Source organism: Bombyx mandarina, chromosome 18 (genome assembly GCF_030267445.1).
Source record: "Bombyx mandarina strain Sakado chromosome 18, ASM3026744v2".
NCBI lineage: Eukaryota > Metazoa > Arthropoda > Insecta > Lepidoptera > Bombycidae > Bombyx > Bombyx mandarina.
In genome coordinates this window covers 414520-486608 of record NC_143224.1, presented here as the reverse complement: position 1 = coordinate 486608, position 72089 = coordinate 414520, and the positions used below count along the sequence as shown (strand labels likewise).

At 40.5% G+C, this 72089-nt stretch overlaps 7 protein-coding genes across 8 annotated transcripts; 6 read left to right on the top strand and 1 right to left on the bottom strand.

Moving 5' to 3' along the window:
- The first annotated feature begins 13455 nt into the window (after positions 1–13455).
- Positions 13456–16426, top strand: LOC114250079 (uncharacterized). The gene has a single exon (XM_028183820.2). It carries the CDS (start codon positions 13668–13670, stop codon positions 15744–15746), a length of 2079 nt encoding a protein of 692 aa, XP_028039621.2. The 5' UTR covers positions 13456–13667; the 3' UTR covers positions 15747–16426.
- A 3788-nt stretch (positions 16427–20214) lies between these two features.
- LOC149500922 (uncharacterized) lies at positions 20215–25806 on the top strand. Its single transcript, XM_089734811.1, has one exon. It carries the CDS (start codon positions 21305–21307, stop codon positions 22436–22438), a length of 1134 nt encoding a protein of 377 aa, XP_089590937.1. The 5' UTR covers positions 20215–21304; the 3' UTR covers positions 22439–25806.
- Positions 25807–26271: 465 nt separating this feature from the next.
- On the bottom strand, positions 26272–34004 carry LOC114250091 (uncharacterized). Of its 2 annotated transcripts, none has more exons than XM_089734812.1 (5): positions 33345–34004; positions 32465–32643; positions 31694–31777; positions 30693–30898; positions 26272–27371 (listed from the first exon to the last, which is right to left on the bottom strand). In XM_089734812.1, exons 1-5 carry the CDS (start codon positions 33863–33865, stop codon positions 27231–27233), a joined length of 1131 nt encoding a protein of 376 aa, XP_089590938.1. In that variant the 5' UTR covers positions 33866–34004; the 3' UTR covers positions 26272–27230. The 2 variants fall into 2 exon arrangements, with proteins under 2 accessions (XP_089590938.1, XP_089590939.1); XM_089734813.1 differs by having other exon boundaries at positions 26272–27368.
- Positions 34005–37378: 3374 nt separating this feature from the next.
- LOC114250080 (uncharacterized) lies at positions 37379–40166 on the top strand. The gene is made up of 2 exons (XM_089734784.1): positions 37379–37794; positions 37865–40166. Exons 1-2 carry the CDS (start codon positions 37780–37782, stop codon positions 39929–39931), a joined length of 2082 nt encoding a protein of 693 aa, XP_089590910.1. The 5' UTR covers positions 37379–37779; the 3' UTR covers positions 39932–40166.
- Positions 40167–49067: 8901 nt separating this feature from the next.
- Positions 49068–51114, top strand: CPH32 (cuticular protein hypothetical 32). Its single transcript, XM_028183827.2, has 2 exons — positions 49068–49152; positions 50584–51114. The coding sequence occupies exons 1-2, from the start codon at positions 49141–49143 to the stop codon at positions 50926–50928; spliced, it is 357 nt and encodes a 118-aa protein (XP_028039628.2). The 5' UTR covers positions 49068–49140; the 3' UTR covers positions 50929–51114.
- A 4531-nt stretch (positions 51115–55645) lies between these two features.
- On the top strand, positions 55646–56614 carry LOC114250088 (uncharacterized). Its single transcript, XM_089734562.1, has 2 exons — positions 55646–55997; positions 56180–56614. Exons 1-2 carry the CDS (start codon positions 55986–55988, stop codon positions 56567–56569), a joined length of 402 nt encoding a protein of 133 aa, XP_089590688.1. The 5' UTR covers positions 55646–55985; the 3' UTR covers positions 56570–56614.
- Positions 56615–70150: 13536 nt separating this feature from the next.
- Positions 70151–71432, top strand: CPG5 (cuticular protein glycine-rich 5). The gene is made up of 2 exons (XM_028183829.2): positions 70151–70309; positions 70848–71432. The coding sequence occupies exons 1-2, from the start codon at positions 70298–70300 to the stop codon at positions 71154–71156; spliced, it is 321 nt and encodes a 106-aa protein (XP_028039630.2). The 5' UTR covers positions 70151–70297; the 3' UTR covers positions 71157–71432.
- The last annotated feature ends 657 nt before the right edge of the window (positions 71433–72089 follow it).

The following is a 72089-nucleotide window of genomic DNA, read 5'->3' as shown; positions in this document are numbered from 1 at the left end:
AGCAGCACTGAGAGTCATAAAATAAAACCGACACAGCTATGTAATGCAACTATTCTAATTAACAGATAAATACTCGTAATTTTATGATATTCATAAATATATCAACTGAAAAGTGTGAAACCATATGTGTTAACAAACCATGAGCGTTCTTGTGTGATCACTTTAAATCGTCGATGACTCACGGCAAACATAATAATGTACTTTGTAACGCAATGTTTTTGAAGATTATACTTCACATAAATATTAAATGATACTCCCAAACCGTTCTTAAAAGTAGACACTAGAGCTAGTGATTCAAAATGCAATAGAAAAAAAACATACTTTCGAAAAATAAACTCAATATTATCTCTTCAATTACATAATGTAACACGCCATACACACACACACACACACACTGGTGGTAGGACTATTTACTGATGGTAGGACCTCTTGTGAGTCCGCACGGTTAGGTACCACCATCCTGCCTATTTCAGCCGTGAAGCAGTAGTGTGATTCGGTTTGAAGGGTGGGGCATCCGTTGTAACTATACTGAGACCTTATATCAAAAGGTGGGTGGCGAATTTACGTTATAGTTGTCTATGGGCTCCAGTAACCACTTAACATCAGGTGGGCCGTGAGCTCCTCCAACCACCTAAGCAATAAAAATAAAAAACACACACCTAGCTTGGTGTTGAATTTTGAATCTAGGAAATATGTATGAGCATAGAAAAGCTACAAGCATATTATTAAATTCAAAGCACAGCCAAGCAAATGAATATTGCTTCCCGTTCTGAATGGTGCATATCTCAACACATCCGCGTTAATTTACTTTTAAATATAAATACCGTGAATCGTTGAGCTATAGCGAAAGTGAAAAAGGTCACTAACACATAAACCTAAATAATATTACGTACTAATTAGTTATCTAGATTCGTGTGCTCGTCCGGCACTATATTAACAGTCTTCTTTATTCATTTCGATGTAATTCATGCATTTAGTGACAGTCATAGCGAAGCGTGTCCGACTTTCACTAATAACATAAGTCAATAAACACCGAAGCACCGTGTATTTTTGTTTAGATTTTTTTTTTTTTTTTTTTATTGCTTAGATGAGTGGACGAGCTCACAGCCCACCTGGTGTTAAGTGGTTACTGGAGCCCATAGACATCTACAACGTAAATGCGCCACCCACCTTGAGATATAAGTTCTAAGGTCTCAATTATAGTTACAACGGCTGCCCCACCCTTCAAACCGAAACGCATTACTGCTTCACGGCAGAAATAGGCAGGGTGGTGGTACCTACCCGTGCGGACTCACAAGAGGTCCTACCACCAGTAATTACGCAAATTATAATTTTGCGGGTTTCATTTCTATTACACGATGTTATTCCTTCACCGTGGAAATCAATCGTGAACATTTGTTGAGTACGTATTTCATTACAAAAATTGGTACCCGCCAGCGGGATTCGAACACCGATGCATCGCTAAACACGAATGTACCGGACGTCTTATCCGTTAGGCCACGACGACTTAGATAATAGATCAATTCATATATGATAAATGGGATGATTGTACCGACAAGAAAACAATATTTATTATATCTACATGTGGGCAGGCAGCTTTTAAGCGACACCGCAGCTCGGATGAGGATGCCCATAAATAAAAGATTTATGTCTTAATTGGACTGGCAGAGAGGCTGTTTCTCCCGAGAAATTGAAACAGAAAATGACGATGGTACCTACCAAAACGCGTGGAATTTTGCGTAATGCTATTTATAAATTTCACGAATTGTATATTTTTTTCTTTTTTTTATTGCTTAGATGTGTGGACGAGCTCACAGCCCACCTGGTGTTAGGTGGTTACTAGAGTCCACAGACATTTACAACGTAAATGCGCCACCCACCTTGAGATATAAGTTCTAAGGTCTCAGAATAGTTACAACGGCTACCCCACCCTTCAAACCAAAACGCATTACTGTTTTACGGCAGAAATAGGCGGGGTGGTGGTACCTACCCGTGCGGACTCACAAGAGGTCCTACCACCAGTCATTACGCAAATTATAATTTTGCGGTTTGATTTTTACTAGACGATCCTTCACCGTGGAAGTAAATCGTGAACATTTGTTAAGTACGTATTTCATTAGAAAAATTGGTAGCCGCCTGCGGGATTCGAATACCGGTGCATCGCTAGATACGAATGCACCGGACGTCTTATTCTTTAGGCCACGACGACTATTTTTATTACATGGTTTTATTACTATTTATCGTGGAAGATGTTCGCAAAAACATTTCAAATACGTATTTCCTGAGGCTTTGTACAGCTGCCTGCGGGGTTTGAATGGCGCCTCGTAATGAGACCCCGAACGCTATGTGCCAACTCACGCTGCTTAACGACATTTTACCGGCGCTGATTTTTCATACTAAATACATTATTTACAATTATCTACATCTCATTACAGAGCATTGCAGTTAGAGAGTGTTTGATGCTACTGAAAAGGAATACAGAATACAGTTCTGGCGTTTCATGTTAATGACGGTCATAAAGGATGTAGATTTTTTTTTCCTACCTATGCTGATAGCCTTGAGAGGCTATTTCAGCTTCACTCTAACGTGTGTAGGTGAGCTCACGGGGCTCAAACCGGAGTGTTGCTAACACTGACCCTAGCAAGAGCAGTGCTTCGCAGAATCTGCCACCGGATCGGAAACGCGACTCACTGAAAAGATCCGGCGAGAAACTCAGTGGGCTGTGTCTATGGGTTAATTCGCTCGTCGAGCCCTTCGTCGCAAGCGACGGGTTCGACGAGGACGGTGACCGGTGCTTGTGGTGCCGGTGCCTACTCTAGTTACTGGATACAACTGCGTAAAATAAAAAAAAACGTTACATACGTTTTTTTCTCCCTACGTCGATAAAGAAGTTTCACTTCAAAAAAAACGTGTGGCACACGGGGACTGCCGCGGTAAAGCTATTGCATAGTATTTTTTATCAACTTATGTAATTATAATTAGACAATAATAATTTCATATTAAAACAATAATAAAATGAGACCACGCTATATTTATAAACATTAAAAAAAGCAAAATATTAACTGTCCCTTTTACACTCATAAGCTAGACCGCGCGAGAGAGAGATGGGCAGACTTTTCATGATGCGCATGCAGTGCGACGTCACTCCGCGCGCTTATTCACAAACACTACACAAGCGCAACGTGTGAATGTGTTGAACGCGAGCTACATGGTAGCCGGAGTGGGGGTGTTAGGTTTTATTTTCGTTACGGAATTTCTTGATTCGGTCGCCGCGCTCAAAACCCGCGACAAAAGCTATGCAATAGCTTAAAACTGATCTACATCTTACCCGACCCTGTAGACTGAATGGTAAACAGTCGACGTCGCCCAAAGCACCTCATTACGGATCCTCCCGATTCATTAACGGTGCTGTTAGGTACCTCAAGCACCGGTCACCGTCCTCGCCGAACCCATCGCTTGCGACGAAGGGCTCGACGAGTGAATTAACGCACAGACATAACCCACTGAGTTTCTCGCCGGATCTTCTCAGTGGGTCGCGTTTCCGATCCGGTGGTAGATTCTGCGAAGCACTGCTCTTGCTAGGGCTAGTGTTAGCATCACTCCGGTTTGAGCCCCGTGAGCTCACCTACTAGTTAAGGTTACGCTGAAATAGCCTCTCAAGGCTATCAGCTTAGGTAGGAAAAAAAAAGTTCACGTCAAAGCAGCTTTGAACGCTTCTGTCCGATGTATCGCAAAATATTAATCTCCGAAATTACTCAGACGAATTCGATAGTGGGTTTTCCTGGAATCGTATGATGGCTTCGTTCCGTCGACAAGTGAAAGCGTGCCGGTAGCCGTGCGTCACTGATCAGGTACCTTATGAACTCTTAATATCAACTTCCTTCACTATCTGTCCGTCCGCTGTGTGCTTAGTGCAAGTTTTCTAACGTAGTCGATAGCGTAAGAGTTAACTCAAATTTGTATGCAGTTGGAACAGCGCCCCTAGCGGGAAACGTACGCAAACGTTCCAACCGCATACAGATTTGAGTTAACTATTACGCTATCGAGAACGTCAAAAAACTCGTACTAAGCACATTGATGGTAACTGATGCCCTAATTGATGATAGTGAATGTTGCTGCTTAGCCATAACCCGTGAGTTTGGAATCTCAGTTGGATTGGTAATCTCGATTTTCCAACGAAACACAAGATTGTTTCGTGGCAAAAAAATAATATCGCTGATTGCATGTCGACCCCGCATTAGCACTGGGTTTAAATACGATCGAAAAGATTGAAAATTTAAAAAATACATCCATGAGAAAATAAGTGAAGAAACAACTTAGAGCATTCTACATCTGACTATAATAATTAAGAAAGAATTTCTAGTAATGTTCGTATAACACTCGATGAGAATATTATTTAATGTAATTTTCGCCCGTCGGTATTTGAGAAACATCTTTTGTATTGTTCACAGCCCGGTAACCGTGACTAGCCAATCTGAGTATTTGGTACTAGTTACACTAATTGATAGCACAAATTTCTAGGAAACGTATTGTGTGTGATATTTCAATCAGCTTACCGTATACTGTTGATAAAATTTAAAAGTTTAAATACTAAAGAATAAACGGAAAAGAAAAAGTCTTCCAGTTCTATTATTAAATTTGTCGGTTCGGTTTTCGCGATTCGTATTTTTGTGATTTAATGTTTTAATTTTATAGTTTTAGTTAAACAAAAAACATAGTAATACGATGTACAAAATTGAATTCCTGAAAATGGATATTCGAGTTGAAATTTTGTCTAGTTGTTGATTCTTCCTCTGAAGAATCAACAACTAGACAAAACTTCAACTCTCCTCTGAGAAGTTTTGCTCGAAAACGTGGTGTGGTTAGCTTGCCACAGTGTAGGCTGCAGACTTAGGGGAGATCGTAGGAAACCTAGGAGCCTGAACTCATTCAGTACCTACCGCAGCTCTTGAAGGAGTCCTAGGCGGAAGTCTTTCGGATGATGAGGATGGCAATGAAAATTAATTTTGGCGTATAAATTTGGTTGTTTAACGTATTCATACGTAGGTAAACAGCAGTTATGGAAAAGTATATTACTAAATGTGTTTTTGATTAAACGTCAAGTGAAAGTCGTATACAGTTAATGAGATCAATTTACCTTTCTGTCGAGAGTTTATCTTCCTCTTCCATCATATATCATTATTATGATTATAATATCATTATTTATCATTGACAAGCTACATGCTATTTCAATTCCGGTATACGTAACACAGATTAAGAGCGGATGTGTGATGTAAAACGCGTCTGAAGATCGCATCAGCCGGCCAGAGCACGAAGATTCACTTCTCTGTCCAATAAAGCATCTATTTAGGTACTCATACTATGCATTTTCTTAATTTTTTTATTGCATAGATCAGGAGGGGCCCATAGACATCTACAACGTAAATGCGCCACCCACCTTGAGATATGAGTTCTAAGGTCTCAGTATAATTACAACGGCTGCCCCACCCTTCAAACCGAAACGCATTACTGCTTCATGGCAGAAATAGGCGGGGTGGTGGTACCTACCCGAGCGGACTCACAAGAGGTCCTACCACCATTAATTACGCAAATTATAATATTTTGGGTTTCATTTTTATAACACGATATTATTCCTTCGCCGTGGAAGAAGTCGTACGTAAACATTTTAAGTACGTAATTCATTAGGAAAAATTGGTAACCGCCGCGGCGCCTGCGGGATTCGAACACCGTTGCATCGCTCAACACGAATGCACCGGACGCCTTATCCTTTAGGCCACGACGACTTCGACGTTGTTGGCTTATAATAGCACCACCACATCTCTGATTGTTATCGTAAAAGACAGCAGGACGCATTCAGCCCGCACGAACCACCTTCCACCATCCTACCTATGTCTGCCGCAGACTGTGCATTCTGATTTGCAGTGTACGATAGCCATTTTCCAATACGTTTTAGATTTCCATCTAAAGGTCTGCAGTGGCCTTCACTTGGTGATGTCTTCAAAAATCTACAATGGAATATACCGAAACCGTCATAAAGCTCCAATCCGAAGGTTCCTTATTCGTTGTAAAAAAAATCTAGATTCGACATTCTGGTTCTGGTGAGAAATGTTGTGTAACGGGTCAGTTTGCGTGCTAAGTCGCCACTGACCTCCAGATTGAGACAATTAAACCGTTTCAAACGGAACATATTCAGATCACACGCAACACGCTAAAACAGAGAAAACATAAAGTTTTATTGTTTCTTAAATGGTGTAGACGGGTTGAGAAGTTCACAAACTCTATTCTATTCTATCAGCCCATGGACGTCCACTGCTGGACATAGGCCTCCCCCAAGCCTCGCCACAAAGACCGGTCCTGCGCTGCTTGCATCCAGCGGATCCCCGCGAACCTCAATAGGTCTTCGTTCCACCTTGTGGGAGGCCTACCCACGCTACGTCTCCCAGTACGCGGTCACCACTCAAGAACCTTCTGGCCCCAACGGCCATCTGTTCACAAGCTCATCTGGTGTTAAATGGTTACCATTGACTGTAAATATCACAATCTGATTGTCGCTATTTGAGATGTGAAATCAAATTGAGTACTCCATTTATTTTTTATTTATTTTTAGTTGTACCAACATGGCACCAACAAAGTAGGTAGGTAACTATGGGTAATCGACAGTGCAATAGTTGACAATATCTTGTGATAGAAAAGTAAGATTAATTGACTAAAAATACAATGAATAATTTTAAAGAATATGAAATCGAGAACTTTTATAATATCTATTATCACTGTACTGGAACGTATTGTAAGCCTACCCAGGTAGGTACCACCATTTTGCCAGTTTCTGCTACGCTATCTTATTTGTGATCTATTTTATTTGTGATACCAATAAAATAGATGGCGTGGGCCATTTCAGTAAATACATGCGTTCCTTTCTTAACAATGAAATTATATCCATAAAATATATTAATCATCCACATAATATAATAGATATTATTAGAGATAAGATAATGCTTTTCGATTGGTTTGTGAATTTTCAAGCCGCAGCACTGAAGTCGAGTTCAAGTTCTAGTTAAGAGTTTGAGATTGAGTAATAAATTCTCAATCATGAGTTTAATGACATTCTAAAGTATCTAAAGTATTTGAGCGCCATCTAGTAGAAACGTAAAGTGGGTGCTAACTAACTCGTATAGCCGGCAGATGGCGCTATTTGCAGATTCACTGTTATTATTGTCCTAGGGTTGGGAGGGCTCAACTTGAATGGATGAATGGTAAATGGTAATAGATAGATGGTAAATATTTCGTGAGCAGATAAGAGGCTGTAGTCAACACACTTCATTTCTATATTCATAACAGTTATTGTAGATAACGTTCAAGCTAATTTAAAAAGAGATCGCGTAGGTATTTTTGGTGGTGATATCATGTTAGGGATCATCACCACCACCACCGGCTTCGTCTTCAGGAATGCTATGTACAGTCAACATCACAATTAATTGAGTCGGCAATCGGAATAGCCAGACGGAATACAGTTCAGGACCGTTTTACATAAATCAATAAATAAATAAAGAAAGACATAATGGACACAAGTATTCAGTGACGGTCATTTTTTTCAAAATTAAATTCTCCTGGAAATTCTTTGGTTTTATTTTTTTCTCGTGCTGGCTCACGGACTACCTGAGAGAATTTGCTAACACTGACCCTAGTAAGAGCATTGCTACGCAGAACTACCACCGGATCGAAATCGCGACCCACTGAGAAGATTTTACGAGAAACTCAGCGGGCTATGTCCATGAGCCAGGTTCGACGCTTGGAGTGCCGAAAAGCACCTAGACTGGATCCGGAGGATCCGACACGACATGTTTAGGGCGACAGTTTGCGTTCCGCCGACGCTTGGTTCAGGAATTCAGTTAGAAGCGCCACGATTAGAGGGCTACCAACGTAAAGTTCAGTGGCTACAGTCAGAGAACTTTACTGGAGGAATGTTGCCGCCGCAACATTGCCGCCCCCTGGTCGAACTAACGTTCATCGGTTGGGAACACTCGGTGCGTAGGGAACAATGGATCTAGTAATTATAAAATGAGAAATGACACCAAAAACCGACATCTTTTTGCAGTGATTTTTGCGGCACTTCCCGATCACCTACGAAACTTGTTACAGTCGCTTCAACTTGCCGTCAATTTAGTGAATACGAATTTCTGATTTTCTTAAAATAAAGCTGGGTTTTTTCACACTAACATTCCAAAAATGTATCTGCAATACCTACTATATTTTGTGTACCTATTCGAAACGCCTCCAGCGGTACGTTACCGCGCCGGTGAGTGCTGATCAGTCATAAAGTGATTACCAAAATAGTACTTAATCCACTTAAATATTTAGTAGTTCTTCGAGAGCTACACCACGGCCGACGACACACACCTAAATAAATTAGCTGAAGGCCGGTCAATTAAAATCCAATTACAAAGAAATTGCTAACTGGATTTGTAGAAATAGTCATGACTAATATTGTTCCACGAAGAGCCATGAAACGGGCTATGTTAGGCGTTTCTCTACGGGATAGAATGCGCAATACCGAAATCCGCAGAAGAACTGGTTTGACTGATATAGCCAAAGTGATTGCTTGAAAAAAGTGGAAGTGGGCGGGCCACATATACCGTCGCACTGACAATCGATGGGGCACAAAAGAGTGGAGACCTCGTACTGAACGTCGTAACGTGGACAGACAGCCAACTAGGTGGACCGATGACCTGGTAAAAGTGGTTGGTAGGGATTGTATGAGAAAGGCAAGAGACCGAAGAGAATGGCGTGCATTCAAAGATACCTACACACAGCATTGGGTGGACATGGGTTGAAGAAGAGATATTGTTCCAGGTCAGTTAATAATATTACAGAAGTTAGGACGTACTGTGAACGCGCGTGGGCAAGTGCTGCTATCCTGACCAAATCTACCACGAATTCCGTTGCCTTGTGTCTATGGGCTTCTGAAACCACTTATTACCAGGAGGACCGCCAACTCAAATCCCATATAGCAATACGTAAGGCAGTGTGAGTGATATTAAAAGCCTTTTGTATTTTTGTTGGGCGCTAGTGCTATTTAAATTTCACAGGGACTAGCTTTTGTAGGATTTAGGCTTTAGCTTTGTTACACCGCCGAGCTTATTCCCAATTTCTAATATATACATTCACCAAAGATAGCGATCATAAAACAATAGATTTTTTTAATATTACTTTCCTGGCATATAGTGCGTAGATCATTAATTGTGTTCTTTTTTTTTTTTTTTTTGCCTAGGTGTGTGGACGAGCTCACAGCCCACCTGGTGTTAAGTGGTTACTGGAGCCCATAGACATCTACAACGTAAATGCGCCACACACCTTGAGATATAGTTCTAAGGTCTCAGTATAGTCACAACGGCTGCCCCACCCTTCAAACCGAAACGCATTACTGCTTCACGGCAGAAAATAGGCGGGGCGGTGGTACCTACCCGTGCGGACTCACAAGAGGTCCTACCACCAGTAATTACGCAAATTATAATTTTGCGGGTTTCATTTTTATTACACGATGTTGTTCCTTCACCGTGGAAGTCAATCGTGAACATTCGTTGAGTACGTATTTCATTAGAAAAATTGGTACCCGCCTGCGGGATTCGAACACCGGTGCATCGCTTCAACACGAATGCACCGGACGTCTTATCCGTTAGGCCACGACGACTACAAAAAAACGCTTTAAAAAAGACGTGAAGTTTCTTTGCAACGTATTGAAATTTACAACCACAAGAGTATTGAGAATTGTTTCTGGAATTTCTTTTTCCAATATTGGCGAGGTAGCTTGCGTTATAATGGTTTGTTTGTAACTGAAACAGACGATAGGTGGGCTTAATTTTGATAAAACGCACTTACGTGGGTTGAGGACATGTGGGCAATTTTAGCTGGAGTCTACATTCTTTTATTTATTTATTTTTATTGCTTAGATGGGTGGACGAGCTCACAGCCCACCTGGTGTTAAGTGGTTACTGGAGCCCATAGACATCTACAACGTACACAAGAGGTCCTACCACCAGTAATTACCTACGCAAATTACAATTTTGCGGGTTTTATTTTTTACTACACGATGTTATTCCTTCACCGTGGAAGTCGTTGTTGAGTACGTATTTCATTAGAAAAATTGGTACCCGCCTGAGATTCGAACACCGGTGCATCGCTCAACACGAATGCACCGGACGTCTTATCCTTTAGGCTACGACGACTGTTTGATCAACCTTCAGGCGTTCTATGTGGAGTAAAAGCGTTAAATATATCCAAACATTGTTTTTTGCCGTCTTAACAATGAACTTACATATATATTAATACAGCATTACAGGGCTTATATGAGTTTTTATCCAGTTGAGCCAATTATGGTAACAAGATAAAAGTGGATTAACTTTTATAATGAGTCCACATCATTACACCACACGTGATTGTTTAAAATCAGCTTAACGCCTGAACGTAACATAATAGCAAAATCCTTTAAGTATAAATAATCTAATACTCAATACGGGCTAGTGTCGAGGATACAATTCTGTTTTTATTTAATGTTTTTTTTGTAAAAAATTTATTGTAAAAAAAGCGTGTGGTGCATGGTATCATGGTAGCTATGAATATTTTATGAATAGATATGAGTAGAAGGGTTATTTTGATAATATTCTGAAAAGCACCCGACGCTATTTTACAATAAAATCATTTTTTCTTACACTATTTTTAATTCAAATTTATTAAAATTTATTTTCTATTTTTTAGTTGGATTTTCTATAAAAACGTAATTTGTTAGTTTCTTTCAACTATTATTTATTTAATAAATCTTTTCCTCTTTGTCACTACAGAACTAGACAAGATGTTAGACGCAGTCATTCGCCTTATTAGAAGTAAGGAGCACCATCTCAGTGTATTCAACAGTGTGCGCTGTAAGGAAGCAACGCCACTTTGAGAAGGCGGCACGACATGAGAACCCTCTTGTCGTGGCCGCCGGAAACTACATACCCGATCCTGTAGACCGTTTGGTAAACCGTCGACGTCGCCCAAAGCACGTCATCACGGATCCTCCTGATCCATTAACGGTGCTTTTAGGCAATACAAGCACCGGTCACCGTCCTCGCCGAACCCGTCGCTTGCGACGAAGGGCTCGACGAGCGAATTAACCCACAGACACAGCCCACTGAGTTTCTCGCCGGATCTTCTCAGTGGGTCGCGCTTCCGATCCGGTGGTAGATTCTGCGAAGCGCTGCTCTTGCTAGGGCGGTGTTAGCAATTCTCCGGTTTGAGCCCCGCGAGCTCACCTACACAAGCTAGGGTACGCTGAAATAGCCTCTCAAGGCTATCAGCATAGGTAGGAAAAAAAAAAAAAAAAAAGGAAGCAAATTAAAGTGGCGCCATAGTAGCAAGTGGAATGATTTAAAAAACAGCGCCATAATTGCCATAAGCTACCACACTTCAGTTCCATCCAGCACCCTGTTTCAAACTGCTATATTCATATAATTCCCACTTCCTACACTAGCGCTATTTCGGTGGGTCTTAGAACAATAATTAGCTGTTTACAGGTGGACACTTTTTTAACTTGTCCCCTATACAAGATGGTGGCTCTTATCTTTACTCTCCATAATTCAACTGAAATCTAAATTCTAGACATTAAGCTTGCCAGTACACCGTGTTTCAATAATTTCAAGTGCACAGCCACTTGGCTCTCATATTTTAGCTGTGTCGAACGAAAGCAAATAATACAGATTACAAATAACTTCAATAAATTGTATTGTGGCAAGGTTGGGTCGTGTCCCTCGAGACCTTATTTAATCTGTAACACAAAGATCGGTGGAGTAATGTTGCACACTTTCAGCCGACACTGAGGAAACAGTTCCATTGCTGAGCATTTGGATATTTTTACTGCTGAAAATACGCAGACAAGCTCACAGCCCATCCGGTATTAAATGAGCACGAGCGCTTATCAATAACAGAACGAGAATTGATAAAGACTGCCTCGTTAGTTCCTTTTTATTTCTATGCGATGTCGCAAAAATCAAATTAGATACACGATGGTGAAAGGGTATATAGATTTGTATACGAAAATAATTAAGCAGGTATTCAATTAAAATTACATATTTGTCTATTTTTTTATTACTTTATTCTATTATGTTAATAATAAAATATATAAATAAATAAAATGAAATGGTCTGGACCTTTAAAAATCTATATATATCTATATAAATGAATTGCTGTTCGTTAGTCTCGCTAAAACTCGAGAACGGCTGGACCGATTTGTCTAATTTTGGTCTTGAATTATTTGTTGAAGTCCAGAGAAGGTTTAAAAGGTAGATAAATATGAAAATGCTCGGAATTAAATAAAAATAACAATTTTGTTTTTCCTTTGATGTGTTTGTGATTTTCATTTTGTTTGTTTTAAGTTTATTTTATACAAAAGTTTAGGTCTTTTATTTATCGATTGAGGCATTACGAAGTCTGCCGGGTCAGCTAGTAAAATATATAAATAATAAGAAAGCGGTCTGGAGCGACACTTCCCATCATCATGATGTAATCAAATGAGGTTATTATTAAGTCTCAATGTGCTTTGATTTTCGTATTAAAATTTTAAGATATGTTAATACTGGATCCGATAGTGGCTCAATCGGCTTTTTAACCAATTATTGTAGCATTCAAAGTTTCATTGCACACGACACGTGCAGTGCTACCCTGGTCTGATCACATGATTAATCTGTGTCCGTCTACACCAGCCTTTTCCAAAGTGGGCGATAACGCCCCCTTGTGGGCGCTCCAGGCCTAAAGAGGGGTGGTAAAAGACCCCAAAAAAAAAGACGTTGTATGGAGGCTTGGGAGGTGATTTGAAATTTCATCTAGGAGGTCTCTTATACACCGACTGAGCTCTCGCTATAGTGGCTTTTAAGTAGGTGAAAAAATTGAGGCGCTAAACAATAATATTGTTCTCACAGTGGGCAGGAGACAAAATAAGTTTGAGAGCCCCTGGTCTACACTGAAGGAAAACTGGGAATGTTAATTTCTTAGGTATTAATAGGTACACATGGCCGGCTTAGACCTCGAAGATCAAACGTGCTTATTTCATTAACAAACGTGTAGTGTGTTTAGATATCCGATAATGCAATATAGAAAAATAATTTCACCACTAGAATTAAATTGCAGTTTGCTTAATGCGAGAGCTTAATACTTGTTAGAACCAGTCGTGTCACGCCCAACTGTCCCAAGCTTAGATTTCCTAATACTGGGAATACGAGATAAGAATAAGTACATTGAGATTTTTCTTGTATATCGTCGATCACTGCTGAGGATCGCGACCACATGTGACGCTCCTCCGCAGAATTCGGTTATGGGTGGAATGGACCACATGGCTTAGACTACCACCAACTGCTTCCTTTACTAGATCTGAAAACTACATGAATAGATTACATCGACATTACTAATACCAAATTCATATATTGATTGTCCTATTTCTACTAGTACAGTAATTGGAACTAATGAAATAATAATAACATTTCCATTAATATGTGGTGTAAGATAATTAGATGGTTCCAGAGTTATAGGTTGTATTTATACAAAGAACTGTGACCAGTGAACCGTGACTCGACTTGAGCAACGACCAGCCGGACAAAACCGCGCGCTCCGCCCTCCCGCGCGACACTCGACAATGCGCCATGCGCCTCGCCGCGCCGCCGCTGCTGCTGCTGCTACTCCTCGCCGCGGCCCTCGCCGCCTTCGAAGCCGAAGACAACAGCGACCTCAATAACGACACACCCTCCGGCTCCAACGACACCCTATCCGACTTTAATGATGCCAGCAACGATACCTTACTTGAAACGGACGGCGACCACGACCCCGTGGTTCGTAAGAAGCGGACATTCGGCGACATAGTGTTCCGCGGGCTAGCTGACGTTTTGGGGTATAATGTACAGCGGAAACCACCGGCGGTTGCTTTTCCGCCCCCTTTGGCACCAGTGCCCGGGATAGACGCACCGGTGCAGGCCGCTGCCACAGCTGCTCCCGCCGTGGCGGCTCCGGCTCCTGCTGCTCCTCCTCCGTGTGGAGCTCCTCGGGCTGCAGGTCCACCGCCGTGCCGTGCGCAAAGACCTCCACCACCACCACCACCACCGCCGAAGCCTAGAACCGTCCCACCCTGTCCTAGGCCCAGAGCAGCTCCAAAGCCAAAACCACGTCCTCCTCCGCCACCACCGCCGCCGCCACCTCCACCACCGCCACCTCCACCATGTGCGCGGCCTCGTGCCAATCCGACCACTCCATCACCATGTGCACCGGCTCCGAAATCACCGCCGCCGCCACCACCACCAAAAGCGGCCGATTCCAACCTTGAGACGATCACATCAAACTTCCGTCTTAATTTCAATTTCAACAGAAGTCCCGCTACACCCACTCCCGTTGCTGCAGAGGCTGAAGAAGAAGCGGAGCTGGAACCCGAACAGGAGGAAGCCGCACCCCTTGAATCACTCGTACCGATCGCCATTCAACCGCAAGCGGCCAGATTACCTCAAGAAGAGCCTCGCAAGCCGCGCGTCTACGTAGATGCATTCTTGGTCCGCAACGGCATAGCTCGCCGAGTGGACACTGTCGATGCGAACCAGTTCGATCCCCAGCGAGCCGCCGATGAAGATTACACCGCGTACGACGACGAGAGCGAACAACAGCAAGACGACGACTACGAAGACGTGCAGGAGTCGCGCGATCGAGCGAAGGCTGTCGCAGAGTTCGGGACTGCAGTCGACCGTTTCTGGGAAAAGAAAAGGCAACAGCGAAAACCACAGGCTCAGATACTACCCGAGAACCATTACCAAAACGTCCACTTTGGTGACCGCGACGTTGGAGGACAGGTTCGTCTGCAGAGTTTACAACGAGAGCGCGCCAAGTCAAACCGAATTCCTCTCCCACTGCCCGAGACGGAGGATGACGCCGAATCTACTACGACCACCGAAGATCCAAAGAAACCCCTAAGACCGCGCGTGTTGCCTCCCACTGAACACAATCCAAATCAAATCGACACCGTCACAGTACGCGTTCCACCGATCTACAAGGAAAAACGTCCCAAAAAATTGCATCGCGTACCGTCCGAATCAGCTGAAAGAGAAAGCGAAGAAAATGATGATAATTCTGATTTTATTGTGAACAATGATGAGAACGATGCAAACGGCGAGGACAGCTGGCTAGAGCCCCGCACCGAGCCGCCCACGAAACGTAAGCGCAGACGCCGCAAGCAGAACCGTAAAACACGTTCTGTAGAAGAGCACGATGCCTATTCAGCCGGAGACTACGACTACTACGGCAAAAAGATCCCAGTTTCAGACGAAGAAAAGCTCTACATGGAACTGACGATACCCCCGCCGACCAAATACGCAGATCTCGCTCGCCTCGAAGCACCAGAGGACGAACACTTTTTAGACGATCACGAGCGACAGCAAGAAGACCCTGAAAGGATTAAAGAGTTCAAGAGAGACGACGACAGCGGACGAGCTGATGATTCGGGGAGGGCGGACAGCTCTGAGCGCTCTGACGAGAGCGAGCGTTCCACCGTTGACGGGGAACGCGCCAGCGACAAGGGGCGCACCGACGAAAGGGAGCGCTCCGACAAGCTGAGCCCCAACGCCTTGGTGCACGAGACTGGCTACCAAAACAACTACGTGCACGCCACCAACGTGCAAGTGGAGGACCCCCAGCCCGACGTCGCCACACTGCGCAGGAAAACCGTGAGGCATGGCAAGCCCTGAGTCCGACGCGCCGATAACACCCGCCATAATCATTATTTATTTATTTCAAAAGACTTTACAAAAACACGTAATCAATTCGTGATCTATAACTAGCGTTACGCAATCATTTTGTATTTTTGTATATTATTATGTATAAATTGTCCTGTCGGATTTAAAATTTCATCGATATCCTTCGAAACGCATGACAAGTGTAGCTGTGATGTTTCTAGTTGTATGTGAGAGATAATATTATTTTTTATATTTAGAACTATGTAAGAGAATTGTACTTAAGTTTCTTAATAAAGTTTCGTAAATGTATTTCATTATTGGTATTGGCGAGAGACCGAATCGAATTGTCGGGCCATGAAATTAGATTTTGTCAAGTATCGGTGCGTCCGGGTGGGGTAACTGTGTGAAGGTCCGTCGACACGCCGAGACAGATAGAAAACTAAGAGTTCGACCGTCATCGGCTCCGTCAAATGCAATGACCTAATTGCTACACAATTCGCAAGGTTGTTGGCAAAGTTTTTGCAACAAAATTGCATCCCCAGAGATTGTTAACTGGATCGTTCACAGTTGTCACGTACAGCCGACAGTAGAAATCATACGAGATTGAGCACAAAAGATTCGCAGAAATAAGATTTTTATTCAATATGCCACTCTATTAAGAATTTTTGGAAAATATTTCGCATTTTACGTAATATAACTCATTTCGTTAGCAATTTACTTCTACATTGAATCTCATTTCGTTCAAACATACTAAGGATCTTATGGTCCGGTCCCTTTAAATAAAATTTCAAACAGTTTTTATCGAATACATGATTACTTATAGCTTATAAAAAATTAAACTAATCAATAGTAGATACCAACACAAATTTAGAAAGAATAAGGGATTTATTTTTGTAGTGAAAACTACTTTAGCCGCGTTGAGAAATTTTGGTATGATCTGCAGCTATACAAGTGACATATTGTGCAACATTAGTGCTGTTCTTTACAAATTAAATTGAATCGATTTATTAAAAAGTTATTTTATATTAATTGTTATTTCAGTTAAATTGTATTTATATTTTATCATGATCTTGTGCCGCCCATAATATATGTATTTGAACAATAAATAAACCATATAAACATGTATGTAATTGTTGCTCCGAGCGTCAACGGTTGTGAAAACCAGATAGTTGTTGATAATATAAATTTAAATATGAAATTTCAAATTGTATTACTAAAATTTTATGTTATAAGCTTTCACTTCTATCGGCAGTCCATATGACTGCCATCTTTTTCATTACATAATATTGTTCGTTAAGCATGGAAATTTTTCATTTACCCGCTTCAGGATACCCAATTTCATTAGTCACATGCATTCACAATTCACCGTCAGCACGCCCCGTCCGCTGCTGATCTGACCTCATAGAAGCACTATTCAAGGTTTATTATTTACAACAGACGACAGGTGATATAAGTTGAAGTCGCCGAGTCCCTGAAGACACGCACATACTAAGTAGGTATTATAAGACGGGAATGGGAACTTTTTGCAACCGTAACCGAGAAAACTGTAGTGTTTGAAATCTAGGAAATGTTATCTTTGTTAATTATATTTCATTCTAAATTCAGTTGCCGAATCACGTGGTGGCTCCACCGTGCGATATACCGGTATTCTGACAACCCATTGATGCTGAATTTCAACCAGTATCTATCTAAACTACTATCTCCTCCTCCGGGCCACTAGTAACTTCTCAAACATAAAAAAAAACTACATTACTCATTGAATATTGTGCTAAATATTTTTTTGTATGGTACGTGGCGTTTCGTGAAATCGTGTTACGAACGTGACAATGCGAATTAGTAGCGGTCAAGGCCGCGGTCACAGATGCGAGACGAGCGCTACTCTGAGGACGGCCAAATGTTAGGCGGAGCGAAGTCCTCACATCAGAAACACGAATTACAGCTTTTTTTCATTCCTTACACGGGTTAATGAGTGTTCATGACGATGGTGAAGAAGAAGCCACGTATGACAGTTACTTTAAATATTTTTATTTAATTACTTGCAAAATATGTACATTATATTAGCAAATGTTACGCGTGTTCCCTGTTGGTCGACGAGTACGAATCTTAGGCCGCGGGCGCGTCCTCCTCCCGCTGCCCTCCCACGTCCCCACTGCTCGTTCTGAACGTAGTGAATAATGAGCTTACGACTTCGATCAACAAGTTACTATGGTTGATCGAAGGCTCACGACTTACCTGAGATTAAGTGCAAATGTCCCCATTTTGAGACGTGAGATCTGGACTTCATAAGCATAGTATTTAGTTACCTACGACAGAAGAAACAATACAATCAAAACCACCAATAACCACTATCAATAGTAAAAGAACAACCTTCCTTCTGTAGTCCAGTGATTACCAAAGCACAATGAAATCACAACAGCCACCTTTCATAGTCACTATGAAGCACACACAATTTTTTTCACTTACGTACGCTATGTACTATTTGTTTTCACTTTTACTCAATTTACATTATATGAGTAACATGTACCTACTTCAAATTCAACTCTGCAAATTCTCAAATACACAAACAACATTTTAAATACATACGATGGTTCTAGTAACTGCGAATTAAGGATTCAACGAGTGTAGGTGTGGCTGTGTACGGTTTTTTTTAATATATTTGAGGGATTACTGGTGGCCCGGAGGCCTTTCCAGTTCCACCAGGACAGGTGGACGAGCAAAGGCTCAGCCAGGAGGGGTGGGTTTTGCTAACAGCTGCCTGAGCGCCTCTAAAGGAGACCTAACAACTCAAGATTAACTGATTCGCGAATGAATCTACTACCGGATTGGAATCGCGACCCGCTGAGAAGATCCGGCGAGAAACTCAGCGAGCTGATGCATGGGTTAGGTTGCACGTCGACCTCTTTGTCGAGTTCGACGAGTACGGTTACCGGGGTTCCTGAGTCTGCTCCTAGTGTTAAAGCTGAAGGCGTCTAATGCAAAGGTTATGGGATCTGATGGATCCGACGAGAAACTCAGCGGGCTGATGTTTAGGTTAGGTGATTGTGTACGTAATGGATGCTCACGTCAATGTGCGAGGAATTAGAGGAATCGCGAACTATGTGGACGATACAGTGTGCAATCAGTAACCATGTATCATACGTAAGGTACCAGGAGGATCCAGACTCCGCCCCCGCTCCGTCCAGGTTTTTTTTTAATTGTTTTTATGGGTGAACGAGCTGACAGCCCACCTGGTGTTAAGTGGTTACTGGAGCCCATAGACGTCTACAAAGTAAATGCGCCACCCACCTTGAGATATAAGTTCAAAGGTCTCAGTATAGTTACAACGGCAGCCCCACCCTTCAAACCGAAACGCATTACTGCTTCACGGCAGAAATAGACAGGGCGGTGGCAGCTACCGGTGTGGACTCACAAGAGGTCCTACCACCAGTAAGGTGGTGCGGGAATATCACACTGATTTAATCTGAATCGAATCATTTCGGGGAGCGCTTTATAAATATTATTTAGAATGTCAAATGTGTCCAGGCTTTTTCTCTTGATAGCGCGCTAGTGCTGGTAGCGTGGCGCGCGGACTCGACCCTCTCAGATCGCCCCTTGACCTTCACCGGAGGATAATATTATTATCTACCTTAGAAGCTATTTTTAGCGGTAGGACATATTTTAAGTCCGCACGTGTGAGTTTCTGTCCGCAGGATGCGTTTTGGTTCGAAGGGTGGGGCAGCCGTATGTATACAATTAATTGAAATCTCACGAGACTTCGTGTTTCGAGATACGAGGTGTAAGTCACACTGGAATGTGCACTTAGTACCGAGTGGACCGTGAATTCATTCATCGATCTAGAGGATAACAGGTTTATCATTCGGACCAACCATTGATTAACACGACGGTTGATGACTGACGTATCCTCTTTTAGTAACACATATTTCGTCTTTTCGCATTAAAAGTGTACAATTTCCAAAAATATTCGAAATTGAGTGAATATGCGGAATCATTTGGTATCACCAGTATTTTTCTCATAAATACTGTCAAAATAGCGTAGTTTAGTTTTAGTTTTTTCTTTTTTACTTTACCTTTTACTTTGTTTCGACTACTATTAACAAAATTAATACATAATTTTATCTTACTTTAAATATAATAGAATATATAATATATAGAATAGAATAGAAACTTTAAATATAATAGACATATAATATGACTGGTAAAAGATAAAAAATAAATGTTGCAAAGATGATTAATATTAAAAATATTACATGTTAAACCTTTAAAACACTCTCCTGTAAAATTAGTAAGTTTTAAGATTATACAGTTTTAATGCGAGAAGACGATTTGTCATTAGTTACTGCACCGTCAAAGGACAACAGGGTTTGTATTTCTTTCTTCAGCCGCGGGGTGTGTGGTCCCACACCGGTCGGCTGACGGAGACTCGGCTAACGTTTGAAACAGCTCGTTTATTTTAATTACGAATAAAAAGATAGTCCATGTTTACATGTTTTTACTACGTACATACATACATAAATACAAGTAATCTTTACAATTTACCATCTAAATAAATCGCATCTTTAGAATTATAGAGACCCATTTCGAAATTTTAGGATTTTTTTTATTGCTTAGATGTGTGGACGAGCTCACAGTCCACCTGGTGTTAAGTGGTTACTGGAGCCCATAGATATCTACGACGTAAATGCGCCACCCACCTTGAGATATAAGTTCTAAGATCTCAAGTATAGTTACAACGGCTGCCCCACCCTTCAAACCGAAACGCATTACTGCTCCACGGCAGAAATAGGTTGGGTGGTGGTACCTACCCGCGTGAACTCACAAGAGGTCCTACCACCAGTAAGAGATTTAGACTTTAATTCAAAAGTGGACCTTTCAGCGACTCTTAACAATAAAATGACCAAAAATAGCTTAAAAGGGACAATCTTATCCATCGGTCCCTTCCAGTTTGAAAACTTTATTCGTTGTATTCCAAGAAAAAACATTTTTTGGGTTGGGTCTCTATAATTGTAAAGGTGCGAAATATATTTAAACATAAGACAATTATGTTATGTTCAAATTGCTTTTAATTTCCGCCGCATGTAATATATTCCAATTAACAAACCCATCTTCGTGTCATCACCAGTAACTATAATTCAAATTCAAATTCAATAGCTCACTTTGTTACAGTGCTAAAGTTACAATACATTCTTTTGTATTGAGTGTAGTCTAATCTATCATTGAAACAGTACAAGAAATATAATTTATAGTTAAACTATTATATATATGTAAAGAAAGTTATTCCTTTCTTTAATTTTAATTATGTCACGCATGCGCTGTCGACATGTGCCGGAACGTCCGCGCATGTGCTGTAAAGTGGAGAAGCCTTGACAGATAAATATTATGTCATTGTATAAAATTTTATGAAAAATAATTTCTAACTAGATTATAAATAAACTTTAAATGTCGTTTCTTTGTCCGAAATAACAAGCAACACATTGAAGTTTTATTTTAATAAACATATAATACATATAAATAAAACAACATACCTAATAATCTTATAAAACGACATTTTTGTTTATAAACTATAATCAAAGATGGATAAACTACGTTTTGAATTTACACTATTGCCTGGAAGTGATGGAAAATCAAATATTCTTTCGCTTACCTCAATAACCACAAGTGATAATAAAGTCTATTCAATACCTGAAGAGCTACAAGCAATTAGTTATCATAAGGAAATATTGAAAACAGCCGCTTACAATAAGGTGAAAAATAGTTTGAAAAAACGATACCAGGTCAGAAGGGTTTGGATTACAATGACAGATGAACTCAATAAAATATACATAGATGAAGACGATAATTTACAATTTGAGAATCAATATTTAGAAGAAATAAACCAAGAAAAAAATTCTGTTGCATATCAAACAGAAACCGGTACGCTGGAAAAATTGTTTGAGAAATTTGTACAAAATACACAGGAAGTTAAAGAACAAAACTTGACAAAAATTGCAGAAAAGTTTGTAATTGAAAAATTTACAAGTAAACATTCTAATGCTAACCAATGGATTGATATTTTTGAGAGTGAATGTAAACGCTTTGATGTAACAGAGGATGAAAAGAAAATTGAAATACTTAGATTGTTTATGGATAAGGCTTGTGTGGACTGGTATAGTTCAATGGTAATAAAATTGACAATGAATTCGGAATGGTCAACTTGGAAAAACAAATTCTGTGAATCTTTTGCAAACAAAGGCTGGAACCCAGTTAGATACGCACTATTCTTTAAATATAAGGATGGTTCATTATTGGATTACGCCATGAGAAAAGAAAAACTGTTATTGGATATGAGAAGAACAATTGACACAGATACACTAGTGGATCTAGTAGCAGCTGGTTTACCAGAATTCATACTAAATAGGATTAATAGAGAAACATTAAAAGATACAGTGGATTTGTTTAATGAAGTGAGTAAGTATGAACATTTGGTAAATAAAAAAAGCTATATGCCTATAATGAAAAATGAAAATATGAGAACTAATAATAGAAATGAAGAAAAATATGTATGCAAGATTTGTGAAAAGTTGAATAAAGGTTCTCGTTATCACCCTGAGTCCACGTGTTGGTTTAGAGCCAAGGAAGATGAAAAACTAAAGAAAAATTTCATTAAGCATGTAAACAATTCGGTGATAGAAGCAGAGTTAAACGAAACTAATCAAAAAAACGAATAGTAACACCATTAATTAATGTCAAACTACTATTGAATGATAAACTAGAAATATATGGGGTTTATGATTCTGGTTCAAATGTTTCTCTAATTAATTCAAAAATACTAAAGTTAAAAGGAAAAGGAAACAGTTTGAATGAAGCAGATTTAGTAACAATTAATGGTGTTAAAAAAACAAGTGGTTTGACAACCTTAAAAATAAAAATCTTTGAATTGGAAAAAAATGCTGATGTATACATAATTGATGAACCAAACTTCAAATATGATTTTCTGATTGGATTAGACTTAATAAAAGATTTTAAACTAATACAAAATGAAGATCTACAAATAACACAGAAATTTTACCTAAATAATAAAACAGAAGAAAATACAACTCATGAAAAGGCAAACATTGAAATAAATAATAAAGATAGCAATAATTCGACAAAAGAACACAAAATAAATTTTAATGAACATGTAAAAGAAGAAAATTTTAAAATTAAATTAAATCATCTTGATCGATATCAAAGATCGGAAATAAATACACTGGTTGATAAATATAAATCAGTTTTTGCGAAAGATAAATACGATGTTGGTACTGTTAACGGGTATGAAGCGAGAATCGACTTAGTAATGGATAGATATTGTAGCAAGAGGCCCTACAGGTGCACTATAGAAGATAAAAAAGAGATAGAAACACAAATAGCAAAATTACTAGATAATAAGCTGATAGAAGAATCCTACAGTCCTTTCGCTGCACCTGTAACATTAGCATTTAAAAAAGAAGAAAATAAAAGATCTAGGTTATGTATAGATTTTAGAGAGTTAAATAAAATAGTAGTACCTCAAGCTCAACCATTTCCCTTAATTGAAGATCTAATTTTAAAGACCAGGAATTGCAATTTTTTTTCAACGCTAGACATTAATTCTGCATTTTGGTCGATCCCTCTACGAATTGAAGACAAAAATAAGACAGGATTCGTAACCCAAGATGGGCATTATCAGTGGACTTGTTTACCATTCGGATTAAAAACGTCTCCAGCCATTTTTCAAAGAATACTTCATAATATACTTAGAAAGTATAAATTGACGGATTTTACAGTTAATTTTATCGATGATATTCTTATATTTTCAAAAACCTTTTCTGATCACATTAACCATCTTACACAACTTTTTGAAGCAATCAAAACAGAAGGTTTCAGGTTAAAATTTACTAAATGCACATTTGCTTCTGATTCAGTAAAATACTTGGGTCATATAATTCAAAAAAATTGCATTAAACCAGTAAATGATAATTTGATTTCAATAAAGGATTTTCCTGTTCCAAGAACACAGAAAAATATTAGACAATTTTTAGGAAAAATTAACTTTTACCATGGGTTTATACCAAACCGTGCAAAAATATTAGACCCGTTACATAATTTACTAAAAAAAAAACAAAAATTCATTTGGTCTGATAAATGCCAAGAAGCATTTGAGACTGTAAAAACCTTGCTATGCTCCCAACCAATTCTTGAAATTTTTGATCCATATTTACCAATAATTATATATACAGACGCTTCTTTAGAAGGCATTGGAGCTATATTGAAACAAAGACAGACTGATGGAACAGAAAAACCAGTGGCTTATTTTTCTAAAAAGCTTAATGAATCTCAAAAGAAAAAAAAAGCAATATACTTGGAATGCTTTGCTATCAAAGAAGCTGTGAGATACTGGCAATACTGGTTGATAGGTAAATCATTCACAGTTTATTCAGACCACAAACCACTAGAAAACATGAATTTGAAATCTAGAACAGACGAAGAGTTAGGGGATTTAACATATTATATATCGCAATATGAGTTTCAAATAAAATATGCTCCAGGAAAGAAAAACTTGGAAGCAGATTGTCTGAGCAGGAATCCAGTATTAGAATCGGACAAAAATACAGATGAACTGTTAAAAGTTGTGAACTTGGTTAAATTACAAGATATTTTAATAGATCAAAATAAAAATGAAGATATACAAAGAAATAAAAATAAATTAATTGAAAAAAAAAAAGTATACTTAAGAAAGGTCAGAAAAAGAGAAAAAATTATTATTTCAGAAGAATTTAGTATCAAACTCCTAAAAGAAGTACATAAAAACTTCTGCCACATCGGAATAGGTCAAATGCAGAAGACAATAAGTCCACACTATACGGCCAAAAATTTGATGAACAATATTAAGAAAGTTAGTAGAAGCTGTGAAACTTGTATTAAAAATAAATCAAGAAGTCATGATAAATTTGGTTTTATGTCTCATCTAGGCCCAGCTAAAAAGCCATTTGAAATAATCTCTATAGACACCATTGGAGGTTTTGGAAGCTCAAGATCGTCAAAGAAATATCTACACCTGTTAGTGGATCACTTTACAAGATATGCTTTCATATTAACTTCAAAAACCCAGAACGCTAATGATTTTATTAAACTAATTACAAATATAACAGAAACTGAAGATATTGGAATACTTCTCACGGACCAATACCCCGGAATTAATTCAAAAGAATTTAAGGAATTCCTAAAAGATAAACAAATAACGTTAGTCTTTACAGCCGTAAATGCACCATTCTCTAATGGCCTGAACGAAAGGCTAAATCAGACATAAATAAATAAGATCAGATGTACAATAAATGAAAATAAAAAAAAAAGAGCTTGGACCACAATAGCTAAGGAATGTGCAAATAAATATAATGATACTAATCACTCAGTCACTGGCTATCCACCAAGTTATCTTTTATATGGAACGGATGTTACTGTCGTACCAAATGAATTAAAGCAAGGAAAATCCAATAATGATTGGATTAATGACCGAAAAATCGCACTTGAGAATATAATAAAATCTCATGACTATAATAAAACACTATTCGACAAAAATCGGAAATACTATGAATTTAATGTAGGAGATATGGTGTATGTGGAAAATGGAAACAAGCTTAACAGAAAAAAATTGGATGAACTGAAAATCGGACCTTTTAAAATTATAAACAAAATTTCAAAGTCAATATATAGAATAGATACAGGTCATAAAAAAACAGAATCAAACCTATTTCATATCACAAAACTTATTCCAGTTCCTGTCGTAAAAGAAGAAAATGAAGATGAGGAAATTGAAAAAGAATTAATTTAAAGAAAATTCTGTGTGAATTTTCTACTTTAAGAGGGGAGATGTAAAGAAAGTTATTCCTTTCTTTAATTTTAATTATGTCACGCATGCGCTGTCGACATGTGCCGGAACGTCCGCGCATGTGCTGTAAAGTGGAGAAGCCTTGACAGATAAATATTATGTCATTGTATAAAATTTTATGAAAAATAATTTCTAACTAGATTATAAATAAACTTTAAATGTCGTTTCTTTGTCCGAAATAACAAGCAACACATTGAAGTTTTATTTTAATAAACATATAATACATATAAATAAAACAACATACCTAATAATCTTATATATATATATATATATTTTACAAATATTACACGCCATACAAATAAAGCATGTTTAATTTTATACAAATTCTTTGGTAATTTGTTTTAATTTGGCTTTTTATATGAGATCCATAAAATACAACACATATATTATTATATTAAATATGGTGTCGCGGGCCGCACGCGCCGGACCCCTGTGCCGCGGAGCGACGCCGGCGCCATCTAGTTCCGAGCAGTCGCAACTCGTCTGGTCTACACTCGCAGACACTCGTGTACACACTTGTGCGTCTGTTCTCGCTGCGTGGAGGTGTGAACGCCGAGCCATTAGAAGAATCACTTTTAGCAATTGTTGCTGGCGACTCCTCGAGTCACCACGAGGCGGGGGCCGCGTGAGGGACAGTTGCTTCCGATATATATCTTTTTGTATTATTTAACTAAGATTTTGGCTATTCCTATAAAAGAGATAGCCTTCTATATATTATATTGTAAAATGTGAGTTGCCGAACGTGTAACGGCGGCAGACCAAATTGCATATATTTTGTTATTTTAGAAGATTCTGAATTCATAAAATGAGTTGGTAACAAAATATGTGGGAGCTATAGTACACCTGTACAATGTGCGCTCTTGTTGGCAGCGAACACTTACCGCCCAGGCAGGATGTACGCGGCACGCGCATCCAGTCGTCTCTGGGCTGCACCGCCTCCCCAGTGCTCCCCGGGGCCAACATGCCACCTGGTAGTCCGGGGACGACGGGAAACCAAGATGTTCAAATTTTAAAGCTTCGGTAAAAGCGATTTTAATATATGCTTTGATTAATTAAGTTCTGTACATTTCATACATTTAAACACTAACGACGCTTGTTGCTGAAAGTAAGTATTGTACTTTTTGACGAAGCATGTTGCGGATAATAACATGTACTTTTAGGTTATTTAGGAATATTATGTTCTTTTTTTTAATAATAAACTAGCTTTTGCCCACGACTTCGTCCGCGTGGAATAGTTCACAAATAAATATGCAAAATTAAATGTATATTTTTCAATATTTCTGAGAGATTTTCTTAATGTTTGTTTCCGTAAGAACCTTGTACAGAGTATTAGAAAACTACAAAAAAAAATTAAGCCAAATCGGTCAAGCCGTTTTCATGTTATGTCGTGACAACGGAAAACGGGTTTCATTTTTATATATATAGATTTGGTGTTTAAACACAAATTTGCTGTTTGTGTGTTATTTATGTATATTTTATCGAAGCTACTTCGTATTGTTTTTAAATATATAAACCTGACAATCGCTATGCCGTTCAAATAGTAGCCACAAGCACGTGCCCCTCGCGTGGTGCCCCCGACTCGCACATCCCAGTGACTCAGGCTATTGACAAGATCAGTTTTCAGCGGCGGCTGCACAAACGGACAGCCCCGAGTGTGCGCGGCTACAGCTCGCCCCAGCCCCCGCCCCTTCGCCCCCGGCGGCGTCCCGGTCCGCGTGTGACGACGATGTTGCCTCGGATTGTGTCGCTGGCTTCTGGAATATATTTGTCAGAAATTTAATACGTAGGGACAACAAAGTAGCTAGCTCGCACTGCCGCAGCATCGTTGAGGTGGCTCCAGCAGAAACTTATGTATTATAAGAAAAATATATTTTGTTTAATGTACAATAAGATTGAAAGGCGCTCTGAATCTAAGCAATCGAAACGATATTGCACATTAACACGAACTGCACAATGTTTTCGAGTTCAGTCAGCGCTTGTGCCCCTTGTTTTTTTTAGGGATTTTATGACCTGGTTACTAAGACCTTTAAGTCATGTCCTATTTTAATTTATATTCTTATTTTTATGAAAAATGATAATAAGTGTCACCTTATTTCTAAGAGACATTTTACTTCGCCTGCATATCAACGGGTAGAGACGTCCTAGAATGAAGGCGGCACGGTCGCGTACCGTCTTAATATGAGGGCGAAATGTCATCCTTCTGTCGAGGGTGACGCCTAAATATTTGACCTTCGGGCCCACGGTATGGGCTGGTCGAACATCGTGATTGGGGCGACCGCTGCCGTAACCAGATTGATTGATGGGTAGACGAGCTCACAGCCCACCTAGTGTTAAGTGGTTACTGGAGCCCACAGACATCTACAATGTAAATGCGCCACCCACCTTGAGATATAAGTTCTAAGGTCTCAGTATAGTTACAACGGCTACCCCACCTTTCAAACCGAAACGCATTACTGCTTCACGGTAGAAATAGGCGGGGTGGTGGTACCTACCCGTGCGGACTTACAAGTGGTCTTACCACCAGTAAAAATACTGATTAGTAGTCGCTGGAAATCATCAATAACCAACGTGAAAACCTTCCCGGGAGCTGATTATGGATCTATGGTCGGGCAAACTTGCGCCTGCGCCTCAAAGCAATAAAGAAAAATTGCCTCGAGCCTATGTGTACGTTAACGCCCGCAGAACAAAAGCAGTTCCAATGTGCACTTGACGCAGCGATTGTTCAAATTTCTCCATTAGCAAACGCGGACTCGGACGAACAGTGGAGACACCTAAAGGACCAGATCAACGAGACATTCGAAAAGGTTAGCAACAAGCACCCTTTTACACCCTACCCTAAACAGACCTGGATGTCAGATAAGACCTTGAAACTCATACAGGATAGGAAGGAGCTTAGAAGCCGTGGGTTATCAGATCCAGCAGACAGAGTAAAGTACTCGGAGCTTTCTAGAATGATCCAAAGACAATGTCGGCACGATAAAAACAACTTTGTTGAGCGCATCTGTGAAGAAGTAGAGGAGCATGCGTTCAGATCGCAAATCTCGGACCTCTTCAAAAAGTTAAAGCTGCTGACAAAACAGTTCAAACCTAGATCATGGCTGATAGAAGATGAAGATGGTACGCCTTTGCAAGACTTAGAGGCAGTGACGAGGAGATGGCGCAGCTACTGCGATAATCTTTATAGAATCTCACATAAATGCAACTCACCACAAGATACAACAAATTGGTGCGAGTTAACGCTAGAACCACCCATCCTTGAATCAGAGATCACTATATGCTGCTATAGACACGCTTAGATACAGGAAAGCCCCTGGTCCAGATCGTGTTACATCGGAAATAATAAAAGTCATGGGTCCTAAAGCCGTAAAAGTCCTACACAGAATTTGCGACAACATCTGGCGAACTGGAAGATAGCCTTCAGACTGGACTAAGTCGATCATATTACCTCTTCACAAAAAGGGATCCACTTCTAAGTGCGATAATTATAGAACCCTTGCACTGATATCACATGCCAGCAAAGTGATGTTACATATCATCAATAACAGGATTCGATACTATCTGAACTGGCAAATACCACAGGAGCAGGCGGGTTTTGTAAAGGGCAAAGGAACCCGTGAGCAAATTCTTAATATTCGCCAATTGATCGAAAAGGCCTACGAGTTCAACACACCCACCATCTTTTGCTTTATCGACTTCAGTAAAGCCTTTGACTGTGTTGTGTGGTCGGACCTATGGAAGATACTTAGTGAACTGGGAGTACCTCTACACCTCGTTGCCCTCATCCGCTCTCTATACCTGGACAATCAAGGAATGGTAAAGGTCGAGAACTGCACATCAGAGCTTTTTGGTTTCGGTAAAGGGGTAAGACAGGGATGTATCTTGTCCCCTATTCTCTATAACGCTTATGGAGATTACATAATCAGGCGGGTGAAGATTGGGAGGGCGGAGTCACAATAGGTGGCACTAAAATAACCAACCTCCGCTACGCAGATGACACCACACTTCTTGCTACAAGTGAAATCGAGATGGTGAACCTCCTTGCTCGGATTGAGAACATCAGTTTGCTGTTGGGTCTAAAAGTCAATCACAGCAAAACCAAAGTGATGATTGTGGATCGAACCAACAGCCTTGAACTAACGGGAACGCTGAACCTTGACGTCGTGAGCGACTTCGTCTACCTAGGGTCTAACATTAATAACACAGGACCATGCGAAAAAGAGATAAGGAGACGTATAGGGATGGCCAAAAATGCAATGTCCCAGCTGCATAAGATATGGAGAGACCGTAACATCACGCGAAAAACTAAAACCAAATTGGTGAGTTCGCTAGTTTTCTCCATATTCAGTTATGGCGCGAAGACCTGGACAATGAAGAAGGCCGACAGAGACCGAATAGACGTCTTTGAAATGTGGTGTTGGTGAAAAATGCTACAGATTCCATAGACCGCCTTTCGCACCAACGTGTCTATTCTGAGAGAGCTTCATATCAAAGCCAGACTTTCCACTATATTCTCTCGTAGGGTGCTGGAATTCTTCGGACATATTGCTCGTAAAGAGGGTCACAATCTTGAACAGCTGATGGTGACAGGAAAGGTACATGGCAAACGTCCCAGAGGACGCAGTCCCACGAGGTGGTCGGACCAAATACGATCTTCTCTAAGCATCAATTTCCACAATGCCCTTCATGAAGCAAAGGATCGCAGCAGATGGAGGGAAATCGTACGGGAGAAACTGATGCAGCGGGGGAGTCTCGACCCTCAGTAATGCGGAAAACGACGCGCGGAGGGAGGATTACACATTTAAACCTGAAGAAACACTAAATAGACAAAATAAAACAAGTCACACAACTTCACTCCTCGCGTTCCCGCCAAAAAGTCCTGTACTCCTTGTCTAGACGAACCAGACTAATAAATTTTGCGTAACACTGACCCTATACGACGCAATGAAAAAATATGGTGCAATAAAAATTAACTAGCTCAAACTTTTGTCAGTCATTACCAAATCTTCAATATTACCCCTAAACAATCAATAACATTGCCCAATTCCCAATATTGCGCAATATTCGTCGCCGCTCACCTGTTGATGTTGCTTCTTTATGTGCTTGTTGAGCGACTGACGATGGTGGTACTTGGCGCCGCAGTACAGGCAGGCGACGGGCGCGGGGGGCGGCGCCCGGGGAGCGCGGGGCCGGAGCCCGGGCCTGCGGTGCCGCCACATGTGGCTCGACAGCTTGTTGGTAGCGAACTGCTGGCCGCACACGGGACACATGTACGGTTTCTCTCCTGGAAGGTCAGGAAGGGCAGGACAGTGAGTCTGATGACAGACTTGAAAATATAATTAGGGGTCTTCAGAAAATAAATTTGGAATATCCTTTGCCCAACAGCAGACATGTGTGGACTGATGATCATGATCAAATAAATTCGTTTGTGTCATGCATTAGTGTGTGTGTGCATGTTGTTAAGTTACATACAATAATGTAATATGGTTATTACCTTTTTATTTATTTATTGCTTACATGGGTGAACGAGCTCATGGCCCATCTAGTTTTGTGGTGGTAGGACCTCTTGTGAGTCGACACGGGTAGGTACTACCGCCCTGACTATTTCTGACGTGAAGCAGTAATGCGTTTAGGTTTGAAGTTGAATTTGAACTAATATCTCAAGGTGGGTGGCGCATTTACGTTGTAGATGTCTATGGAATTCAGTAACCACTTAACACCTAGTAGGCTGTGAGCTCGTCTAATAAAATAAGCGAAGTTTTAAGTGGTTTTCCGAGCCCATTGACATCTACAGCGTACATGCCGCCATCCATCTTGAGACACGAGTTCTAAAGTTTAATTTTTAATAATACAAGTTTGCACCGGGAGACTCATTCTGTCGGCCATGACGGCTCCAAAATCTTCAAATCAATTTATATAATTTTATTTCTATATGACAGAATATGAAAAAGTCCCGTTGTGGATTAAAAACAAGTGCAACTCTCTCAAGCTCAACGACAGCCCCACTCAGCACAGATGCTGTATGCAATCTTCTAATGAGTTTACATGTTTAATGTGTCCGTTACAACTTCCTACTAACCCGTGTGAATCCTAATGTGATCCTTTAAAGTATTCTTGCTTGTGAATGTCTTTTTGCAGTGGCTGCACTCAAAGGGGCGTTCGCCTGCAAACAAAAACAACCTTCAGCACGACAGCTTGGCTCTATTTTTCGTGAGGGTAGGAACAAACTACAAGCACCATTATTTACCAAATTATACAACCAGCCTCTTCAAGCTCTAGTCCAGTCCTAGTCAAACCTAATGTACACAAATATTTATTATTTCGCCTATGATTGCACTAAATCTATTCTCATCTAATTTAGTGAGAATAGTTGCTGAATTAATAATGATGTTATTTCCAGAAAGACCATTATTATCATTATTTGAGCGTCATATTTTATATATTCTTATATTCTCATATATATATTCTCGAGGAGCTAAACGTCAAGACCCGTCTATCTGCAATTTGTATGCAGCGTCTCCTCAAGTACTTCGGACACGTGGCCCGACAAAATCCTGAGAACTTGGAAAAATTAATAGTTGTAGGTCACGTGGAAGGAAAGAGAAGTCGAGGAAGATTGCCAACCAGGTGGACGGACATTATCAGGGAAGCCACAAACACCAGCGTCCCGGGCGCCATTAAGCAGGCCGAATGCAGGCAGCATTGGAGGAAGCTGGTGCAAAAACTGGACCAAGGTGGTCACGACCCTCAGTAATGAGGAAACGACAGAGAAGAAGAAGAAAGAGCGTCATATTGAGAAATCGATAAGTGACCTGTATTTTAATTATATAAATGTCTTTTCATAGCTCACCATTGTGTGTCCGTACATGAATGTTGAGATTCGTCTTCGTTGTGAACATCTTACCGCAGCCCAAAACAGAGCACACGTGTCGTGTCTTGGGCTTGCAGTGTCGCTCAGCATGCCAACGTGTCAATTGTAATGCACCACAGCCCGGGCATGTCCAATCACGCTGTCCTAAGTGACGTTTGCTGAAATTCACATGCACTATAATTGCTTACTATAGTAGATCTCTTTTATCTTATCCTCACCACTGATAATGTAAATATAGTGAAATGTAGATACTAGACATATTGAAAGTTAATATTTTATACCAAATGTTCTGCGTTAAACAAAAAAGTATAGTTTTAAATTAATGAAATTAAATTAAAAACATACACTATGATAAAAATGTATATGATAATATATTGATTTTTCTTTTGTATAGGTAGCATATGTTAGGTTAAATTATCAATGTAAGTAATTTTGGATTGTTTTTTAATTTCTTTCTTAGTAAACATAATTAAAAGTTAGTAATCTATACTAATATATAAGTCTATAGTGGTTATAATACTGAACCATGCATCCGATTGACTTGAAACTTTGTTTCCATGTAGAAAATACATGTACTTAATGGATGGGCTAATATTTATATGAGTGTTGGACTCCCTAATAATAATGACAATAAATAATAATGTTAATTTTAAATGCCCAGCAAAGCAGGTGAGTACAGCTAGTGTTATATAATAATGTGGGCACAGACACAACCTGATCACTGTGATGTGATGAGTTCAACACCTGCAAGTCCTTAAATTTAAATAGTTCAGGAAACCCAAAACAAGTAATAACCAAAACAACAACAACAACAACAACAATGTTAATAAAACAATGACAACAAAGTTATATTACTCACACATGTAACAGGAAATTGAATTTTCTAGTAAATACTTTAGAGCAAAACTGGCATGTGTGAGAAGACTGGGCTCTGTGACGACAACGCCGTTTGGAACCGCATTGGGAACAACTTGATACGTGTCTACGAAGTCCTCGGACTGGTTCTTCGCTTTGCTCTTCACCTCTCGGTGTACTTGATTCCTCCGGAGTCTCAACTACCCTGTATTCAATATATTCCACTCCAGTAGTCTCAAATCTGAAGTTAGAGTAATCATTGAATCCTCTCACATAAGTAGCTGCTAGCACTCGATTAGAACGCTCGCATTTTTCCAAGAAAGTCACTGTTGTGTCGAGTTCGGTGAGGCACTCGGAACAAATAGAAGTAGGACCAATATCATCTACTTCAATCTGTAATTTCGTCTTTTTTACAAGTCTTTCGTAATGTGAAACATCGCTTCCAGCTTGCTTTTCGAACAAAGGAAATACTTCTTCTTTGGTTTGAAAACATATTCTACACGTTTTCTCATTAATACCTTCCATTATTTAACCGTGTAAATCATTTAAAAATCGCTATTAAAAACATTTATGTCAACCATTTTTGTCAAAACGTGAAAAATCAATAAAATGTTATCAAACTCATTCTAGAAAACAAAACAAAAACAGCTGTTCCGTACGCTCATTCCCTGTATACGGTGCTCTCGCACATTAGACAGAGACAATGTTATGTTTTATGCTTAAGATATTATGGAACCTAACAACTATGTGACAGTCATGGAGTTATTAAGTATAGTGATAGTCGAGCAGATTGAACGTCGTTTTATTTTATCTAGCGTTCGCCCAGTACATAATCGAAATCCTTAATTTCATTATTACTTTTCATTACATCGAATAATTACTGACAAGTACCACCGAATTTAGATTTAATATAAAATTTACTCTATTATTTTAGTAGTGAAGAAAACATGACTATTTCCATTAAATTAAAACACTCGTCATAAATCTCCTCTACTAAAAAGAATACCAAACTATATTGACAAAGAGAAGACAAAATATATCTTTGCCTATTTATAAATGTCTGTCGAAGAACGAACACAAATTTCTTGTTTTGTGTTTTTGTTTCTTTTAAATTAATAAATGCAAGCACATGGAAAGATTTATCTACCCGTATAGCTGACACGATACGCATCCATATTGTCGCGTGACAGTCGATTCACGTTATGTTATTTAATTCTTTCATACCTACTAATAGACCAACAAGTTAATTTAAAAAGCACATAAGTTTGGACATCATTTGAAAATACCCATATCTTGTTCCATAGCTGAACTGTTTAAAACATGAGCACAGTTTCCGTCACGTCTAACTTGATTGACTAACCACCAAATTTTGTGCATCTGAAGCTTGTGTTGTTGCTAACCGCCACGAAGAAAAAGAATAATAGAAATAGAGCTGATTTTAGGCCGCTTCCGCTTCAGTAATCACTTAATATCAGGTGGGCGGTGGAGCCGGACCGCCTTGATAAGAACTAAAAAAAATATTTCGATCAAAATAATAATAATAAGCCTTTTATTTCATGCAAATAATAGGTTACATACACGTTTCAAGTATGAAGAAGAAATTATAAAGAAGAAAAGAAAAAAGAAAAAAAAAAGAAAAAAAAAAAAAAAAAAAAAAAAAAAGAAAAAAAAAGAAAGAAGAAAAAATAATAGTGATGCTGTTTACACTTGTTTGCCCCTTTCTTCTTCCTCCTCTCATCCCCCTTCCCTCCCTCCCCTAGTTTAAAAAAATATAAATATAGATAGTGCTTTTTTTTTTTTAAAAAGTTTATAGTGTGTAAATATAAAAGTTTGTTTACATGAACCCTCCTCAAATGAAGGTGAAGGCCTCCTCTAAAGAATACCATGTATCTTTATCTTGGGCTATTTGTGGCCAGCGGGTACCAGCTATTTTTATCAGCTCGTCTGACCATCTCATGTGGGGTCTGCCTTTCCGGCGTTTGCCTATTGGACCCTTCCACGTTGTTACCCTGTTGGTCCATCTCTCATCCTTTAGCCTCGCTACGTGCCCAGCCCACTTCCATTTTAGTTTCTTAGCGTAGATTAGAGCATCCGTCGCTTTGGTGGCTTCTCTAATTTTTGTGTGACGAATTTTTTGCATCTTTTTTATATTGAGCATACTTCGTTCTATTCCGCGTTGGCAGCTAGTAATTTTGCTTTTTAATTTACATGTAAATTTCCAAGTTTGACATGCATAGGTTAGACAAGGTAGGAGGCATTGCATCATGACTTTTGTTTTGATATTTGTTGGCATGTTACTTTTGAATAAATCAATATAATACGATCAAAATAATACGAACCATTAAATAGTTCATTTATGTTGTTTTCAATTACAGTACGTAAGTTATTTAAGTGTGTCGTTACACTTAAGTTTCGTAATCGTGTGTCATTATGGTGGGCTGCGAATGTGTACCGTTGATCTGTTAGCCAAGAATCGCCGATTCACCTAGTTCGTGTGAGTTATGAGAGTTACGCAAGGGCCGGCGGGCGACACCCCGCCAGGTGAGAGCCCACGAAAGTGATCGCTGACGATTTGGTAATAGATACACGTGATACACATTGTAATGTCCTTCTGAACAGAAGCGGAGTCAGAGAGGCCCTGCGTTAGGACAGTATACATATATATCTACTTTTTCTGTTTCGATGCGATCGCTTTTAAGATGATGTGAATTTGTAGGTTTTTACTGGTGGTAGGACCGTTTGTGATTCCGCGCGGGTGGGTGCCACTACCCTGCCTATTTCTACCGTAAAGCAGTAAAGCGTTTCGGTTTGAAGGGTGGGGCAGCCGTTGTAAGTATACTTGAGACCTTAGAATTTATATCTCAAGGTGAGTGGCGCATTTACGTTGTAGATGTCTATGGGTTCCAGTAACCACTTAACACCGGGTGGGCTGTGAGCTCGTCCACCCATCAAAGCAATAAAAAAAAAGTTGGGTGGCCCATTAACGTTGTGGATGACTATGGGCTCCAGTAAACACTTAACACCAGGTGGGCTGTGAGCTCGTCCACTCATCTAAGAAATAAAAAAAAAGTTAAGGATATAAATTAAATAAAAAGATGTCCCGTAGGTACTCGTGTCGGGTGATGCGAGTACTCGGCGACTTTACCTATGGTGCAGGATGTGGGCGCGGCAGTGTTAGGGGGCACCACCCTCGACATTATCAATGAACCTGCGTCCCTAAAGCCAACGTAAAAAGAGTTCCAGCTTGCATCAACTTTGTATGGCTTCCCGAGCTCTAATAATATGTACCGAGTTAGAGCCCAGCAAGACGCTCTACAAGCGGTTCCTTTAATAGTGACTTTTGCTTCAACATACATTACCTATACGTTATAATATAAATACATGGACGCTACATTGGTTGGAGACGCCTTTGCAAGTATCAGTTTTTCTAATACAATACTTACTTAACCTATCTCATGAATAACTCGCACTAAGATGAAGGTAATAAAAATGAATTACAAAAATATATTTGTATGTTGTAATTGTAAGCCAGCACAATTAGGCCACTGCTTATTTCTGCTGCGAATCAATCATTTTGGTTTTACTGGTGGGAAGCCAATTTACTTTACAATTGAAACTAAGACCTATGTATAACCAAGAACTATGTTGCGTGGTGGTGCCATATATAAATGGTCTCCGATGTCACTTAACGCTAGGTGAGCCGTTAGCTCATTCAGAAATCTACGCAATAAGACGTTAACATCTGTTAAAATATAGTTAGGTAGTTACAAAAATTGGTACCTAGACTCATCTATTTTACCTATGTCTTAGTACTACTAGCAGAATATTTTGCTAACCTACAGCAACGGGTAACCAATTCCTTGTTTAGTTCTAGAAGCTAATCACGCACACTAGTATGAGGGGTAGGACAGCCCTAGGTCAGACTCAGTATCAAGAAGGAAATCCTGAAATGTACTCTAGTGAACGCTTACACTAAACAGATCGACTAGTATACAAAACCTAGCTGTTAATAAAACAATATGCGTGTAAATTTTAATGAAAGTAAAAGTGAAGCTCTGACTGCGGCCCTGACTAGTGGTACAATTTTCTCTCGATTACGTGCGAACCACGCTTAGTATGCCCGGCCACACCACGGTTACAGGAATGACGGCAGCCAGACTTCGATTGATTAGTTTTACGAATAGCGTCCTTGTTACATTCGTCTTACAGCCTATATTAGCGCGGACCAAATTCGGAAGCAATATGGATGCATACATTTAGGAGCACTCGAAAGCATTAGCGTGTGAGGACGGAGTTTGCGGCGTCCGGCTACCCCGAGTGAAACTCCTACGCGGGCTACATACTAATGCCTTATATTCTAAGTTATAAGTATAGGTGACGGTCCCTCGTGGCAGTCGGTATCAGAGTGGAAGTCGCGCCAACCGACCGACACCGTCGACATGAGACTCGCTCCTGTAAGTACGGAACAGTGAAGTGAGAGTGATATAGTGATTGTGTCTTACTAAAATGGTGCGTGGATTTCAGATCTTGCTGGTGTTGTGCGCGTGCGCGTGGGTGTCGACGGGTGACGTCGCCCACATCAAGGCGACCAAGGCGAAGATCATTGGGCGGATCGCAGCGAAGGCCAAGCATCACAAACGTGGAATACTTTCCGCTATTCCTCCTTACAAGCTCGGACATGATATTCCGGTTGTGACGCATTCCGTGCTGAAGCCGCTGGTAGTCTCATACCCACCTACTGCAGCCGTCACAGCTGTCAAAGTACCTATTCCTCGTTTTCCGCACATTGGCCATAAACTGCCAGTGGCTCACCCTCATTATGCGGCTAGATTTCCTCATCACTCCAAAACAGTGCTACTACCAAAACCTGATCATCACTTCCATCACCATCATCACCATGTTGAGCCCAGACCCATAGTCCCGGTAGTGCATTCCGCTCCTGTGCCTGTTACTCCTTTATTGCCAGTACCTCACCCTACAGCTACTATAGCCCAACCTATACCAGCACCACCTCCGGCCACGGTGATCCAACCTACTCCAATAGTACCAGCACCTATACCTCATGCACATTCAGTCCCCGTTGCTCCTGCAGTTCCAAGTTTTGCGCAGGAACATTTTCACTTTAGACCAGTGCTACCAGCTGCTCCAGCACAGCTTCAACCAGCACCAGTTGTTGGCCCCGCGTATTCTCAAATCCCATACATCCTTCGACCTGGTAATTCAGTTCAAACTTCATTTTTCGCCACTTATCCCCGATATGCATATAATTATCAAGCTCCACTTGTACCAACAGCTCCCCAGGCGGCTCTCGGACCAGTTTTGTTTGACCGTCCGCAAGCTCCCCATCTTCATTACGTACCTCAAGCTGGAGTCCAAGATGGAGTAGTAATAGAGCCTCAAGCACCAGCAGTTCCCATTGAGCATCAAACATTTTTACATCAGACGCAAATAGGTTTGCCTCAACCGAACTTCCAAGTTCATACAGGCCAACAAGAAGTTCACTTACACCCCGGACAGCAAGAAGTTCATTTACACCCCGGACAGCAAGAAGTTCATTTACACCCCGGACAGCAAGAAGTTCATTTACACTCAGGACAGCATGAAGTTCAATTACATACCGCACAGCCCGCTATACATTTACAAGGTCAGCCTGGACTACACGTTCATCCAGCTCAACCTGAGCTACACTTCAATCCTGGACAACCACACATTCATCTACAACCAGGTCATCCAGACATTCATCTGCAACCAAATCATCCAGATATTCATCTGCATCCTGGTCAGCAAGAAGTACATTTTAACATCGCTGGCCAACCAGAAGTGCATTTCCAACCAGAACAACATGACATTCACTTCCAGCATGCACATCCCGAGGTACACTTTCAACAAGGACAACCAGCAGCACATCCCGGGCAGCCGGAACTACACTTGCAGCCTGGATACACTGACGTACACTTACACCACGGGCAGCAAGATGTACACTTTCAACAACAGCCCGGAGTTCAGGGTCAAACTGACCTGAACGTGCAACCACTGCAACCAGGTGTGCTGCAACACGCACAACCCGGTTTTAATTTTAATTCGGTGCAACCAGGAGTGAGCTTCCAGCCAGCTCAGCCTGATCACGACGGTTGGAATCCGGTCCAGACCCAGCCTCACGATATCAATCAAGGACAGCAGCCTAACGCTCAGTACCCCCAAGACGGCCAGCATCAGTTTACTCAAGAGCAAGGCCACCAAGTGTTCGAGAACCACGTGGGAGAAGACCAGTACCATGACTACCAACACCAACTTCAAAACCACATCCAGACTCAAATCGATCAGGCGCAGTACGAACAGAACTACAATCACCAAATAGGACAGGAGTACGGGGTGCCTCAGCAGAACTTCGGGCAGTCCAATCAAGATTTTTCTCAACACGGTCAAGATTTTAACTTCCAGCATCAGCCTTCGGCAGACTATGGTGTCCCCCAAGCTGAAGGAAGGAGCTCTGAAGGAGCTGATGGATCTGAGGATCCTCAGAAATTCCACAACCATATTCCCTTGGGCCTCCAGCCTCCTATTGACAGACCTTTGGACAAATTCCGGTAACAACTTCTCATGTGATACAATACGAGTGAAAACGAACGGAAATTTAATATCTTGTATCGTTACACGTGAGCGGAAATGACGTAACGATACACATAGATATTGCATTTCTTGATTCGATACATTAATTCTCACGTTCATTAATATTGCCTAATATTTAATTTAAGTACTAATTTATTAACATACTTAGTTCGTACGATTATTTTATTTATTTTTGTAAATAAACTTTTTAAGTATTTGTGTTGGTATTACTTTTTGATATTCCATAGGAAAAGGTAATGATAACATTAAGATTAGATTTAATACAAATTTACCATTAAGATATACAGAATACATAGGATCAAGAAACTAAGCACTTTTAAACGCAAATAGTATTTTAATTATAATAGGCAGCAGTGAACCAGATAAAGATCCTCGTCATACGCTATCACTTACATTAGAGAGTCTTCTGATTTACTAGTGGAAAGACAAACGAGCTCACAGCTCATCTGTTGTTAAAAGGTTAAAATAAATATCGGAGCGGAACGCCGCTACTTACCGTGTAACATATAGTCGGAGTCTCAAAAGAATTACTTACCACCCCTCAAGCTGGATGGCATGACTGTTGTATAAGATGGGGTTAGGAAATTAAATTAACCACTAATAAATTAAAAATGTATTCGTTTTATAATTAACTAGCGACCCGCCCTCGCTTCGCTTCGGAAACATTAAATTTTATTATTGATAGCTGAGTCCCGCGATGTTACCCGCGGTTATTGTCGTACCGAGGGAGAAGCCGCGGGGCGAAGCTAGTCTAAAAAAAGTAGCTTAAGTTACTCCTTATATCATTAGTTACCTATCAGTGAATGTCCCGTCAAAATCGGTCCAGCCGTTCCAGAGATTAGCCGGAACAAACAGACAGAGAGACAGACAAAAATTATAAAAAATGTTATTTTGGTGTATGTACCGTATATATATTTATACGCATGTAGTAAAAAGAAGCTATTTCAATATTACAAACAGACACTCCAATTTTATTTATATATATAGATGTAGCCGTTCTAAATTTTCTTTTGAAATCCGAATTAAGTGGTGACTATAATATTTTTCCATCACGTAGGGTTTTCACACGTCTTCTAGTTCTACGATCGATTGAAGGGAATCGCTTTGAGAACATTTTGAATATTTTTTTCACCTACCTATTCACTAGTAGCTTAAGAGGCTATTCCAGCATGAGATAATTTGCTAACACTAATCCCAGCAAGAGCAGTACTTCACAGAATCTACCACCGAATCGGAAACGCGACCCGGAAACTCAGTGGGCTGTGTCTATGGGTTAATTCGCTCATCGAAGGACGAGGACGTTGAATCATACGAGGTATTCGCACGTGAAATTCGCATGAGATATTGGAGACTAGCTTTGTATCTATCAGTCCCTGGCAAATAAATAATTGAAAGTCGTATAGAAGCGATATTGTAGAGCACGCCACGTCATGTCAAGTTGTATTATTTGGGACGCACGTGTACATATATGCAGTCGTGTGTCAGCGGACACACCCGGCCTCTCCACATACTCGTATTTTATGTAAATTAACTTTTGAATGGCCCTGTCGGACGTGTGGATACTAAATAGGGTTGCGCTTATCTTAAAAATGAGTAATTGTAAAAACTTCTTCAGCTATCTAAATGGAGTAAACTTAATTAAAGTTCAATTAGTAGTCGTTGTGACCTAAAGGATAAGACGTCCAGTGCATTCATATCAAGCGATGCACCGATGTTCGAATCCCGTAGGCTCCAGCCAATTTTTTTAATGAAATACGTATTTGACAAATGTTCACGATTGATTTCCACGGTGAAGGAATAACATCGTGTAATAAAAATGAAACCCGCAAAATTATAATTTGCGTTATTACTGGTGGTATAACCTTTTGTGAGACCGCGCGGGTGGGTATCACCACCCCGCTTATATCTGCCGTGAAGCAGTAATGCGTTTCGATTTGAAGGGTGGGGCAGCCGTTGTAACTATACTGAGACCTTAGACCTTACATCTCAAGGCGGGTGACGCATTTACGTTGAAGATGTCTATGGTCTTCAGTAACCACTTAACACCAGGTGGGCTGTGAGCTCATCCACCCATCTAAGATATAAAAAAAATTAAAAACGCAAAATGTCGCTTAAACCAAATAGTCTTTAATCCCTCGATATGATTTTATGAAATTACACAAATCAGGTTATTTTATATTGTGATGGAAACTGCCCAGTATACCAGACAGTTTGAAGCAGAGAATTGAAATAAAAATCAATGGTTTGAAGTGTTCCAAGCATAAAAATGGATTGGTGTGAGTGGTTTGTTTTAGAGCAATCAACTTCGGTACACTTGTGACAACAAAAATTGACCCATGCCTCAATAATGCTCACAATATAAAAACCTACTGTAATGTCAAAAACTATTTAAATGGTACACATACACATAAGGCCTTAATTTAATAGGGTCTACTGTAATAATTCTACAGAGCTTATGGGAAAATTGCGTATTATTTCAATAACATAGACGGACATATTGTGTAATTGTATGTTATTCCGGTTCATACATTTGACTCGCTCGGTGGAGCAGTAGTTAGCGGCCCAGACTGTTGTGCCGAGGTCGTGGGTTCGATTCCACATCGGGCAAACATTGTGTTTTGAACAGATTTGTTTTCTCTTTGTCCGGCTGTGTATTATCTATCTATACTCTATACTAATATATAAAGCTGAAGAGTTTGTTTGTTTGAACGCGCTAATCTCAGGAACTACTGGTCCGATTTCAAAAATTCTTTCAGTGTTAGATAGCCCATTTATTGACGAAGGCTATAGGCTACAACATCACTGTAAGATCAATACAAGTGGAGCACCAATAAAGAATGTTTCAAAATATTTTCACTTTCTACGTAAATGAAGTGGGAAGTAAAATTTAGCGTTATGCCAAGTAACTATTCCACGCGGACGGAGTCGCGGGCATAAGCTAGTATGATTCATCCGACCGATTTCGGCCATGGCGATCACGGTCAGATACGCAGGATATATTTAGGTGCGCAAACATTTGCGCTCACGCAGGCGCACACCCTCGTCCTACCCTTCTTGGATCAGTGGAACGGGAAACCGCTATGACTGAAGAAGGGGTTGGATGCTGTGTCTGGCCGACGGTGACTATATGCCCTCCACCGTCGCCCTAGGCCATCCACCTTGCCTTGCTGACCCACCGAGTCCGCCAAGTCACGTTGCATATCTGCGTTGTGTTGCCTTCCGCGCCAAGTCAGACTTTGTGTGTTAAGCGGGAGGGAGCCGCGTGTAGGGATGGGTATTAAAGAGATGAGGAGAAGAGGGAGTTAGGAGTAGGAAGGACAGGATACTGTAGCCACGGAAGAGTAGGTTGTGGTCTATAGCAGCTCAGGGAAGGCGGGATCGCGTGCCCGTGCACTCAGTAATATACTACCGGACAGATAGTATATTTGAGCGCCCCCTGCCTTAAGCTAGTATATGTATATAACGGTCGTCTGGTGTAGTGGTAATTGACATGGTCATTACACAAGGGGGTCGCGGGTTCGAATCCCGCCAAGGGAAGATATTTGTATGATAAATATAAATGTCTTTTCCAGGGTTATGAATGTATATTAAATATATGCATGTGTATAATAAAAACTTTCATTTATTTCCGTTATCTGGTACCTGTAACACAAGTTCTTTACGAACTTAGCACGGGACCAGTTAACGTGGCGTGATTGTTATTAAATATTTATATTATTACCTATATATATATTTAAAAGTAATAAAAGTATGTTTGTTAGTCTCTGGTACCTTGTTGTATATTCCTCGGAAATGTGGGGGTCGTGGTATTTTGAATGCCAAGGATCTACATAACCGAGATATATTATAGAACCTTATTATTATTACTATTATACATATGACTGACATCTGATCGACTGTCGCTTCACAAGTGCTTCACGGTTGACAGCTCTTTGGCAATGTTAATGACCTCAAAGACGATTGCGTATGAAACTAGGTTGTCTATTACGCGTCTGCTAACGTAAAATACATTTTTGATTGCATTATGAAGGATTAATAGTCTCTAAAATATTTTGTTTTATAATCATGAAATAAATTGCTCAATCTCATTAAGAAGTCAATGTTTTGTGTGAAATATATAATATATTAGATTCGGGGTCAGTTTAACCTAAGAATAACGGAAGTTTTTGTCAAGGTTACAATCTTTACAGTACAACGGCTGCCCCTTCAAACCGAAACACTAGGCTAGCAACGATTTGGGACTGTAGCGAGATTTTACTAATATTATCATTAAAAGCGCCTTTAAGTGCGCGCTCGACTCTTCAAGAGTTCACTTCAACTTCGCATTCCTCTGGACTATGTCGGTTACCAAGCTTATCCTGCGTACCGCTAGCCGTGGACGGCTGAAGATCTGTAGAAGAATGCAGGAATCCGCTGAATGAGAGTAGCCAAGGACTGGTCGTTAGTGCGAACTTTGGGCTGCGTCCAACGACGTACGTCAGTAGACTAGTGATGTTGATCATTAAATGCTCTTCTTCAGTCGTAACTATTATTTTAATACAAATGAATCTACGATCGATGGTCTCAAGTGGAGTGTGCCCCGTGTTACCCGGGCTTCTTCCCACTTGCAGCATTGAAAAACCTACGATGTAAATGTCCAGACATTCAATTGCACAGGGATAAAATCTATCGTGCCCTTCACGCCGCAATGTTTCGGAGCAGAAATCTCACAATTCAATCACTCACTCAGTCACTCAGTCAATTCCCAATAAGAGTAAGTATTATCCTTCCAGAAGACACCTGTTTGGTTTTCACTTTACACGACTGTTACGATATAGACGAAGAAATGTAAGATAATTCCGAAGTTATTAGAGCACACATTACTGGTGAGTCGGAGCGAATGTGGTAATGAAGCAATTAATTTTGCCCTACGTACGATTCAGCAATCATATTTTTACATTATGTTCTGCTTTTAATTGTCTTTACCCAAATTGCATGGGCCATTTTCGGCCCAACTACTAGTGCTCTCAAGGACATTAATGAAATGTCTATAGAAAAAAACATTTAATTTATACATACTTATTATAAAATTTAAGGGTATTTTAATGGTGTGATAATTAAAATCATAAATAAAAAGGAATTAGCATGACTAAGCTAGCTTGTTTAATGTTTATTGTAGTTTTACATTCGTTTAGTGGGCCGTGCAATGTATGGACAGTTAGGAAATAAATTACTGGTGTAGGGATTTTTACGAGCCCGCATAGCTCACCCTGCCTAATATATTTATTTGAAAGGCGGGACTGTAGTTACTCCAGACAATTTAGAAATAGACCTTGAGTCTCGAGTAAGGCGAAGACTTTGAGGTTACGTACACAAGCTCGAATAACCGCTCCACACTGGCTAATGGCAGGTGAAGAACTGTTTCACTTACCTAAACAATGAAGCAAAATGTTCGTTCATTGGTGTCCCCTTCGAGCCCTGTGATACCTAGTTCTGATCATGATTTATCGATCGAGAGTGAGTGGCCTGTCTAAGCCCCTGCCATTGCTATTGTCCATGACAGATGCTTCCCGTGATGACGTTTCTAATCATGGTATTCAATGGACCGGCGTTGTAAGTCAGGGCGACCGAGCCGCAGCGACTTAACGTCAAACCTAGTTATTTGTAAAACGCATTTCCCTAATATAGAGTCAGTATGACTCGAGATATGTGTACATATGCATGTACATTTTTGCATATATTTCGTAAAAGTATTCCGTTTTGGTCGTTCGAACGGAAATTCTTTACTAATCACGATTTAAATTGAATTAGTTTCATACAGTTTGTAAACAATTTATATTAATAACTAGCGGACCTGATAGATGTTATCCTGCAAACACAAAATGAATGAAATAAATGAATGAATGCATACACAAAAATTCATTCAGTACGGTTCAGCCGTTTAGGACGAGTTCAGTGATACACATCTACAGTAGTATTATATATCACTACATCATCACTACATAGTATAAAACAAAGTCGCTTTCTCTGTCCCTATATCCTAAACTACGCAACGGATTTTGATGCGGTTTTTTTTATTAGATAGAGTGATTAAAGAGGAAAGTTTATATGTATAATAACATCCATTAAATAGTGGAGAAATCAATAATAAATTACAGTTTCCGAAGCGAAGCGAGGGCAGGTCGCTAGTATAAAGATAATAATAACATAAAATAAAATAGATTCACGATAGTTGAAAAGAAGAAAAAAAAAACTGCGTAGCAGCAAGCGGAATTAAACATTTAAATTATTTTATTTTATCCTGGTGTTCATGATTCCCCATGGTCCCATGGTTCTTGGATCCCTGTCAGGATATCGGACATGAAATTAATAAAATGATGTTGTCGTTATTGACCTTTAATAAATATGGATATATGTAATTTGTTCAAGCTGTGTGGGAATTTTCAAGAAGTTGGTGATGTTGGTGGTTGGTTGGTGGTGTTTCAGAATATACGCTGAAAACTTTCGTTATAAAGATAAATAGACAAAATCAAAACTACATTTACGATTGTATGTCGCGTTTCATATTGTCCCTATATTATTTCTGACATTTCGAATGCTTTACTTACTTGAAATACTAAATGGATACAAGTTAAACTAATAATAAAAGTGTGTTAAAAATGAAACATTAATGAGTACAAGAGTGCTGACCAAGTTGGAGACCATTGCAAAATCTTGTTCTGAAACTAGCTCGACTACCAGTGCCGACCAGCCCGCCTGTGTCCTTCAGTACCGCCTTCATCACTGTTCGAAACCAATCTGTGAGTTTTTTGAATTGACGGAACATTCGTAACTTGACATCTTACACTTCTCGATTGGAAAGATAGATTCGCGGGTCAACCGCACAGCTACAGTATCTCATCCTTGCTTACTTTCCCTACCACATCCTCACCTTGAAACTTCCTATCCTACTAGGCGATACGACGAGTCATCGGTTCGTGGTGAGTGACAAGCTAATAATCTATTAGAAAATAAATCGCGGCACGTGTTTGACAGGCCCCTCGTGCTGGTTTCCGGAGCCCTAAGCTACCACGAGGGGAGCTGCATTTGGATCGAACAATCACAATACTATCCACGTCAACTCCGTCCTCCGATACTGAGTTCAACTAATAACAATAAGGTACCAATTGGAAGGGCATTGTTCTTTCAAGGTTTCAATATAAAGTCTAAATAAAGTAAATGTCTTTCGCAATACGCATCGACACGGGACAGCTACCATTTGTTCTGGTAACAATCATCGGGGCGCAATACAGTCCCACGGCTTGTATCGATATCGAGCGCCCCGCGATTACGTGTAACCGAAGCTAGGCGCGGGAGTCAGGTGACACGGCGACATTATCATCTAGGACGTTTTGCTGAGCATAGTTTTTTATTTGTTGCTTAAATTGGTGCACCCAACGAGCAATCTCGTGTTACGTGTTTACCAAGCCCATAGACATGAACAATGTAAATGCTGCCACCCACCTTGGGACATGAACTCTAAAGTCTCAGTAATTTTTCTAATGAAATATGTACTCAACAAATGTTCACGATTTATTTCCACGGTGAAGGAATATCATCGTGTAATAAAAATGAGACCCGCAAAATTATAATTTGCGTAATTACTGGTGGTAGGACCTTTTGTGAGTCTGCACGGGTAGGTACCACCACCCTGCCTATTTCTGCCGTGAAGCAGTAATGCGTTTCGGTTTGAAGGGTGGGGCAGCCATTGTAACTATACTTGAGAGTCTTGAGACCTTAGAACTTATATCTCAAGGTGGGTGGCGCACTTACATTCTAGATGTCTATGGACTCCAGTAACCACTTAACACCAGATGGGCTGTAAGCTCGTTCATCCATCTAAGGAATAAAAATAAAATTAAAATAAATGTTACAACGGCTGCCTCACCCTTCAAAGCGAAACGTATTACTACTTCACGACATAAATAGGCAGGGTAGTGGTACCTCCTCATGGCGGCTCACAAGACGTCCTAGCACCAGTAAAAGATACTAGTGTCGTACTATTTCAACAATATGAAATGATTGATTTATTTACCGGTAGGCCGTGGTATGGATCCAAACCGATGGCCACCACCGACGTTCAGGTTTGAAAGCTGGAATACAATATAGGCTTCAACGCCAAATCCCATGCGGGTGGTGGTATTGTTACACTTACTTTATTTACGTGCATTATGGACATCCGGTTGAAATGAAGTTCCTTTAGCTATATGTATATTTTTTCTGTGTTATATTATCAATAAAAAATTTAAAATCCGCATAAAATAATGAAGTAAATCATAATATATGAATAAATACGAAGATTTGGGTAAATAAAAACGCCTATTTTATTATTTATCATATAGGCATAAAATATTTTCATAACTACATATTCTCTCTGCTTTGCATGTAGTGACACTTGGTGATAATTAAGCCAATGCTTATTATTGCAAGGATATCCGGGTAAGATCTACTGGAACGAGCTACTACACCAAGTATCGGTCTCGATGTGTGGTCATTTCTCTAGTCTATATGCTGCATATCAGGAAATCCGCTAATTATAGGTGATCAGGGTCCTGTCGCCCGCAGGGACAAATGCCGTCACCCTGCCTACTAAATGCCGCGTGCCTGTTGTTAAATCTGTGGCCAGCAAGACTGTTTCTTCATTTGAAATACGAAACGATTATCTGTTGCCACAGTGGCCTTACGTGCAAACTCTAAGCACTAAAACGATTTCGAGTATTACAGACAAATAAATCATTTGTAAGACGGAAGGCGGACTTTAAAGAGGCTTTTAACCGGATTTTCATTACGAAAACGAATGTTTCAGCGCTCGCGTGAAACAAATCGGTTAACAAGTACAAACCGTGCACGTGCAAATGTTTTACGTGATTTATATATTTAGTAATAATTACTGTACCAACAAGTCGTAATGCTTGTTTTGTACTTAACGTGGTAACAATTGAAGCTCTTGAACACGATAGCAACAAATAATGACGTACATATGTAGCACACCAAGCGGATGTTTCTAATTAATCACCGGCCTCTAGGCCTATACGGGTTTAGGCAATTTGTCCGTGCCTAGCTCCGGTCTAGGCTCGCTTATAAGGCGCGGTAGGGCGCCACAGGGCACAGTGTTCTGTTGTGACCCGACTGACCGTACACTATCATACACTATGAAGACCGTTGTGAGTATTTAGTTTATTGCTTGCCCATTGCTTAAAAAGGACCTTAGATCTTATGTTTTAAAGTAAATGTACTGTTTTGATAAGATTTTATAGATTTTGAATGTGAGGTTTGGATGACTACACAAGAAGCCTCTGAACGGTAGGATCCACAGTAGGATCCAAGCTAGAGTTAGATTAAAATCAAAGCAAATCGAGAAGCATTACAGCTTCAACAGACACGGCAGAAATAGGCAGGGCGGTGGTATCTACCCCTGCCGACTCATAAGAGACCCTAGCACCAGTAATTATGCAAATTATAATTATAAAGGTTTGTTTTTTATTACACGGTGCTATGAGTGTCAGTCGTGAACATTTGTTATGTAATTTCATTAGAAAAAATGGTACCTGCTAGCAGGGTTCGAACCTGGGCACAGTCACATCGCTCGACACGAATACACCGGACGTCTTATCCTTTAGGCCACGACAACTCAATTTGTCTAAATAGATATTTAAGAGATTAAATAAATATTTAAGAGTTCTGCACCAAACTTTATGGAGAAAAGACGTAAGAACTTAGAAAATGATAAACTTTAAAAATCATTTTATTATAATAGTATTGGTATGGGGAGTTCAAATCTAAGGCTAAGTTCACACTGCAGTTGCCAGGATAAATCACCGTAACGAACTAAGCTACGCAAAATAAAGGTATCTGTTATACCAATCGCACCTGCTAATTTCCTTACGTACAAATTTTAAAGTTTGGTCTTTCATTAAAGATATACAAACTTTAATAAAAAAAAATGTAAAATAAAGTCCAAACTAAAAAGAATAATATTCAATTAAAAAAATCACGTGTGGCACTCGGGGACTGCCGCGGTAAAGCTATTGCATAGCCTTTTTTATCAACTTACTTTTGCAACACAACTTACTTTTCATCTGCAATTATAATTAGACAATAATAATTTAATATTAAAACAATAATAAAATAAGCCATATTTATAAACATTAACAAAAGGAAAACATTAATTGTCCCCTTCACACTCATAAACTAGAGCGTGCGAGAGAGAGATGGGCACACGTTTCATGATGCGCATGCAGTGCGACGTCACGCCGCGCGCTTATTCACAAACACTACACAAGCGCAGCGTGTGAATGTGTTGAACGCGAGCTACATGGTAGGCGGAGTGGGGGGTGCTGGGTTTCGTTACGGAATTTCTTGATTTGGTCGCCGGGTTCAGAGCCCGCGATAAAACCTATGCAATAGCTTAATAATGCAGTATTCAGGAAAGCACCTAACTGTCGTCTGACGTCATTGTCGGGACCGTCTGCTGCAGCCCTTAATATAATTGAACGAACGTGACCTGGTGGAAGTCGATTTAAATCTGAAAGGCACTTCAACGAATCAGTTCCACATGAGTCGCGTGGCCTGTATTAACGAAATCCTATTTCCAGCTGTGCATTCTCCTGTTCGCTGCAGCCGTCTTCGCTGCTGAAGAGAAGAAAAATGAAAAACGCGGTCTACTCGGACTGGGTTACGGACTGGGTGCGGCGCCCATCAGCCACGGGTACTACGGACACGGACTGGGCTTGTACGGTCACGGGATCGCGTCGGCGCCCATAGTCAGCCACGGGGTCGCGGCCGCTCCGATCATCAGCCACGGGTACTATGGCGGCCACGGCCTCGGGCTGTACGACCACTACGACCACGGTCTGGCGGCGCCCGTCATCAGTCACGGCATCTCATATGGAGCGCCACTAGGTTTGGGACATTACGGGATCGGACACGGCTGGCACTGAAGTAGATTGTAAGACAATAGGAACTCCGACCGTGTTATTTGCTGAATTTAAATAAAACAAACATCTTCTCTGCACAATTTTAGCGAATGATTCGGTTCGGTTAATGATCTAATGTGTGTGTGAGTTGTAAAATTCTGGATTTTATTACGTTTTGATATTTTTAAATATAAAACAGAAACATTTAAATGCGGTGTTTTTTTGTCACACTTTTGTAATCACACAGCAGTCCTGTCTCGTGTAACCATTGAATATCGACTACACTACTATTGCTTCTACAGTTCGCAGCTGTATTTTTTACGGAGAGAGTTTTGCCAGTGAAATTGCGTATTTAGTTTGTTTGTCACATTTTTCGTGTTTTTCATCTGACTGTGATGAAAATTTTCATAATTATTCATGAAACTTTCTTTCACAATATCTTTTGTGACAAATAACTACATCACTTAGTACCTATACCGTTATAGTAACGTACCTTCACTCCCATTGGACTCAAAACGTCAAAATGCTATTCAAGTTTTTAAAGTAGGTTATTGCATGTCTATTACTAGACTATTAAATGTTGACAGTTTTGGGAACGTTTGGCGTCAAACGAAGCATTCTCAGCCAATCTAAGGCTAGTAGGTCAGTGCCTCTAAATATTCAAAATATTAAAATGAATTGCTGTTCGTTAGTCTCACTAAAACTCGAGAACGGCTGGACCGATTTGGATAATTTTGGTCTTGAATTATTTGTGGAAGTCCAGAGAAGGTTTAAAAGGTAAAAGATAAATATGAAAATGCTCGGAATTAAATAAAAATAACAATTTTGTTTTTCCTTTGATGTGTTCCCCGTCGGACGGATTCCTTTTGTTTGTTTTAAGTTTATTTTCCACAAATGTTTAGGTCTTTTATTTATCGATTGAAGCACTACGAATTCTGCCGGGTCAGCTAGTATTCATATAAATAAGTAAAGCTTATTAGAGGACATTGAATTTCGCGTAACTTCATTAAATGGTTTCTCAATGAACCAAAACATTATGATTTCCGCTCAACAATTAAGTAAATTATGTACTCATTATAAATTTAAATCGCACGACAGTTGGATTAAAAGGAAATACATAATTATAGTAATCAGGATGTTGAGAAACAGCATTTCGATATAACCACATGTCTAGGAAACAAAAGTCATGATCGACTAGCGTAACGACATTTGACTAGACGTTGCTGTGGTCCCTCGGCACGTGACTATCTGCGGAGAGTATTCGATATCATAATGTCTTATTGTATAGGCAGAATTCATACTGCTCACGAATGCTCATGAGATTAAATTAGGTTAACCATAACGTAGCCTAACTGGGGGATCATCGATTACCCACTAATTAAAAAAGAGGTACAAAACTTAACCTCCATAATTTCGTTTTATTCACCCGTCCCATCAGTACCGCACTGAACACCACCGTATGTGAAGCGATCCACACCGCCGAGGATAGATCGACTGAAGACTTTGAAGTCCCACAGAGGTCACGACCCTCAGCATTGAGGATTTACGACGGAAGGAGGAGAAGGAGAGTCATATTTTTTATTTTTTATTGCTTATATGGATCGCTAAAAGTGCCATGACTAGCCTCGATAAAATCTGGAAAGACCGTAATATTCGCCGAGTAACTAAGATGCGTCTGGTTCGTACGTTGGTCTTCTCTATCTTCCTGTACAGGGTGGAGACTTGGTGTCTCAGGAAAAAGGAACGCAAAAAGATCGAGGCCTTTGAAATGTATTGCTGGAGAAAGCTGCTACGCATTCCTTGGACAGCTATGAGAACCAATGTCTCCATCCTCGAAGAGCTGAGGGTCACCAAGCGCCTGCTGACTATGTGCCAGGAAAGGATCCGGAGTTTCTTTGGGCACATAATGCGATCCTCATTGCACAGCCTGGAGAAACTCATCATTATCGGACAAATGGAGGGGAAGCGCGCTAGAGGAAGAGCGCCAGCTAGATGGGTGGACCAACTCAAGGAGGTGACTGGAGGCCAGATACAGGGAGCGGTACATATGGCGCAGAACCGGACCGAGTGGAGAAGATTGACATACAGTCACGATCCTCAGCATTGAGGGAACGACCAGAAAAAAGATTGGTGGAAGAGCTGACAGCCCACCTGGTGTTAAGTGGTTACTGGAGCCCATAGACATCTACAACGTAAATGCGCTACCCACCTTGAGATATAAGTTCTAAGGTCTCAGTATAGTTACAATGGCTGCCCTACCCTTAAAACCGAAACGCATTACTGCTTCACGGCAGAAATAGGCAAGATGGTGGTGCCTACCCGCGCGGACTCACAAGAGGTCCTACCACCAGTAAAAATTTAATTTAACTGAATGATCTAGAACCTACTATTCACTTAACTCACAATATTTGCTATATATGTAGGTATGTATAGATATAGCGAGAAAAGATTTTCCTTCGTATTTTTTTGGAAAAGTTCGTATTTATCGTGCTCTCTCAAATAGCTTCCGTACCCATCTTATCTTTATACATATGTAGCATTAGAGTCAAGTATCATATCAAATTGTATCTAAAACTGATAAGTTCGTAAACAGTCTCAAAAACGGTTAACTGAGATAAATATTAATGTCCGTGTTTTTTACATTTTTTTTTATTGCTTTGATGGGTGGACGAGCTCACAGCCCACCTGGTGTTAAGTGGTTAGTGCAGCCCATAGATATCTACAACGTAAATGCGCCACCCACCTTGAGATATAAGTTCTAAGGTTACATAATGATATCTTAACTTAATTCCAAAGTAATTAGATGAGAATTAAAAAAAAATAGCAATTTCTTTCAGAACAAAATCGCTCTCAGATAAATAATTGCTAAAAATATTTTATAAGGCGCTACTCTATAATTTTAATAAAAAAATACTTATCAAGTACCTATGTATCGTGGATTTATAACGGATTTCCAATGTACATTAGTAGTATTCTTACGTATAAATTCAATATTAGGTAATTGTAAGCTTAGTGGTAAATGTGTATGAACACGGGACAACTTTAACAATAAACAAAATAGTATATATCCGTGTGTGTGTCAAATACATGTTAGTGTGTGTAATGTTTTCTTTATTGGTTTAATGTATTTTTTATGTATAGGTATTATTTAATAAAAATATTAGCATTGTGCACTCCTTCTCTATATTCTCTATAAGTGTGAGAAATTTCATACTTCTCCGTCCGCGCAATTTTCGTAAAAAAGGGAAACAAAATTTTTGCTTCACGTATTAGTATATAGATTGTTATAGACAAATTATAATTTGCGTAATTACTGGTGGTAGGACCTCTTGTGAGTCCGCACGGGTAGGTACCTCCGCCCTGCATATTTCTGCCGTGAAGCAGTAATGCGTTTCGGTTTGAAGGGTGGGGCAGCCGTTGTAACTATACTGAGACCTTACAACTTATATCTCAAGGTGGGTGGCGCATTTACGTTGTAGATGTCTATGGGCTCCAGTAACCACTTAACAACAGGTGGGCTGTGAGCTCGTCCACCCATCTAAGCAATAATAAAAAAAAAAGGCACCATCTAGTATTAAGCGTTTAACGGAATTCATGGACATGAGAATGTAAATGTGTGATTAGTGAGTCCATCACATGTTGCGATCACATGTTGCGATGAAGACCTTTCGGCTTCATTCAGAATAAATTGAACAAGTTACGTTTTGTTGCAATTATATTTGGAGATATTTGAAGAAGAACTATGTATAGACGACTTTAAATTGCTCTAGTTGGATACGCGAGTTCACGGGTCATTTGTTGATAAGTTGCGACCGGCGTCCATAGATAATATTATCAATAAGACTATCGCCATCTGCTGTGGGATATGAAGTCGTTTTTGTATATAGGCTGCCCCAGCCTTCAAGTCAGAACAGATGAATGCTTTACGAAGACCGTACGAACTAGCGCGACTTACAATGTGACCCGCGATCAACAATTACGCAAATTTAGAAATGATGCGGTCTTTATTTTGTTACAGAACACTATTACATCATCGTGCAATCCTTTCGTAGGCATGTGCTAGCAGTGTTTAGGTATATACTTTGGTAGCTGTCTACGGGATCCGAACATCGGCACGGTCGCATCGCCCGACACGAGTACACCGGGCGCCTTATCCTTCACGTCACAACGACTCCCAGTTCCTACTATACGCACTCGCTTACTCCCTTTAAAGCCACTTCGACAAAGCGGCACGACACGAGAACCCTCTCATCGTGGCCGCCGGTAACTACATTCCCGATCCTGTGGAAAGAATGGAAAGCAGTCGACGTCGCCCAAAGCACGTCATTTCGGATCCTCCCGATCCACTAACGGTGCTTCTAGGTACTTCAAGCACCGGTCACCGTTCTCGTCGAACCCGTGGCTTGTGACAAAGGGCTCGACGAGTAAATTAACTCTCAGACACAGCCCACTGAGTTTCTCGCCGGATCTTCTCAATGGGTCGCGTTTCCGATACGGTGGTAGATTCTGCGAAGCACGGCTCTTGCTAGGGTTCGTGTTAGCATCGTCGTCAGGTTTGAGCCCCGTGAGCTCACCTACTAGTTACGGTTACGCTGGAATATCCTCTCTAGGCTAACAGCTTAGGTAGGAAAAAAAACAAAAATCCTCGTGAGGCGCATAACATCTGCCCACAGCAATGATACTTAATGACGATCGCGACCGCTCTAACACAAGTAATACGACAAATAAGAAGACAACATACAATTCGGTAACAAAGTGTACATGCACCCTTTCATCACATAATTAGTTGAAAATTATGCAAAATAAACTAATAAATCGTCAACCTTTAAGGTCAAATTATGCAACCGAATCAAAAATACTGGACTTCATCAATATGTATCAAGTGACATCGTGGTTGCATCACCAATTTCCTAACAACGTCAGTTCCAGTTCTGGTCGTCATAGGTACCGGTGCCTCTAGGGCCAATTTTACGCAACATGCACCGCATTATGGCCCTTAAACGTATAAATGTCAACGCTAAACGTTTAGGAGCATCACAAGTGTACCGAAACCAGCAGACATTCAACCAGAATCGGTGAAAATGAAGTCTTTCGTGAGTAAAATCAGTTTTTGAAAATTTTGGGTTTGCGATGTTCATTTAGGGATTTAAATTTGTCAGAGTGTGCGATATGTATCCTGCTTTGTTTTAAAAGCTTAAGTGAGGGTAGTTTAAAGTAAGATTAGCACGTTAATTTAAGGGTATACGATTCATTATTGATCATGGTCGTGTTCCAGGTTTGCGTTCTCTTCGTTGTGGCAACGGCATGCGCAGCTCCGTCAGAGACCAGGGACAAGCGTGGCATCTTCGGCGAGCCCGGCGGCCTCTTGACTCCTCATCTCCACCACGACTTGCATCACGACCTGCACCATAACTTCCACCACGACCTGCACCACGATTTCCACCACGACTTGCACCACGATTTTCATCATGACTTACACCACCACGACCTACACCACCACGGGCACTTGCACGCTCCCATCATTCACGACCACTTCGACCATGCTCACATCCACACCCCAATCATACACGAGCCCCTGCTTCCTAGCACCACCATCATTAAGTCTTCAAGGCTGATCCATCCAGTGAAGCATATAATCAAACACTATAACTATGGCGGATGGTAGTAACGACTTTGTAAACATCTTCTATACCAAATTCTATTAAACAGTTCGGGTTTTTATAATTTATTGTTTTCATTTAAATTCTTTTGTATTCCACATACGAGTGACCCCCGAGTCCTTCTGAGTTAAGTGGTTATCGGGGCTGCAATCCACTTTCAGACATGAGGTCTATTATATATAGCAACCTTCGAACCGGGACGCATTCCTGCTTTCCGGCAGAAACAGACAGGGCTTGATCCCACCAGACCGCCAGTAGTTCGCGACTGTTACAATTATCAGCACTGTATCTTAGGTGTACCTGATCGATTTGATTTATACGGGGGGCTGATTCTAATGTTTAAATTTTTTATTTTTTTTATTGTTTAAATGGGTGGACGAGCATACGGCTCGCCTTATGTTAAATGGTTACCGAAGCTAATAGACATCTACCACGTAAATGCCGCTACCACAGTCTCAGTTTTAACAGTACAACGGTTGCTTGTTTAACTGGATGCTCTATCGAGGCGGACCAGTATGGGCACGCAATGAAGAAGTCAAAATAACTCGACGAATAAAGAACAGAGATCATAATTAAGCCATACTCCTTGCCCTGAGATTTCAGGTCAGGCCACTGAAACAACATCAGGAATGACTTAAAATCTAAAATTTACGAAATGCACCATATATTGCGCCTACCTAATGGTGAGTGATCACCGATGCCCGTATATATCAGCTAAAACAGGGGCGTGGCTAAGACGATATATACCGATTTGAACTATCTTAAATCCTTGAATGAAGGTCTTATCATAGAGCTTAGGAAACATTGTGGAGGAAGAGGAAAGGAGTTAATTCGATAGCCGGATAACATGTGGCAAAAATGATATCTGTAAACGCCCTGTGGAGGAGCGCAGTGGCTCAATCTAAGATGTATGTATAAACCACGCCATAACCTAGCGCGAAGGTAGTCTGCATCTACCCGTGACCGTCTGGAACGTGAGGTTCGTTGAGTAGATATCAAGTTTGTAAGGTCACTGGTCCACAATAGTTAACCTCACAAATCTTCATTACGCAACTATTGAAATTCGATAACCTCGATATAAATATGGAAATTAACCTAATGGTCTAGGTGATGACAACGACACGTTGCGAAATAATTTTGCCTTCGACGTGTTGGTACTGGCCACGGAAGCGTTTGATGCTCTTTTTTTTTGCTTAGATGTGTGGACGAGATCTCAGTGTTAAGTGGTTACTGGAGCCCATAGACATCTACAACGTAAATGCCTCAACCCACCTGGAGATAGAAGTTCTAAGATCTCAGTATAGTTACAACGGCTGCCCCACCCTTCAAACCGAAACGCATTACTGCTTCACGGCAGAAATAGTCGGGGCGGTGGTACCAACCCGTGGGGGTGAGAAATAATAATGTTAATTTTAAATGCCAAGCCCATACCCCGAAGCGGTCGGGTACAGCTAGTTGTTTCAAAAAATAGCGAGATTTTAATGTTCAATACAATAGGCAGCGATCATACAGCGTACAAACGAATAATCACCAATATTACTTTTTTAGTTACGAAATAGTCTCCTTGCAAATATTGTAATTTTTTAAATGGTTTTTGCAATATTATTGTGAATAATCGTTAAGCTATTAAAGTTATTTAATAAAATGTCAAAATGCAAAAGATTTTATGATTTCTGAAATATGTGAGTAGGGCTCGTTGTGAGCGCGCGGAGGTATCCACCACCACCATTTTGGTAACTTTTTTTTTATTGCTTAGATGGGTCGACGAGCTCACGGCCCACCTGGTGTTATACGGTTACTGGAGCCCATAGACATCTACGACGTAACTGCGCCACCTACCTTGAGATAAGAGTCCTAAGGTCTCAGTATAGTTACAACAGCTGCCCCACCCTTCAAACCGAAACGTATTACTGCTTCACTGCAGAAACAGGTAGGGTGGTGGTACCTACCCGTGCGAACTCACAAGAGGTCCTACCACCAGCAATTACGCAAATTATAATTTTGAGGGTTTAGTTTTTATGACACGATGTTATTCCTTCACCGTGGGAGTCAATCGTGAACATTTGTTTAGTACGTAGGTATTTCATTAGGAAAATTGGTACCCGCCAGCGGGATTAGAACACCGGTGCATCGTCTTATCCTTTAGGTCACGACGACATCATAAAAGTATACATGAAGCCTAATTATACTTTAGTGGTATACACCGAGCCTAATAATAAGTTACTGCTATTACGGTCGGTAACCAGATCGGTCGCAGGCCTGAGGCCGACCCTCTGAGGAATTACATCAGGACTGACGTAACCCAACACAAACTATGAACAGGAAGTAAACACTTAACTACAATTTTATGTGCTTTTCGAAATACTTATATAACGTCACGCGGTAGGTGGCAGCACGCTCACAATGGACATAGACTCCGATGACTGCTTAATATCGCACGGGCAGTGTGCCAAGAAAACACAAGAATTATGCAGATTAGGCATATTATTACTAGGCATATTATTATAGGCAGCGGCTTGGCTCTGCCCCTGGCATTGCTGAAGTCCATGGGCGACGGTAATCACTCACCATCAGGCGGGCCGTACGCTCGTCTGCCTACATGGGCAATAAAAAAAAATAAAAAATAACTTATCATTTGGAATATCACTGGTGGTAGGACCTCTTGTGAGTCCGCACGGGTAAGTACCACCACCACCCCTCCTATTTCTGCCGTGAAGCAGTAATGTGATTCGTTTAAAGGGTGGGACGGCCATTGTAACTATACTTGAGACCTTAGAACTTATATTTCAAGGTGGGTGGCGCCTTTACGTTGTAGATGTCTATGGGCCCCAGTAACCACTTAAGCCAGGTGGGCTGTGAGCTCATCCACACATCTAAGCAATAAATAAATAAAAGGATATAGTGTACTCAATAAGTAAGTGGCTCAGGTTGCCGCCGGTAACTACATACCCGATCCTGTGGACCGAATGGTAAACAATCGACGTCGCCCTAAGCACGTCAATTTAGATCCTCCCGATCCACTAACGGTGCTTCTAGGTACTTCAAGCACCGGTCACCGTTCTCGTCGAACCCGTGGCTTGTGACAAAGGGCTCGACGAGTAAATTAACTCTCAGACACAGCCCACTGAGTTTCTCGCCGGATCTTCTCAGTGGGTCGCGTTTCCGATCCGGTGCTAGATTCTGCGAAGTACTGCCATTGCTAGTTACGGTTAGTGTTAGCAATGTCATCAGATTTAAGCCCCGTGAGCTCACCTACTTGTTAGGTTACGCTAACGTAGCCTCTCAAGGTTAGGTATCAGCTTAGGTAGGAAAAAGGCACAGGTTAGTCGAATCTATACTAATATATAAATCTACAGTGGTTTTTACGGATGTTCCGTTATAACTACTGAGCCATGCATCCGATTGATTTGAAACTTGGTTATCCATGTCCATCCATCCATTATATGATTGTTGGACTCCCTATAATAGTTGCGGGGGCGTTAATGATGAGAATCTGTGTGGGGGTGAGAAATAATAATGTTAATTTCAAATGCCCAGCGAAGCGAACGGGTACAGCTAGTACTCCATAATGTCTAAATTGAACGCAGTTCTGATAGGTAGTAAGCTGGCCTCAGACATAGATGTGGGCCGCGTGCGACGGTGATCTTCTACGGATGAGGCTGACCGCAAGCCCTGCCTGTCTTCGATGACAATCAACCTACTTGGAATGATATCAACAACCCGCGAAAACGTTCAGTATTCCGAACTAAAATATTATTTAACCAAACCACCATATTATAACTACGCGTACAAGGTATCGCGCACGAACCAACAGCATACTAGTGGATTCCCGTGATCTCACATCTGCAACTACTTCCATAACGATGCCTCCAATGAACACTACTCTAACTCAAAATTTTTAAATTTTCGTTTTTCACGCAAATCGCTTCACTATTTTAAAAGTATTACAATTAATCATTATTGATGGGGTTCGAAGCAAGAGTAAATCAGCTAGTTACACAAAAAAAACCATAAATATATCTGCAATAATAAAGATTTTTCAACTTTTTTCGTTTAAACGCTCCTCCTGTAAATTTGGAGTTAGCGTAGTGTTCATTGGAGGCATCGATAAGCAAACAATTATGAAACAAGTGCTAATTTTACAGTTAAAGAGTATATATCGCGATTCGCTTCATTCATTAATTATACATTGGACAACCAATAAACACGGAATCCGTATTTATAATATCAAAACAATTATTTGTTATTATTTTAATAGGTACGGACTCAAAGATCAACGAACATTACTGTCTGTTTTATAGATGTTTACAGCCGGTGAGTCGTAATTGAACTAATTCCTGCGCGTATCTCGTTGACTCCAATGAGCAGGAGCTATTGACGCCAACTTAGCATTATATTTACACTTCATGTAGAGCTCGCGGTAATAGACTACACGCCACTCTGTACTATTTGTTATACTACTTCATCGTCGGTCTGCATGATTACTACAATCATTATCCTGAGTACGGTTAGATTCCACCGTGCATCTTCAAGTTATGCGGCTGTATCGGCTGCGCTTCCTATAAAATGCGTCGTCAACTCATCTGCTCATTTAAAGTAACAAAAATAAAAAATATATATGTCGGCCTCATATCTGAACACAGACGGCGGAGTTCTCGTTAAATGGTCGGCGTCATTGATAAAAACATAAAATATTCGCAGGCCAAATCAAAACTAAAAGTATAACGATGAATTAATTAGCGTATTAATGTCCGTCTAGTAGAATACGTGAGTTTTATTAACATTTTGATGCTCCAGCCAAAATGTATGGCCGCGTTTTACGAAGCAACTTTTTTCCCCTACCTACTCTACGGCTATTTGAGCTTTACCCCAGCGTGTAGGTGAGCTCTTGGGGCTCAAACCGGGAGTGTTGCTAACCCTCTAACCCTAGCAAGAGCCGTGCTTCGCAGAATCTACCACCGGATCGGAAACGCGACCCACTGTGAAGATCCGGCGAGAAACTCAGTGGGCTGTGTCTGTGGGTTAATTTACTCGTCGAGCCCTTCGTCTCAAGCGACGGGAGAGGCAACGAGATCCAACATGCCTGCCACAACCAGACACGATACTAGGCGCGATTAGTTCTTGTGCGAAATAAAATTTAACCGTCGGTAGCGTCTGTGCCTTTATTGCGCGTAAGTCGCTCCAATTAAAACTTAGAAAGTTAAAAGTTTATCTTTACAACGGAAACATTACGGCCCGTTCATCATAGTTTCCATAGAACCTAGAACCTCCTTCCTATCTAGCTCCCTATTTTCAATATCTTCACTCTGACCGTGAGCGGACCCTACGTTCTCTCCATAGCCCATTAATTCGTTGTCCCACACATAGTTCTAGTTATGTTCGTAACTCTTTCGTCGTGCAATCTGTTCTGCTATGGAATGCGCTTCCTCTCGAGATCAGGACCATTACTAACCGCTGCGCGTTTAAGTTAAGGGTTCGGCAAATGTTGTTGGAAAAGTTAGCGGAATCGTCATGAACTTATTAAGATGAAGTTATTTGTTAAGTGAATTTATTAATATATTCCTTTTAATACTGTATAAATATATGTATAAGTGTTTGTAATCTATATATATAAAAATGAAACCCGTTTTCCGTTGTCACGACATAACATGAAAACGGCTTGACCGATTTGGCTAATTTTGGTCTTGAATTATTTGTGGAAGTCCAGAGAAGGTTTAAAAGGTATAAAAATATGAAAATTCTCGGAATTAAATAAAAATAACAATTTTGTTTTCCCTTTGACGTGTCCCCCGTCGGACGGATTCCTTTTGTTTGTTTTAAGTTTATTCTATATAAAAGTTTAGGTCTTTTATTTATCGATTGAGGCACTACGAAGTCTGCCGGGTCAGCTAGTTTAATATAAATTTCATTGCACCTACCACCTTTGGTTGACTGGTAGAGAATGCCTTAGGCATAAGTCCGCTATTGTAAATTGTACATGAAGTGTAATAAATAAATAAATTAATAGTCTCAAGAAATCAGTCGAGGTATATTTGTACAGTGTGGCGCGACGCGAGATCGATGCTTGAGTTCCCGGACTTAACATGCTAACAATAATGTTATAGTTTATTTAATTGTTTGTTAATTATTCATTAATGTTGTAAAATTTAATACAAGGTTTTTTTTTTTTTTTATTGCTTAGATGGTTGGACGAGCTCACAGCCCACCTGGTGTTAAGTGGTAACTGGAGCCCATAGACATCCACAACGTAAATGCGCCACCCACCTTGAGATACAAGTTCTAAGGTCTCATTTATAGTAACGACGGCTGCTCCACCCTTCAAACCGAAACGCATTACTGCTTCACGGCAGAAATAGGCAGGGTGGTGGTACCCACCCGCGCGGACTCACAAGAGGTCCTACCACCAGTAATTACGCAAATTATAATTTTGCGGGTTTGATTTTTATTACACGATGTTATTCCTTCACCGTGGAAGTCAATCGTGAACATTTGTTGAGTACGTATTTCATTTACACACAGAGAGATACCTGCCGAGTTTCGTGGATTCACTTAAGTACTGTGGTTCATTTTAAGGCAGATTATAGAGTGCAGATGAGGTCTAAGTTAAATTAAATCATTTTAATTATGATTTTACAGGGACGTGCGTTACTGTGTGCCCTTGATATTTGTGTATTAAATGATTAATGAAAACACAAACGGTAACCTAAATACTAGTCAAACAACTCCTGTCGGCAATCAAAAATCAAATATATTTGTCGATAAAATTCCGTGCAAGCTTTTCAAATGCATATTATCTTTATTCAAAATTAAATTACAATCCAATCGAAAATCAACAAACAGATTATATTAAAAATTAAATAACTTATTATTTACGACGCGACGAACAAAGAAACTAATAGAATCTAAAAATTAACGAACATCAAAATTAAATATGATTTTAAGTATCTAAAAAATATTGTACCACTATTTGTTTGGTTTGAGCAAATACGAAATCACTTGACTTATTTATGATCTTATATTAAATATTATGCATATATAGCGTATTTTAATATTTTCAAGGAAGAGCGGGATGGGTGTATTTCTCTTTCAATTCGCGAAGTTGGAGAGTTGCTGGATACAAACAAGCGATCTGTTGTTTTGCGGAGCTTACACATAATTAAACACAGCTCTAACCCTAGGAGCAGGCTTAGGGACCCCTGTAACCGTACTCATCGAACTCGGCAAAGAGTTCGACGTGCAACCTAACCCATGCATCAGCTCGCTGAGTTTCTCGCCGGATCTTCTCAGCGGGTCGCGATTCCGATCCGGTAGTAGATTAATTCGCGAAACAATTGCTCTTGAGTTGTTAGGTCTCCTTTTGAAGTGCTCTGGCAGCTGTTAGCAAATTCCACCCCTCCTGACTGAGCCACTGCCAAAACCATTAAACACTTCGTCGCTTGAAATTTAAGCATCCGATCCCATAATTCAGATCCAAAACATTTTCTAATGCTGTAGGCAAACGATCACTCGGTCCATCTTATGCCCACGGCTAATGGTCACCATCGCTCATGAAGGCAACAAATTGATAATGAATTTAATTTAACTCATGACGTTGTTCCTTCATCATGGAAGTCGGCCTTGAACACACGCTATATTATGATTTAATCGATTTTAAATGATTTATGGCCCAGTGGGCCGGTCCTCTGGCCTGTGGCATATCAGGCCTTAAGCATCTTTATAGCTGCGTAATAACAAGTTCCATTTAAACATCATATAATTTAACAAGAATGTACATACATTGTTTTATGAGATTTAATTTGTTATCACGTTTTATAAAATTAATAAATTATAAATTAATGCTTCAAAATGATTACGATACGAAAAAGGATACAACAAGTTACCAACCATGAGGTCAGAGCATCTGATCTGTTCGACTTTGGATGAGAGGATGCGCGTAGATAGAGTACGCAAATCCGGCCCCTCCTCGACACTGCTGGTACACTCTACAGCTCTTAAATTCATTTATAGTGACAGTTATTAGACATCACACTGTTGATAGTTATTAGGTGGCACTGGTTAGCGGTAGGCAGCGGCTTGGCTCTGCCCCTGGCATTGCTGAAGTCCATGGGCGACGGTTACCACTCACCATCAGGTGGGCTGCATGCTCGTCTGCCTGCAAGAGCAATAAAAAAGTAACTGTTTTTTTATGTCTTATCTTTTTCAAAGTCGTCATGGTTTAAAGATGGTACTTATGGTATACTTGTATCTGGTGATTCTACCGGTGTTTACATCCTGCAGTCAGGTCATCATATTCGGCTACTCTTGGCAGATAAGTCATGGTCATGTGGAATCCTTGTTTATTAAAGCCTTGACAGCTGTTCTCCGCAGTTCGCGAGCTGAGGCTGGGCACACGCACTCCTTAAGTGGACTTTTACGGTAAGGTCTTTCACTTGGTCAGTCCAGTGCATGACGCTTCGTCTACGAGATCTTTTATCATTGACCCTACCTTATGTATTGTATTTCCTAGTTAGGTACTATACTTTATAATGAAATACATACTTAACACAAGTTCCTGAATGTCTAATAACATCCTGTAATAAAAATCAAACCCATAAACGTTATAATTCGTAGTAACTGTACAATTGGGACAGAGAACTGAAATTTCAAGGGTGGTGGATGTCTCCAGGAACTAGCTACAACCAAGAGGATCGTGCCAATCTTAGCTAATAAAAATGTTAATAGAATCCATCCAAGCCTTTTAATTTATTTAGGACTGAATGTGACAAAACATATTATTATATTGTCTAGTTATTTATAACAAAGTCGTAAACACGTTCATTGTTTCTGTCTTTGTGTGTGCTTGACTGCACAATAAGTGAAGCCGTTACGGTGGTTGGATGTGCTGACATAGAACCTTAGAACTCATATCGCAAGTTGGGTGGCGGTATTTAACCAGTTAACACCGGGTGGGCTGTGAGCTCGTCCGCCCATCTACGCAAATAAATAAAAAATAAGGCAAACCTTTGTTGTTCGATTGATGTTTCTCTAATCAAATAAATGATAATTACAAGGTAAATCTGGCTCTGGATGAACTCCCCTCCACGGTGTCACATAACCGCTATAACCTGGTCACCTTCAAAAGGATTTGCCTCTGGTTTTACTAATGCTCATAAGCGTCGGTCCTTATTTACCACCAGACGAGACGTGTACTCATCTAAAAGCATCTTCACTGTCTTATATTTACTGTCTTATGAAATGGGACAGTCAGTGTATCAGTTCTTAAATAGGTTGATTTTTTATTTATTGCTTAGATGGATGGACGAGCTCACAGCCCACCTGATGTTAATTGGTTACTGGGCCCATAGACATCTACAACGTGGTGGTACCTACCCGCGCGGACTCACAAGAGGTACTACCACCAGTAATAAAATATATATCTTCTATCTACTATATTATATATAAAAATGAATTGCTGTTCGTTAGTCTCACTAAAACTCGAAAACGGCTGGACCGATTTGGCTAATTTTGGTCTTGAATTGTTTGTGGAAGTCCAGTCAAGGTTTAAAAGGTAGATAAATATGAAAATGCTTGGAATGAAATAAAAATAATAATTTTGTTTGTACTTTGATGTTCCCCTCGTCGGACGGATACCTTTTGTTTGTTTGAAGTTTATTTTATACAAAAGTCGAAATGTTATTTGTAATGTTCGCCGCCTGTAGCACCAAGACGGAACTTCATTGTATCATGTTTTATTCAAACATCATCTCTATTAAAATTTTATTATCGTAATAAGAAAACTAATAAAATGAAGTCATGTAAAATGGATCAAATAAAACATGGTCCCGTTTGGCATTTTATTTCTATATGTCAACACAAAGTTATACCAGGATCGCTAATAGAACTACTTTTTACACATTATACCCGCTTAAAACATTGGTATTTCAGATAAAATCTAAAACTAGATACGTCTTTTAAATCAGCTATTTGAAATGTTAAAGTCGCCATGTTAGTGCGTGCACGCGGACGTAAGACGTAATGCCTCTTTAAGGCCCCCCACAGTATCACGGTCCGGCACCATCCGGCCTACTTCCGCGGAAAAAAACTGTCGAGATCCAGTCCGAAGGATGAAACAGGGGTTGTACAATATCATGCGGGTTTAAGATCAACGTCTCCAATTATTGGTACTGGTGGTACGACGTGGTGTGAGTGCGCACGGGTAGGTACGACCACCCTGCCTATTTCTGCCGTGAAGTAGTAATGCGTTTCGGCTTGAAGAGAGGGGCAGCCGTTGTACTGTTAAAAGTGAGACCTTAGAACACATATCTCAAGGTGGGTGGCGGAATTCACATTGTAAGTGTCTGTGGGCTCCAGTAATCACTTAACACCAGGTGGGCTGTGAGCACGTAAATTCATCTAAGAAAAAAAAAAAGAAAAAAAAAGTAATAACTCTTTAAGAATCCGCACAGCATCACGACGCAGCACCATCCTGTCTATTTCTGCCAAATCAAACTGACGAGATCCAGTCCGACAGACGTGCAGTGGTTGTATAATACAATTGGGATGCTCTTTTCGATATCGAGTCGAGGGAACCCGCTCCTCCCCGCGACCTCTCACAGCTGGAGTCCCGCAAGGCTCTGTCCTCTCACCCCTCCTATTTAGCTTATTCGTCAACGATATTCCCCGGTCGCCGCCGACCCAGTTAACTTTATTCGCCGATGACACGACTGGTTACTATTCCAGTAGAAACAAGTCCCTAGTCGCGAAGAAGCTTCAGAGCGCAGCCCTAGCCCTAGGACAGTGGTTCCGAAAATGGCGCATAGACATCAACCCAGCGAAAAGTACTGCGGTTCTATTTCAGAGGGGAAGCTCCACACGGATTTCATCCCGGATTAGGAGGAGGAATCTCACACACCCGATTACTCTCTTTAGACAACCCATACCCTGGGCCAGGAAGGTCAAGTACCTTTTTTTTTTTTTATTGCTTAGATGGGTGGACGAGCTCACAGCCCACCTGATGTTAAGTGGTTACTGGAGCCCATAGACATCTACAACGTAGACGCGCCACCCACCTTGAGATACAAGTTCTAAAGTCTCAGTATAGTTACAACGGCTACCCCACCCTTGAAACCGAAACGCATTACTGCTTCACGGCAGAAATAAGCAGGGCGGTGGTACCTATCCGCGCGGACTCACAAGAGGTCCTACCACCAGTAACAGTACCTGGGCGTTACTCTGGATGCATCGATGACATTCCGCCCGCATATTAAATCAGTTCGTGACCGTGCCGCGTTTATTCTCGGTAGACTCTACCCCATGATCTGTAAGCGGAGTAAAATGTCCCTTCGGAACAAGGTGACACTTTACAAAACTTGCATAAGGCCCGTCATGACTTACGCGAGTGCGGTGTTCGCTCACGCGGCCCGAACACACATAGACACCCTCCAATCTCTACAATCCCGCTTTTGCAGGCTAGCCGTCGGAGCTCCGTGGTTCCTGAGGAACGTTGACCTACACGACGACCTGGGCCTCGAATCGATCCAGAAATACATGAAGTCAGCGTCGGAACGGTACTTCGATAAGGCTATACGTCATGATAATCGCCTTATCGTTGCCGCCGCTGACTACTCCCCGAATCCTGATCACGCAGGAGCCAGTCACCGTCGACGCCCTAGACACGTCCTTACGGATCCATCAGATCCAATAACCTTTGCATTAGACGCCTTCAGCTCTAACACTAGGAGCAGGCTTAGGGACCTCGGTAACCGTACTCGTCGAACTCGACAAAGAGTTCGCCGTGCAACCTAACCCATGAATCAGTTCGCTGAGTTTCTCGCCGGATCTTCTCAGTGGGTCGCGATTCCGATCCGGTAGTAGATTCATTCGCGAAGCAGCTACTCTTGAGCTGTTAGGTCTCCTTCGGAGGCGCTCGGGTAGCTGTTAGCAAATCCCACCCCTCTTGGCTGAGCCTTTGCTCGCCCACCTGTCCTGGTGAAACTGGATAGGCGTCCGGGCCATCAGTAATCCTTCAATCACAAAAAAAAAAAAAAAAATTGGGATTTCGGATCCGCGTCTCAAGGTGGGTAACGGTATTCACGACGTGGCGTTAGTGGGTTACGAAAAATTGCAACATCTAAGTGATTTTTTTCCGCGCGGACTCACAACAGCTCCTACCACCAGTAATAGTTAAAAAAAAGTAGTTAAAAAAAAATACCTTGGATTTTTATTATTTTTACGTAATCGTTTTAAGTAAATTCGTATCGACCAGATTATAATCGCTAATTTAAACTACCTTGTGACTAATCTAATCTAGGTAATTATTTTTAACTATTAAATTTTTAAATTCACTAAAATCATTGCCCTTTTTTTCATTATGGTAGTCGGGTATATCGTGAACTGCATATTAAATCGAATTATTAGACTGAAGATGACCAGATCCACGCAAATTCAAAAAATACGACCTGCGGAAACTTTAATATAATTTTACGTGGTTTTATCAATTTGAATTTCTTTGGGAATCAAACATAGTTAGTTACCTCTATGGACACTTAGTAATTCATCTCCCGCGGTAGAACATGCGCTTCAACAAAATGTTAATAACAACTTTAAGCTCTCATTCGAGAGTACCTCATGAAACACTAGCACTTAGATCGAGGAACTAAAAACTAAGTGACAAAATCCGACAAGAACACAAGGAAATGAAAATCAATCACATTTTTACTTAAATTACGAAGGCCATGCAGTAATATACAAAAATGATATAAACAACAACGCGCAGGTCGCGCTGTATGTTTGTTGATAATGTTGACGGATATAATTTTAACGACGTCATAGATCGTGTTGAATATATAAGATGAAGACAATCCGGCTAAGGTTGTCTGAAGTAGAGCGCTTAGCCCGAAACCGATGTCGAAATACTGTTGGAGACCTCTGCCTCACCAGGGGGACCCTAGGACCTTAAGCAACAACAACAATATAAGCCGCTATGCCACTCTTTATTGTCATTTAACAATAACCCCCTGCTACACATTTCAATTGTTTTTTGTCAATTACTTTACTGAAGGAAATTTTCAAAAAATTTCCAATATAACCAAATAACTATAATTGTAGTTATTTGGTTATATTGGATATTATACAAAACGGACATGCGGGGGGTCTTTTTCTTCATTGCTTCGATTGGTGGTGGTGGGAAGTGGTTACTGGAGCCCATAGACATCTCCAACATAAATGCGCCATCCCAGTATGCCCCACCCTTCAAACCGAAACGCATTACTGCTTCACGGCAGAAATAGGCAGGGCGGCGGTACCTACCCGTGCGTACTCACAAGAGGTCCTACCAACAGTAATTACGCAAATTATAATTTTGCGGGTTTCATTTTTATTAGTTACACGATGTTATTCCTTCACCGTGGAAGTCAATCGTGAACATTTGTTAAGTACGTATTTCATTAGTCGAAAATTAGTACCCGCCAGCGGGATTCGAACACCGTTGCATCACTCGATACGTCTGCAACGACAGAAGATATCGAATTTCGACCTTCGAATTTAGATTAAAATAATAACAGTCCTAACCATAAACAAAATCTAGTGTATTATAATGAATCATCGATTATGCAGGTACACAAACTAGTTCGGAACAATGCTATCCAGTATGCGGACTCGAGCGATGGCCAGCATCACGTATAAAAGGATGAAGATGCTCCCGCACCTCGTACTGAGTGTCTGGTGCGCTTGCGAAACACTACAACAACTAAAACATGAGATTCTACGTAAGTTTTATTTTGCTTCTAATTAAAGAATTTTATTACACTAATTAATATGCATTTGGAATGTTTCATTTTGTTAAATTTAATGCAATGTAATTTTAAATTCGACTTCAGGCTTTGGCAAAGTAAACAGATCGGAGACTTTTAGTGTATTTAACGTAATGTTCCTTAAGAACCATCATCGTTCTCGTCGAACCCGTCGCTTGCGACGAAGGGCTCGACGAGTAAATGAACCCTCAGACACAGCCCACTGAGTTCCTCGCCGGATCTTCTCGCGTTTCCGATCCGGCGGTAGATTCTGCAAAGAACGGCTCTTGCTAGGGTTCGTGTTAGCAATGTCATCAGGCTTGAGCCCCGTGAGCTCACCTACTAGTTAAGGCTACGCTGATATAGCCTTTCAAGGCTCTCAGCTTAGGTAGGAAAAAAAAACCTTAAGAATGAATATATTTTCAATAAGAACAAGGAGTGATCTGATTGATGGGTCTGCGCTGCCACAATGACTCTTGAAAGTACCTACTGCAGTACATAATTAAATTTTCAGGCTTCCCTCGTTGCCCTCGCCATGTTGGTGGTCGCCGCCTCCGCTGGCTACATCAAGAGCGGATGGTCGAGTCCAGGATACAGCTCGGGCTACGGGGGCTGGTCCGGAGGATACCATAGCGGTCTGGGCTATGGTAGTCATGGATACGGTGGTCATGGATACGGTGGTCTGGGCTATGGTGGTCACGGGTATAGCGGTCACGGGTATGGCGGTCACGGCTACAGTGGTCACGGCTATGGCGGTCACGGTTTCGGTGGGCATGGCTACAGTGGTGGTCATGGATGGAACAAAGCTAGGAGCTACTGGTAAATTCTTGGATTCATCACAACTTTTATACAGTATATGCAGTAACTCAATGTATAGATGCACGAGTGTTCGTAATAATCTGTCTGCGACATTTTAAATATTCACATAGTTTTGTTGCTAGAATTCATATCAAAACGAGAATCTTGTTTTTATTTCTTTTTTTTTTTTCAAAAATTCTCAAATGCATTATTAACATCCAAATACACTTTGTACCGACCGGACAATGGAAAATTATATTAATTGGTTCAAGTACCTGATTAAATTAATTGTTTTATTGAATTTTTGTTTTATTTCATAAATAAAAAATGAAGCTACGTTAAAGATGGAACCGGTTGATTTGCAACGCGTTCTCACACTGGCAAGGAGACACCGGGTATCCATGAGTGCACCTTGCATTATAACAGGCTTCGAAGACAGAGGTCTGTTTGGTTTGCTGGTTTGGGGATGGAACGGCCTGGTGGAAGAGCAACACCACACAACCTAAAACTTGTGTTGGTCATAGAATGGCATTATCAGTATGTTACCGATGGAACATCGTCACATGATATTGCCTGGCTGAGCTGGCTTAGGTTTGTCCTTCATTGTTTTTTTGTATCTGCTGCTAACCTAATGGACCTATTTTATTGCTTACGTGATACCACCCTGCCTGTTTCTGGCGTGAAGCAATAATGGCTTTCGATTTGAAGGGTGGCGCAGCTGTTTTTTCTCATGTCTCAAGGTGTCATGTCTCAAGGTCTATGGGCTTCGGTTAACAATTAGCACCAAGTGGGTCGTAAATTCTTCCATCCATTTATGCAATAGAAAAAAAAACAATGATTTATTACTGCGGAGAGACCTCGGAGTACTGTGCGGGGACCGAGTGGGGATGACACGCGCTCCTCGATTTTCATACTATCTAATAATCATTTTCCTTTAGACTCTGAAACACGTCACATA

Bases quoted from the DNA above. Each gene is read 5' to 3' on its own strand.
- LOC114250079 (XM_028183820.2), top strand. From the start codon at position 13,668: ATGCGCCTCGCCGCGCCGCCGCTGCTGCTGCTGCTACTCCTCGCCGCG.
- LOC149500922 (XM_089734811.1), top strand. From the start codon at position 21,305: ATGGATAAACTACGTTTTGAATTTACACTATTGCCTGGAAGTGATGGA.
- LOC114250091 (XM_089734812.1), bottom strand. From the start codon at position 33,865: ATGGAAGGTATTAATGAGAAAACGTGTAGAATATGTTTTCAAACCAAA. The intron at 31,778-32,464 runs GTGAGCTATGAA...TTTTGTTTGCAG, and splicing joins TCATGTACGGACACACAATG to GCGAACGCCCCTTTGAGTGC. The intron at 30,899-31,693 runs GTTAGTAGGAAG...CTGACCTTCCAG, and splicing joins TCACATTAGGATTCACACGG to GAGAGAAACCGTACATGTGT.